Source organism: Silurus meridionalis, chromosome 20 (genome assembly GCF_014805685.1).
Source record: "Silurus meridionalis isolate SWU-2019-XX chromosome 20, ASM1480568v1, whole genome shotgun sequence".
In the NCBI taxonomy this organism is placed as follows: domain Eukaryota; kingdom Metazoa; phylum Chordata; class Actinopteri; order Siluriformes; family Siluridae; genus Silurus; species Silurus meridionalis.
The window spans coordinates 4,118,385-4,190,473 of NC_060903.1; the positions used below are offsets into that span (position 1 = coordinate 4,118,385).

The window sequence follows — 72,089 nt, forward strand, 5'->3', positions numbered from 1 at the left end:
GATATTCCGTTCAAGCCACATATTAAATAAAAATAAAAATAAGAAAGCGTACATTTGATTACTCACAGTGTCCTCAGGAATAAAAATATCTTTTGACATCTATTTATTAAAATGCTGTCTCTGCACTACTTTAAATAGACCGATTCGTTTGACTCATGCTGCCCAAGAATGAGCCTGATAATAATAAGGGTCAATATTCTGATTTCCTTTATTTGTTCGTGTCTGTTCCCTTTTTTATTTTCTTCTGCACTCATGTATTATTTATTATTTGTTTTATCAATAAAAAGCAAAGATCAGTCTATGTCTCGGCACACAGTTTAATGGAGGTAATTTGTTATGCATTGCATAATATCTTATTATAAATTCTTATGCTGAATTATATTATTATATAACGTCTGACGTACAAACCTTTCCTAGCACATGGTTATTGGCACAGTGCCGAAACTCTGTTTGGGTGCAAGGGGTGTGCAGACAGGAATCAAACACGGTGCCAAGGACAATTCTTGGCACAGGATCAAAGATCAAATTTTTGTATTTATTTTTATAAAAAATAAAAAGCGCAAGAGTTCAATGAGTTAAAGCAAAGTCAGAGAGTCAGAGTAGGGTTTATGGTGGACTTGGTAGAAAAAATTTGATTAATGATATGTTTTTTTTCCATATTTGTCCTTCAATTATTATTGAGATATTTCATAAAATATTTTTCAAAACTAGAGTCACATGATCACTCCCACCCTCCTCCATAGGCTGGCTGACAGCTAGGTCACGCTTCTTGCTGGTTTTTTCTTTTTTTCTTTTTTTGGACGCTCAACCCATGCCCCCACATTCACATCCAGCCAATTAGAAAGTGCCAAGAGACACGCTTCTGGTATAAATTTAAGGAGCAGCCACTCGCAGGGTATCTGTTGAAGTTCTCATCTCAATATATGTGTCTAATTTATTAAATCTATTTATTGTTACATTTACTAGAGCTTTATATTAAATATTCACAGACTCTACTATGGGAAAAGAAATAATCTGGGTGTTGATCACCGGATTTTCTGTTATTTCATGTGAGTCTTTGTTAAATTCATCTGACATACGTTCTGCAGGTAAGTGAAGGAGTTTTGCACTCTTTGTTTAGCTGTTTAAAAAGCATACAAAATATTAATTATATATTATAACATTGCATTTTGTATATCAAGTCTCTAAAATATGCATAAATATAGTAACTATTAGTTTTTCTGATGTCTTTCAGCTGCATTTCTGTTTCATGTACATACAATAACATAAGCATTAATATAAAGAATACAATATTCAAGGAATCCAGAAGTTCACACTGATGTTAATTCTTAGTCTAATAAATTCATACCAGAAACCAGGACTATAAGGGGCTTTCTTTCTTTATTACAAGGTAACACAGACTTTAGAAACATCCAGTCCAAGTTTTCGTTAAGAAACGCAGAGTTCCCGGATGAGGACTTGTGCTACCTCGTGCCTGGAATAAAAGAGACTGTATCAGACTGCAGATTTAAGCTCGATGCGCGGACATTTCTGGTGATTCACGGCTGGTCGGTGAGTTTAAAACCAGTATACATTCATATTGAATATCTAAGTGCTCTTTGTATTAGTTTGATGTATTCTATCCAAAACCTGAGCATCTTGATATAAATTGTTATAATTGTGAGCGTTTTTATACAGGTTGCAGGACTATTTGAAAGCTGGATCAGCAAGCTGGTGTCGGCTTTGTTCGAGCGCGAGCCCAACGCCAACGTCATCGTGGTGGACTGGTTGGACCGTGCCAGCCATCACTACCCCACCTCAGCTGAAAACACCCGACTAGTGGGCAGGGATGTGGCCCACTTCATCAACTGGTTAGAGGTACAAATTCATACATGATTAATTCCTATGACATATACCTTTCTCTCTTTTTTATATTTATTCTGAGAGTTTATCATCTTACATTGCATGCTTTCTCTTTTTTATTTCTCTAAAGGTTATAGGCTACCCACTTGAGAAGCTCCATGTTATGGGGTACAGTCTGGGTGCACACGTTGCAGGCATCGCAGGAAACCTGTCTAACAACAAAGTCCATAGGATAACAGGTCAGGACCAAGTTTTTGTCCACAACCTTTATATTCCACATACTGATATTAATTGGGATGTACTTGCTCGGCTCATATATCAGACCTTGTTTACAAAGCAAGCATTTGTTGGGGTTTTATTTATAGGCACGTCAGCATTTGTTTAGCCATTTGTTTAGATCTCTTTATAAATCGATTATCCAAAAACGATTATGCAAAAATTATCCAAAAACATTCCCTTTTATAATTCATTAATTATTACAATTAGTTAGTTTTTATGTATGCTACTGGAGACAATTTCATATAATATTGTTTTTTATGCATTACAGAAAGGTAGATTTATTATTTAACATTTTTTCCCCCTAATTTTAGGCTTTGACCCGGCTGGCCCGACCTTTGAGCATGCCGAAAGGCCAAACCGACTCTCTCCTGATGATGCGAAATTCGTTGACGTCCTGCACACGAACACCAGAGGCAGCCCGGATCTAAGCATCGGCATCCAGAGACCCGTAGGCCATGTGGACATCTACCCTAATGGTGGCACCTTTCAGCCTGGCTGCAGCCTGCAGAACGCCATGAGGATGATTGCTACATATGGCTTGCACAGTAAGTTATTTTGTTTACATTGACATCAATTATAATTGTTTTACAGATACATGGTCATGTATTTATAATTTCACATTACTACTGTGGTAATGATGGGGTCCTGTGGTGTTTAATGCCATCAATCACTAATTATTCTGTAACTACAGTGGAACTAGTAGCGTTTACAAGAATGAGACGTAGAGCTGCTAAGTCTTCCCAGAATTACACGTTCTATGATCTCTGATACTGTCCTGAATACCGTATTTTTCGGACTATAAGCCGCTACTTTTTTCCCACGTTTTGAACCCCAGGCTTAAACAACGAAGCGGCTAATTTATGAATTTTTCCTGGGTTTTCCCAGTTTCACAAACTTCAAGCCAAAAAACTGAGCGACAAAACATTAGACCAATGAAATTTCCGTACGGAAGCGAAAAAACACACCTCACCTGTGTTCTGAGCTGCACGGCATCGGGAGAAAAAACTTCCATCGGGTGATTTTTAAACGCACAACGATGCCAAAAGATAAACTCCCGAGAGAAATATTTGTGAAAGGAAGAAGGAAGACAGTGAACAATGACTTTCTTGGTCGGCTACTGTTTAGATACAAGCCGTTGTAACGCGTGAAGGGATAGCTGGCTTCTGGCATGCTATTCCCAAAATACCGCTATAATCCTAAAGGAAGCACAACATATTTCACCTGTTACACAGTGTGTAACGTGTCTTTCGTTAAAGCCTGTGTAAAGTACATTAGTGTAGGCTTATAGACAGGTGCGGCTTATTTATGTTAAAAATAAAAATATTTGTAAAATTCCACTTTTTACTACAAAGTAAATTCAGCCTAGTAGGAAATGTATATAGATTTGTAATAGCAGGAAACAGTGGTGTATGCTAACTGGTAGCTCCTGGGAGCATTAACTGGTCAAAGATTTATGATGCCTGAAAGATATATTTCTTGTGACGTCAATGCTCCACCTGAATTTTCAACAGACATGGACCAGCTGGTGAAGTGCTCCCATGAGCGCTCGGTGCACCTGTTCATCGACTCGCTGGTAAATCAGGATCAGCAGAGTCTGGCTTACCGCTGCAGCTCCAAAGAAGCTTTTTACAAAGGCCTGTGCCTCAGCTGCCGCAAGAATCGCTGCAACAAGCTGGGTTACAATGTCAACAAGGTCCGAACAGCCAGGAGCACCAGGATGTACCTCAAGACACGTGAGATGATGCCCTACAAAGGTATGTGCAAAACACCCGACTCAGTATTATTTTATTTGCTAATGTTATTGATTTGCTGGCTTGTATGGTCTTTTATTTGTGCTATATTAACATACATGACATATTCTTTTCCTCTAGTTTTTCATTACCAGATTAAGGTACATCTGTTCAGCCAGAATGATTTGGCCTTGGATAACCAGCCTGTGAAAATATCTCTGTATGGAACTCTTAATGAGAAAGTAGACATTCCAATAATTGTGTAAGTATAACTATGAAGCCATCTTTTAAACTGTATTTCATTATGTAATTATCAATAACTACTATTAATTCTGCATATACACACCACATTGATGCTATATTGATGTAATAGTAGATAGATATTGATGTTAAAACAACTGTAAATGAACTTTGTATGATCATTTGGGTGATATGAAAGTTTCTCCTGCTTCCTCGCAGGCCGAGCATGATCACCAACACCACCATCTCTTTCCTGGTCACCTCGGATGTGGATGTAGGGGATCTGCTGATGCTTAAGATTCAGTGGGAAAGCGATTCATACCTGCCAAGCTTCTTCAGCACAAACCAGTTTCTGATTCGCAAAATGAGAATTAAATCCGGCGAGACGCAAGCCAGGTGAGTAGCGTTCATGGTAAAATCATTTCTGCATCAACTCAAAAATTAAATGAATCATAATTCATTTTTTACTTTGAAAAACATTTTTATTTTAAGAGCAGTTGAATAATGTTTTAAAAGCAAGTCCTTGCTAGCTGACTAGCTGTTTTTCCTGAGGTAAAAAAAAAAATGCTCTAAAACCTCTTAAACCTCTATTTTATATTTTTCTTTTGCTGCAGTTATTGTAGTAGGAAATGTTTGTAGTCATGGAATAGCATGAGCCATTTCAACAGAGATGCCATTTAGCTAGCTAGCGACGACCTTCAAATCAGGTTTCTACAATTTTACTTAACGTAGAAAGAGAATGTACCTCTTATTATTGGTTCCTATTCCCTAACACACAGGGACTAAATTATGGGTGCAGAATGCATGTATGAAGAATGCGAATGTGAACGTGACCTTTTTCTTTTCCAGAGTGTTTTTCAGACCCAAGGATGTGGATTTTGCCCGGCTCACTCAGGGCTCCAACAAAGTGATCTTTGTAAAATCCAAAAGCAACAATCTATACAGCAGGAGAGAGCAGAGGTAAAGACAACGGGATAAAAAAACGAATCCAGTGTGTATGATCTTCGAACAAAACATCTTCTTGGTTCTAAGCGTTTTAATTGTTTTCAGGTTGCACAGGCTTAAAATGCATGGCAGCTTCTTCAAGCAGGACAAAAACGAGACACCGGCAGATCCGGAAACGCAAACAGAGATGAGCAGAAAGATGGTCAAGCAGAGTTCCTGAGGCGGGTGCTGTGAAACGCATTGCTTTTATGATCGAACGAAAGAGTTTGGAGGTTTTATCATTTGTATACAATTTATATAAGGTGGGCCTGTATGCAGTATTAGAACATTAGAACAACATTAATTGTGACTGTAGGATATTTTGTGCATAATCACATCACAATTTGCTGTTACATAGCACTTTTTATGTTCACTTGTATTCTATTGTATTAATGCTACTTTAAAATGATTTGGTGTATATATATAACATATCCAGTATGTTTCTTGCTTAAATATCTCTTACATAACAGTTCAGATCTAGGATTCAATGCTACAGCTACCTCTGCTACAGAATTCAACATTCCAACTGGGAATTCATATTTAAAAAAACAGCCAAAATTCCAGGCAAAGAGTGTGTCTTTTTTATTTTTGCAGTTTTTAATGTATAATATTGTTCGTCTTATGTGTCTGTAATATATTTGTACTATAACAAATGCCTAGATTCTCAATGTACAGCATAGTCGTAGGTCAGATCTGTAGATTTTACCTGACCGGTTTTCCAGAATCATTAGAGCACAGAGATTGTACATCTTTTTGGAGATTCTTTCTACCAGTTATAAAGTAGAAATTGAGCCAATATGATATTAGATCTAACCCTTAATCATGCAAGTGCTGTTTTACCAACAATGCCTTTGTTTTGGATATTTATTTCAAGCTGTCTTACTTTGTATTGTGTATATATTGTGTCATTAACATGAAATCTTGTGAACTTGTATTTGCAAATGTAAAGTATATTTCCATACATAAAAAAAATGCTTTATGTAAACAAGATCTATTTTTTCATAACACACTGAAGGAACAGGAATTCACACCACAATCCCTATTCATTGATATTCCCCTCCCCAAAAACCCCACAAAAAAAACAAATGTTTTACACAACAGTTACACTTGTGTTGGTCTTATAGGATTGAATAAATGGCCAACTGCTTCTCTACATTTTAAACCATTTACATTTTAACTCTGATGGACAGGAACCATTGGATACACACACCCACATGTCTTTAGAGTAGCCATATGCCCACAGTTGGCTGTAAGAAGGGCTTTTACTCCAGTGTGTGTGTGTGTGTGTGTGTGTGTGTGTGTGTGTGTGTGTGTGTGTGTGTGTGTGTGTGTGTGTGTGTGTGTGTGTGTGCACACGTGTCCAACAGGAATGAATGGCTGAAAGCGTCCTCTGTTTTGCCCTGTGGACACTTGAGAATTTCACACGCCATGTAATTCTATTCGCTACGCATGCTGTTGCTGCACAAAATGAATTACACAGTGTGTGTGGTGTGTTTTGAGTGTGTTGTGTGTGTTTGTCCATGAAGCACTGTTGGAAACAGAGGTAAGGATGTCGAATTGTAACTGGCACCAAAGTGTAAACGGATGTTCAAATCAAATTTTTAGTAAAAGGCTATTTATATTGTAGATTTCTGCAGCTTGGAATTCGACTTTTGACGAGGGTTTGATGAGAAGATCATGTTTGGAGAAATGCCGCTCCTTTTTTCTGAAGAATTTGGTCACCTGCCAACTCCAATAGCCGTTTCTTATGAACGCTCCTCAAACCACAACTATGAGCATCTCATGATGATAAGGCTGCACCACTCAGGAACACTAAGCTAGGCTATGGACGTGCATTCAAAGGAAATTTATAATGTTTCATAACTAAGGACAATATAAACAAGCATTTGGAGACTCTACTGTAAAAGTGACTGTAGGCCATGAGTTTATCAGGTGTGGAAAAAGTCTCCACCGACGTTGGTGTCAGTGATCCAGTGTGTGTTACAGGCTTCAGCTATGCCATGATCTAGCCAGCTCCTGTCTTACGTTTAAGCACTTTCCTCTTGTAAACAGCTTGACGATTATAGTAGAGACGTGTGTTTTTTTTTTTATAATTTGCGATGTGAACTGGTGATACGAGTGGCAGTGGTTTAAATAATTCCTATGGCTTTCCTATTTAAACAGAAAGGCGTGAGAGAGATCAGTAGAATGCAACACATTTGGGTGAATGTTTGTGTGTGTGTGTGTGTGTGTGTGTGTGTGTGTGTGTGTGTGTGTGTGTCGGGATGTGTGTGTGTGGGGGTAGGTGGGTGGGAGGGTGAGTGTGTGATTCATGATAACAATATTAACAGTAAACGGTCTTGTCTTAGTGCTGCAGAGATGTTTGTGTGTCTCTGGTATGTCAGAATTGCATACTACAGATGTGTCAACCATGAAAACTGATTCTGGGTTAAAAAATCAAACACAAAACTACAGTGTTATAGCCTTGGTGTAGGTATTTATCAGAGCTCAAAGCCAGAAATATGAAACGAATTTGCCTATATGAGGCAGTGTGACTATTTTTATTTGATCATTGTAGTAAGCAGTGGTGGACGAAGTACACAAATTAAAGATACACAAGTTATATAAAGTAAAAGTGCTCTCTTGAAACTTTCACCTGAGTAAAAGTACAAAAGTATTTGCCTTCTAAAGTACTTAGGAATCAAAAGTACTATGATCTATTATGTCTATAATGTTCCTATTATCATTTTTGTCACAAGACTCTTTGCTTAATCAATGTAGTGAAGGATGGATGCCCTTTCTAACGCAACCCTCCCCATTTATCCGGGCTTGGGACCGGCACTAAGAGTGCACTGGCTTGTGCAACCCTAATGGCTGGGGTTCGGTTCCCTGACCAGGAATTGAACCCGAGCCGTGGCGGTGAGAGCGCCGAATCCTAACCACTAGACCACCAGGGATAAAATGTCCATGTAAAGAATTAAACATAACTTTTTTGAATGGTCTTAAAATACCATATTAGAAAAAGAGTATTTACATTTATGGCATTTGGCAGACACTCTCATCCGGAGCAACTTATAATTATCTCATTCATACAACTGGCAGCTACGGGGGGAGGGGGGTGGGGGTAAAAGCCTTGCTCAGGGGCCCAAGGGTGCCTCTTGCTGTTGCTGGTCATTTCATGACTTTGAAATCAAGAGTCTAATGCCTTAACCACTAAGCTTCCACCTCCCTTTAATATAAACCTGTGTGCCACAGCTGCTGTTACAGAAAATGAATCTGTTGTACCCTCATGCTTTATAAATGAAGCCATTTTGTGCTTTTTTCTTATTAATAATAATCCACTGTGGGACTGGACATCTCGCATAACTCCTTTAGTAGAGTTCAAGGAAACTCACACTTAAGCAATGGCCCCACAAACCAATCTTTATGTAATGTATTTCTGTCAGATACCGTTACTGCGTGTCTCCTCTTCGTGTCTTATCGCTGATTTTACCCACAGGGACGTTAAGAAACGTTGTGAGAGGCGGACGAATGTCAGCGCAGCCTTAAAGCCTCAGACGGGAGGTCGTGTTGCAACACACGCTGCTGCAAGAGGAGAAAATTATTGATGTAGTCTGTAGGAGACAGGAGACAGACTCCATTGAGCAATCTGCCAGTCTTACACCAGTGCTTTATGTCATGTTACATTATGTGAGGGGTTTAAGCCAAAAATTTATCCAAATCCATTTGGACAGTGGTTTGACTTCAGTGCCAACAACGGAAATTTTTTTTTTAATATATGTATATAATTCGATATAAATGAGTAGGAATATGCAAGAATTTATAAACAGGAACATAGAGATCCATTACACAGACCCAATTATTGTTTAATCTATCTATCTATCTATCTATCTATCTATCTATCTATCTATCTATCTATCTATCTATCTATCTATCTATCTATCTATCTATCTATCTATCTATCTATCTATCTATCTATCTATTTCTTTTTTTCCTTTACATTTCATCTTTCTGTTATGGTAACCAAAGATTTCTGTAAAAAATAATGCAAATTATTTAATAATTTTTTTTTTTACAGACTGTTTGATTGCATCTGGAGTGGTTTTTATGGCTGTCATTAGTGGTCATGGCTGATGGATTGATGACTCGACAGCATGTTGGGAAAGTCATGCCACAACCCTGAAAACAAGAGGAGAGGTCAGAGAGAGTGAAAGAGAGAGAACGAGAGAGAGAGACTCTTATGAAAGAATATTCCTGGCATGATCATTGCACAGTGTTTTAGCAGACCTGTAATGTAGGGCTCTGGGCGATATGCTTGAGTTCACCAAACTACAGTATTTTTTGGAACTGGTGCTCATGCTGTATCACACGGCTCTGTAACACGGTCAGAGGAAAGCACTATCTGCCCCCTTCCACATACATGATCTTACAGATGACCATGATTGGATAGTGTCACTGTGATTGACAGGGCAGAGAGCATATGCCATTAATCCCTCTTTTCCTGAAAGTATGACCAGTTTGCTTCTCTTGTAGTTCGTGGCATGAATGATTGTGGCATTGTCAGAATTTGTCAGGATTTTAAACAGATAACATTGTGCATAGATTCACAAACTGGATGACATTTGAACAAACATGTTGTCTATTGTTTTGTTTTTTTTACTGCTTTTTATATTTGATAAATTCACAAATAGAGATTTTAAAAAACTTCAAAGCTACTTTGAAAGAATTCGCGAAACAAAATGCCCTTCCTAATGCAACCATCCCCATTTATCCGGGCTTGGGACCGGCACTGAGAGTGGCTGGGGTTGGTTCCCTGACCGGCGATGCAGCGATTTCTATTACAAAATCACGACTGGTAAATGCAGTGCCGTCTAAGGACCCAAAAATCAAAGGCATCTAATATTGATCATCCAGTCTTTCACAGATTGGTGAAGCTCTGCCCATCTTTACTTCTGAGAGACTCTACCTCTCTACGATGCACTATTTATACCCAATCATCTTACTGACCTGCTGTCAGTCAACCTCATTAATTGCCAAATGTTTCTCCAACTGTTAAATTCAGACTTTTGTTTCCCCGTCCCAACTTTTTTGCGATGTGTTGCAGCCATTAAATTCAAAATGACCTTATTTTTTTTCTCTTTAAATGGGACATTTCCTCACTTTAAACATTTGATATGTTCTCTATGTTGTATTTCGAATAAAATACAGGTTTTATTAGATTTGCAAATCATTGCATTCTGTTTTTATTCACATTTTACTCAGTGTATTAATTATTTACAACCCCCCCCGCCGTAAATAGTCTCTAAGAAAAACTTAGCTGACGCTTGGCCACATATTTCATAATGCAAGAAATAACTGCTGATTGCTGCACTATAAGATAAGATGATTAAGAAACTGCAACTAAAAAAAATAACTATTTTTGAAGAAAAAGGAATCACAGCAACTATGGCCCACGTGGATATTTTGGTACATGAATTTCGATATTGGTGCATCATGAAATAAGTGAAATGAGTCACATATACACTCGGGTTTTGAAGCTTTTAAAGAATTAGTGCACTGCTGATGCAGCTTGGTGTCTTAGGTGTGTCCCACATCAATACGGCATGTCAAGGTTAAACGTGTCTATAAATCCCCAGCTCCACATCAGCTTCTGACGTCAGAGTCATGACCCAAGTGAGACTGATCACATGCTCCTATAGACATGAGGGCAAGGAATTGAAGAGAGAGCATCGAAAAGCTATTTGACATGCGTCTGCTTTTTTGCTGCACTAAAGCAGGTTGCATTTGAAAGACTTTATGCTTTAAATAAACAAGGACGCAATGTTTGGCGCTCGTCTTTTCAGCAAAGCATGCTGTACTTCTTTCTAATTCTACTAATTCCACAAATGCAAATAATTGTGAATGAATTGTTCACAAGTAAATTCATACACTACACACTATTTTTAGGTTTGTGGTTACAGTCAGAGGTGTTAGGAAGAGAAAAATTAACATCAAGTGACATCTAATGGTGATAACAAACATGACATATAGGAAGGAAGAGCATCCAGCGTAAAAGAAAACGTGCCAAATCGAACACGCGGATCATGAATACGGATGATCCGCTGTGGCGACCCCTAATGGGAGAAGCCGAAAGAAAATTACTCCTTTATTGGTGCAGTGTGTCTCCAGTCAGACAGGGGGCGCTAGACAGACCTGTACTGTGGTTACAGCAAAAAAAAAAAAAAAAAAAAAAATATATGACTTGGTGACTGATGCCGTCATTTTTTTTGGTTTATTAGAAACTCAGCACTGGTTACTGTCGAATTGTTCGGATTTTAAAGCCACTCGCTTCGTCTTGAAGCGACTCTCTCCGGGCGTCCAAAATGTCAGCCAGCGCCGTTTACGTGTTAGACTTGAAAGGCAAGGTAAGATAACGGAATCCGCCGGTTAGCTCCTGCGGCTAGCGTATGCTAATTCTTTAATTCGCTGCTCCCACCTGTATTCCCGCATAACCCGTTTTCCTACCACGTGATTGGCTTATCCGTCATTTTCACACGCAGTGGACCAATCAGAACGCGGTTTTTATGGACCCCCACAAATGACTGACCAATCGTAGCGAAGGATGTGAAAAGTATAAGGGAAGACGGGTGGAAAAGAAAACCGCGTTTGAGTTGCTGGGTTTTAAAGGAAGCATATTTAAAACTTTATATTTGTTTAATTTTTTTAAGCTAATTTTAATCCTGCATATTGTATTTATGGGACGCGAGCTAATATGCTAACTATGCTAACTATGCTAATATGCTAACTAGCGGATCATGGATTTGATTAAACCGCCGCCCAGTCATTCTCCTCTCCCGGGAACACTCAGCTCCCCTGCCGCTCTCTTCAACAGGACCTCGACTGTTTATATAGAAATTATCATATTTATTTCTTATTTGTTTTTGGTGTTTTCTCACCATTTCCTGAACGTCACGTCAAAAATGACATAACTGTAATTGCTGTTTAGGTTGAAACATACACAAACACACGACATGCAATAAAATGGTGGACTGGGTCTTCATGCTTAATATCATTTAAATAATAAATAAAATATTATCGATATTTATTGGACAGTTTTATAATAATTGTTGGGTTAAAATGACCAAAATAAGGCCTTTGTCCTCCTGTATTTCTCAGTAAGGACTTGCTTCCCCATTTTACTCTTCAAACCTCTTCATATATAAAACACCAAAAACAAAAAAAATTCCCTCAAAAAAAAAACATGATGTCTTATTTTGGAGGAATGATTAAAATAAAATATACGTAGAGTTGATTAAACGGTACCTTCATTCTGCAGAGTACAAGTGCATGGAGATTATCTATGAAGACATGTATGCATTTCATTTATTTATATATAAAACAAAGCTCTCTGCACATGATCGTGTAGGACGTCATTGGATTCGGTTTAATAAAATAGCATGGCACTGCCCCTGTGCACAACTCGTGCTCCATAAAGATCTGCTTTACATGGTTTTGAAGAGAAAGATCTTCAATGGCCTGCTATGGAGCTCTGATCTTAACCCCACTGAACATCCCCAGGCCTCTTCACCACACCTACATCACTGTACTTCACTGACACGCTTGTGTCCACATGCACATCTTCCCAGAAGAGTGGAGGAATTAATAAGAGCAAATTGGGACTAAATGTGCAATGCGATGCTCAAAAAAAACGCACATATCATTACTGAACAGGTGACCCAATACTTTTGGCAATATAGTGTATATGCAGGTATACGGTATATTGGAGTGGACATGTACAGTTCCCTGTCTGAGATCAGGATGCGCTCAATTCCTTAGTGAAAATATTCCTAAATCCCAGAAATCCTTGATTTAAACTCTATATTTCTGGACGTTTTTGTTTCAAATTGGTTATGAAGAGGAAATACTGTTCAACGTGATTTTGCGGCATTCAATTTCTTTCCCTTCCCACGCCGTACGATGATTTATCCGTCAGTGCTATCACCGCATCACTGCGTTTTTCATTATGCACCGTTCTTATGCCGCGTCCACCGAGTCAACCGCGTCTAACGTCGCTGTGAAACTCCTGCTTCTTCTGCAGGATATGACGACGATAATCTACTTCAGTGAAATTAGACCGAAGAAGAATTTGGAGATTTATTTATTTTTTTGTAGTTGAAGTTATACATTGTCATGTTTTTCTATATTTTATTCTAATGCATAACCTGTCGCTCGTGTGTGTGTTTTCCAGGTCCTGATTTGCCGTAACTACCGCGGCGATGTGGACATGTCCGAGATCGAGCACTTCATGACTCTGCTGATGGATAAGGAGGAAGAAGGCACTCTGTCTCCCATCCTGGCTCACGGTGGAGTGCGCTTCATGTGGATCAAACACAACAACCTTTACCGTATCCTTCTCTCTCTCTCTCTCTCTCTCTCTCTCTCTCAGTCCAAGCCCGAGCTCCCTGAGCCGCTCCGTCACAGAAGTAGTTCTGTCATAGCAGTAGGATTACGCAGAACAGGAAAAAGATGTTAGTCACGTTGTTTGTGCAAGGAGCAGCTTTTGCTTTAATTACATACATACAGTTAAACATGTAGGGTAAACGAAAGAGTTTGAACAGGTTTCATGGTTAGTGCACTACTGATTTTCAGACCGGCTGTTCCGGTGCTACCACATTCTTAAAGATGTTTTAACGAAATAACAATAATGACTCGATTTGCATTATGTTGAAGATGCTTCTTGTACAATGAATAAAACATGATGATGCTCAGTGGAGTTAAATTAAATTAAAAAAAAAAAAAAAAAAACACGGAAGCAAAAATCATACATATAGACTTCAGTTCTGTCAGGATTGATTTTATTTTTATACTTAATGCACTGAATGGACAAAAGTTTGTCAACACCTAACTGTGAGATTTATTTATTTATTTATTTATTTTAACATCCCATTCCACATTTAGTCTCCATTTACTCCAAAACCTACATTCTTCTTGGAGGATGCTTTACTAGATTTTCACATGTGGTTTGCAGTCACAAGGGTGTTAGTAAAGGCAGGTACTGATGTATGTGAGGCGAGGAGGCCTGGGGTGCAGTCATATCAAAGGTGTTCAATAAGGTTAAGGTCAAAGCTCTTTAGCAGGCCATTTAAGATCTCCCACTCCAACCCATGTAAAGCATGGAGCTGATTTTGTGCACATTGTCATCCTGGAACAGGTTTCGCTCTCCTAGTTGAAACGGAGGGAAATCTTCAGGCGGACGCATCCACAATTATACAGTGGTGTGCCTCCAGCAGTGTGAAAACAGCTTGGAGTAGAAACACATAATGCTGGAAAAGTCAGGCGTCCCAATACTTTTGTTCATATAGTGTATGTTGGTATATTGGTGATTGTTTTATCGTTGAAGGGTTAAAAGTAACACTCAAGATCAGCCTGAAAAAGGAAACAATATCGGATTCTGGTCTGGGAAAAGAAAATGGTTCTAGTGCTGAGATGTCTGCATGAAAGTTAGTTCCTGTTATTGGTTGCAGCATATAGAAGTCACTTCCTGTTTGTGTTGCAAAACAATGTGTGTAGAATAAAATTTTTTGTCTTTCGCACCCTTTTGACATTGATGACTTTGCGGTTTCCTTTAACTCTTTCGTCCAGTTGTTGCGACGTCCAAGAAAAACGCCTGCGTCTCTCTGGTTTTCTCGTTCCTGTATAAAATCGTGCAGGTAATCCAGAAATGAGATTTAAGACAGTCGCGTACGATTTTAGAACACAAGATTTAAGAGAGTCTTTTGCGTAACCGTTGCTGTTTTTTGTGGCATCAGGTTTTCTCCGAGTATTTTAAGGAGCTGGAGGAGGAGAGCATCCGAGATAACTTTGTCATCATTTACGAGCTTCTGGACGAGCTAATGGATTTCGGCTACCCACAGACGACCGACAGCAAAATCCTGCAGGAGTCAGTATCACGCCGTGCATCACACGCTCCTCACCTGTCCTTCATTCCATCCAATGCTTTACAGATGTTCTTATCTCGGACATTCTCCATTAACCGGCTTCCCGACCCTCTTCTGACTTTTCACATTGTTGTGGCTGTTTTGGATGTTGCAGTAATTTATCGTAATGTTTGTTCAGATACATCACACAAGAGGGGCACAAGTTAGACACAGGAGCACCTCGTCCCCCTGCGACGGTCACCAATGCCGTGTCCTGGAGGTCAGAGGGCATCAAGTACAGGAAGAACGAGGTTTTCCTGGACGTCATCGAGTCCGTCAATCTTCTGGTAGGCACGCCATTTTTAGATCACACTTTTGGACTTCTGAAAACAAACACACACATCCATCGCAGCACAGAGTACAGTGTGGAGGAAAAGGGGGGCTCAAAACATTTTTTTCTTCGTTCTATTTTAATTCAGAGACCATCAGATATGTAGTAGTTTATATTGTTTTTGTTTCATACCTGCTGCATTATTATGCAAGGATCTGGATTTGAATTTTTTTTTCTTATTTCTTATTTTCTGACTACTGATTTGCTGAAATGATCAAATCTTTTGATCAACTGCTTTACATTCTAATCCAGATGTGATGCACTGTATTCCAAAATATCTAAATTCTGAAGCCTCTAATGCGCCAATCTCAAGGGTAAAAACACAGTTCAGGCATAACCTGCCTAATATAGTGTTGGCCCCCTTTTGCTGCCGAAACAGTCCCGACCTGTCGCTCATTAACAGCATGAACTTCCTCAGCAATTTGAGATACAGAAGCTCGTCTGTTGGATGGGACCACACGGACCAGCCTTCGCTCCTCACGTGCATCAACGAGCCTTGGACCCCCAACGAGCCTCGGACCCCCAATGACCCTGTCGTCAGTTCACCACTGTTCCTTGCACTGTTCCTTGCTTGGAGCGCTTTTGATAGATACTGACCACTGCAGACCAGGAACTGCTCACAAGAGCTGCAGTTTTGACCCAGACGTCTAGTCGTACAATTTGGCCTTCACTTAAATCCCTTTGCCCATTTTTCCTGCTTCTAACACGTCAACTTTGAGGACAAAATGTTCACTTGCTGCCTAATAAATATCTTCCACCCATTAACAGGTGCCATGATAAAGAGATAATCAGTGTTATTCACTTCACCGCTCATGTTATGTCAATGTTATGCCTGATCAGTTTATGCAGCTTGTGGTTAATTAGGGTTTTCAGGTGCAAAAAAAAAAAAAAACCACAGCAAAACGTTCTTCTCTTCGCAGGTCAGTGCCAACGGAAACGTCCTCCGCAGCGAGATCGTGGGCTCCATTAAAATGCGAGTGTTTCTTTCGGGCATGCCCGAGCTGCGTCTGGGGCTTAATGATAAGGTCCTGTTCGAAAACACCGGACGTGAGTGTGCTTTTATATGATAAATAAATAAATATAATTGCACAGTTATTTTCACATCCGTTTGTTTATGCATTAATAGATTAATAGAAAGAATCATTACATTATCTCGTAAAAGTCTGTTACATTGAACGCTTAATTTTTTTGCACCTGTTTAATAATACATTCGGAAACTCTCTATATTTTTTTTATCATCTCTGGCTGACTTTTCTCATGCTCAGGAGGGAAGAGTAAGTCCGTAGAGCTGGAGGACGTGAAGTTTCACCAGTGCGTACGACTGTCCCGCTTCGAGAACGACCGCACCATCAGCTTCATTCCTCCAGACGGAGAGTTTGAGCTCATGTCATACCGTCTTAACACGCACGTGAGCCCCTCCGCTTGCACTCACGCATACATGTCCTGTTCATGCTGTATTCTACATATGCAGAAATTTTCTTGATGACTTTCCAGGTAAAGCCTCTGATCTGGATTGAGTCTGTGATTGAGAAGCATTCACACAGCAGAATTGAGTACATGATTAAGGTCAGAACTGATTTCTTTTTTTTTTTCTTTGATTTTCTATGTTTTTTAACCTTCCAGATTTATTATTTTAGTATAACTATATTATAACTGTTTACATGCTGTTTTGCACGTCTATTCGGTTGCTGCTGTGTCTGTTTTGCACAACATTTTCTGTTTATATTTACAAATATATTCTTGTTTTTATTTTTGCACATTGTACTGTATAACACATTATACAGCAGGTTTACTGCCGGTGCTGTTTTGTGTATTTGTTGTAGCTTTATGATGCTTTTACGTAGCACCAGTGTTTTGGTGGAACGTCGACAATGACAAAGGCTTCTTGACCTCTTGAGATGAAGTTTAGCATCTTGAGCTGGAAGGCAGCATCCAGGCTAATCGAAGCTCTTGTGTTTCAGGCCAAATCACAATTTAAACGGCGCTCTACTGCCAATAACGTGGAGATCCATATCCCTGTGCCCACCGACGCCGACTCGCCCAAGTTTAAGACCACAGTGGGGAGCGTGAAGTGGGTCCCAGAGAACAGTGAGATCGTCTGGTCTATTAAATCTTTCCCTGTAAGTACGAATGCTGTTCACACACACGGTGTTACTATTCAGTGTGAAACTGTGGTGATTTGGAGTCGCTTTATTTCTTTCTCTCAGGGAGGTAAGGAGTATCTGATGAGAGCACACTTTGGCCTGCCTAGTGTGGAAGCTGAGGATAAAGAAGGAAAGCCACCAATCAGTGTTAAATTCGAGATCCCCTACTTCACCACCTCTGGAATTCAGGTATAATAGAAAGTGTTTTCTCTTTTCTCATAAGGTTTTTTAATCATAAACACTAATTGCATTTCATTGTGATGGGTTTACACTTTCTTTATGATTCTGGAAAGATTCTGTGTTAATGAACCCAAACACTAAATCCACCCAATCCTGAACCTCAAATCACCCAATCCTGAATTAGAAATTCACCAAATTCTGAATAGATACAAACCCAAATTCACTAAATCCTGAATCCCAAATTCACTAAATCCTGAATCCCAAATTCACCAAATCCTGAATCCCAAATTCACCAAATTCTGAATCGTAAATACATTTAATCCTAAATTACAAATAATCATTCCCAAATTTACAAAATACTGAACAACAAAATAATCAAATCCTGAATAGACCCAATTCCAAATCCATTCAATCATGAATCACAAATTCATCAAATACAGCTAATACTGAATTCCAAATTTTGAATCCCAAATCCACTCGATCCCAAATTCACATAATTTTTAATCACAAATCCACCCAATCCTGAAACCTAAATCTATCTTATTCTAAATTCACAAATTCTTGAATCTTAAACATTTAATTCTGAATCCCAAATAATTAATCTAAATATCACCAATGCAGAACCCCTTAATTAACCACATCTTAAATCCACTCAATCCTGAATACCAAATCCACCCATTTATCAATAAGGATATACAATAATATTCAGTTTAACTGTGCAAAGAAATGACATGAAATGGATACGTACAAGTATTATACAGTATATACAGAATAAATATGAGTGGAATATACAGAAATCTGATGATAAACATAGTTATGGATGGTGCAAAAATGCGTGGTGGGGAAAAAAGGGACAATGCACTAGTGTTTTTAACGTTGTATGATGACAAATCAGCTGTTCAGTGCAGCAACAGCCACAGGAAAAAGTTAAATTTTCAAATTGTTCAAATAAATTAAATTGCAAATTCTTGATGGTAAAAAGCTTGAGCTGGATGTACCAAGAAAATTTATGTCAGCTATTAAAAATCAAATCTCACCGTGCTGAAAGTATCATGTGATTTTAAAATCAATTCTTGAGCCCCGTATACTTACTCCAGTATACAGAGAGTAATTCCATGTAGCGGCACAAGATGGCACTATAAGCCATTCTTCTACCTCTGTTCTTAATGTCGCATTTTACTACATGACCACTTTCACCCCAGAAAACGAGCAAAGTTCATAATTCTTTAAGGAGAATTCAGATCTTTAAATCCTGTAAATAATTTTACAGGATTGCGTAAATGCAGGTTTATTATAACAAGTTGGTGATTCATGTGTGATGTTTCATTTGATTTGTTTTTACCTGTGTTTTTTAAAATTATTATTTAATTTAAAATCTGGACACCGGAATGAGAAGGACCACCCCAGCTGCTTAGCAAACGGCTGTAGCCCTGAAAATGTGAAACTATTGACACTGTTAGGATCGCTAGATGGCAGAGTGAACATCTTCTGTACTCAGACATGTTCAGGGTTTGGTACAACTCCACAGACTTGAATCTCGAGTAGTACATCGTAGGACCGGCTTGACAAGTCAGTGTCATCGGGGGTCACAGTCCTGAAATTAGAACTTTAGTAGAAAAAATAAAGGAAAAAAAAAAAGTGCAAATAGATTTTTGCATTTTGGTGATCAGACCTGTAAGGAATCAAATCTAATCTAAATTTGTTTACTTTCCTTTTAACAGCATGTTCTGAAGTGTGTTATTCTTGCACGCAACCCTTTTTTGACTTCCAAAGTCGTATTGTTTTCATCTATTTGTAGGTATTTATGGTATCAATGTATGTTGCAATGGACCATGTTCGTGTGATCACTAACATTATAGCAGCTATAAACAGACCCACCCTCAGCTTTTCTTTCGAAGGTAATAAGATAAAGATATAAGGCTTACTGAGAAAAGCCCACAGACCTTTCATTCCTGTAAAGTTACCACTTTCTCACAGAGAGTCTCAAAGTGCGGACGCTGCAGACTAAAGCAATCGAGCGCTCGCAGTCGTGCTGTTATAGAAACATAAATCCAAGAGAGGGTGCTGAGACACGGCCCGATTTACTATCGACATCCCAAAGCACATTATTTTCCAAAAACATCTTTTAAATACTTTTTATGTCAGACATGTTTTTATTCATTAAAGAACAATGCTTTACTTTTTATTTGACAGTAAAAAAATAACGTTTGACAGTGGAGACTCCTTCCTGGCGCGCTAAATAAACCTCAAACTGTTTATTCCGTTTCTGTGGAGTTTCCATGTGAGAAACTGGTGCTACTTTGTTACTGTAGAAACAATGACACTGGTGTCAGAGTTTCTGTTGTAGAAAGTTCAAACATTCTGATCAATCTGGATGAAGTGTAGAAGTATTTCTATAGTCTTTATAGATGTATTTAATAATATGTGTGTAATTGGTGGGTTTCCTTTTTCTTTTTTTTTTTTTTTTTGCCCAAAGGTACTACTTTGTTTAGCTTTTTTTTATGATTGATTATGAGTTATTATAGTGAGGATACAGTTCTTCAAATGGAATTTTGTCATGGCTGCTATATTTACTGCATTCAGAGCAATCGCACATGCTGGCCTGTTTGAGTCACACATCAGGGAGTGTTTGAGGCTTTGAGTCATTGTCTCAAAATCTGTTTACACCTAATATTTCTATGCGGATCTTATCACGATTTTTGGCTGCACCCGTGCTCGAAATTTGTCTCCAGGAAATGACATACGTATATATCAAAATGTGTATATAAGTTAAGACATGGCCCATGTACCCATGAACCAACCCTATCCTTTAATTTTTTAATAATTTAATCAACTTTACAGTGTATATATGTGTCTCGCATGACGCGCTCTGTTTCAGTGTCTGAATGAGAGCTAACTTTGGCTTTGAAACACCAAAAACACAGAAAAACCGTAAGTCGGACCATCAGAACTCGGAGACTACCTGTATATGTATTTGTGTTTCTTATACCAGCCCACAGCACACACCAGCATCATTCACCTCCTTATTATGAGCGGATTTAGTTAAATATGCGTTTGAGGTATTTACACTTGTATGAAATCTAGACGGTTTAATATAAATCCGGTTTCAGCGTCTCTCGGGTGCATTTACACCAAATGCAATCGGCGTCTCTTCAGCGTGTAGACCTTTCTCTCTAATTGCTGCACAGGCCAGCTGTTTCTCTGTGTGTTTTCTTAGCAAATGACTAAAACACAAATGCAGCTGGATCTTTCCGTTGTTTGTTTAAGGGCTTTCGCTGTTTCCAAAACTCAATTTTTTACCTGTGGGATGTAATTCGTGGTCTCTCGCTGGATGAGAAATGGCCACATATTTAGTGCTTAAGGGCTGTAGTGGTTATTATGAGTTGCAAAGAGTTTTAGTTAAAAAATCCTGACATTCACACCTTTTTAAATTGTCACTTCACACAGTAAAAACAGCTGCTGGGGATTCGAGGTGTAGTATCCTGATATGTGAATGCAAGTATACAGCATGTTAATAGGTCACTGATCACTGGGATGAAGAGTGTGTGTGTGTGTGTGTGTGTGTGTGTGTGTGTGTGTGTGTGTGTGTGTGTGTGGCTGAAAGTTTGGCTGAACTCTGAGTGCCCTGCGTTGCTCTATAGAGTTCAGCACGATGGTCTTAAAGGAGCCGTGCAATCTGCTCTTGACCCTCCTCCGCGCCACAGCCAATACGATTAGTGCTGATTTTATATGATTTCGAAAGGGAGTGAATGAATTGGGGAAGCAGAGTAGATTTCCTCTCTTTTGTGGATTAAGTTGTATTAAGCATCCCACACGGAACTCAAAGACGCTAAACCTCTTGTTTAACTCAATTCCTCATCCCCCGTCCATGAGCAGGATTATGAGGAAAGAATCAGTCATTTCTCAAATCGAATTAAATAGTTAACTTATGTGAGATTTCCTCTTGCTAATTTCTCTCATTTTGATGTACGCCTGGTTTTTTTCCCCCCATTACAGCGTCCAAGCAGATTTTCCTTATCATCGGCTGCATCTTCTTTTTTAAAACAACAAATATTTTCAGCTGATCCAATTTCTTTTTTTTTCTCTCCAAACGTCGTTTGCTCTCTGCAGATGTGACTACATTGTGGGGAAATCATTGTCATGATGACTCCCTGATTCAATAGAATGTGTGTCCTGTGCTCACAACTTCACAGAAATACAGTCCATGTTGAAATTGAATGCAAATTTGGAGATGATCGATGAAAACGATGAGTAATTTGGACTGTGATGGATGGAAACATGGAGAAACGTATGCAACCATGCGTAAAGGGCTGATGGTAACATGGGTGGAAGGAAACTTAAAAGGGTGTATGAATTTAAACTTGAATGGATGGATGGATGGATGAATGGATGAATAAAACTTGGTTGGAAAGATTGATGAAGGAATAAAAACATATATGTAAACAGAAGGATGAGCAGATGCAACCTGAGATGGAAGGGTAAAGAAGAATGGATGCAAATCTGTATGGGAATGAGCTTGAGCAGGGATGGGATGAACAGAAGGATTTAAAAAAAGAATGGATGAAAACCTAGATAGATGGATGGATGGAAAATTGGATGTATAGATGGATTGAAGAACTTGATTGGAAAGTGCGAGGGACAGCACGAGGAAGTTTTAAACATAAATGTATGTAATATTTTTGTCTAAACTCGCCAAGGTGTACATTGTTTGACATTATTCTGTGTGCAGAATTGAAGAAATGATGTGTGTTTGTTATAAAGGAATGCCCAGTGCATGTAGGGGGCGTGGCCTCAGTAACCCTGCAGTAAGTGTGCTGTATGAATGTGCAGTGTAGAAATTCAAATGAAATTACATTAAATCTGGCAGTTTTAAACAAAGATTATCCTGCAAGATTTATTTTCACTTACATTTAATTTTCCTGTTTTAGGCTCACCTGCTATTTTAAAAATTACCAGTTTATTCCCATTAATTCCTGGTAATTCCCATGGAAAGTAGGACTGTAGTGCCTCTGATTCACTTTTCTGGCCAAAAGGACAAAACGGGACTAAAATCAAAACATTGCAAAATCATTCTCTATTTTCCAGGAATTTGGATAAAGGACTCTCTATTCTCCATTGAGTACTTGATCGGTCCCAATACCTATCCAAAGTTTGAAGCCAGTGTTGCTCTGATAATTGCTCGGAATCTGTGTATGTTTTTCATTTATATTGCACAGGTGTATCCTCATATTACACAAGAATCCCCATCATGGTCCATAGGGGTTTGGATTTGAGATCTTTTCTGGCCACCCTCCTGCTGTTAGATGAGAATTTCTGCGTAAATGTAAGAGCTGTGCTGCTCCCGATCGCACCATGCCAGACGTTTACCGAGCGAACTTGCTGACTTGCCTCGCGACGAAACCTCAGGGATGCTTTGATAACCCTAACGCTCATATACACACTCACCCATTCCCTCTCTCTGTCTCGCTCCTGTGGTCAGCATGTCTGTCTGCTTCGCTGCTGTCCTCGCATGGCCCGTGAATGGAGACTCCCTCCTGGGTGTCTGCACCCCCTTGACAGCAGACATGATTTTTTTTTATTTATTTATTTTTGGTTGTGTTTTAGAGGGATTTTCTTCTCTCTAGTATGGCTGGATATAGCTTCATTTCTCTGAAGCCATGTGAGTTTTCTGTGTTCAAAACTTTATGGGTGGTATTTTAGAGAGTCATAATAACAGCATGAGACGGCAGCGCTCTCAAATTCACAATCCCGCTTTGGCATCGTCCTGTTTTATTTTTTTTCCTCCCTTCACCACACTCTAAACAACGATCGTGATCTGTCTCATCTCATACACGCTCGTGTGTACCACTGTCTCAAAGGCTAGAATGCAGACTTATAAAAAGTAATTCTCATGTAGTCACTTATACACAATAATGCTTAGGTCACAGCCACCCCCACCCCAAGTACTTGCTAACTTGTCTGGAATGAGCTTGTGGTATCATCTTTACCACCAAAACCCCAAGGCATCTTGATTTCCTACAAATGTGTAAAATAAGTAAAAACCATTTCCTCATTTCTCGCGGTGTCGATCTTTATTTAATTCCTTTAGTGCTGGTGCTCTCCGAGGTCACGACCTTGACCTGTTGCTCACTTTTGAGTAGTCCATACCGAGCACGCTGTCTGTCTGACCAAGCTGACCGGCATGTGTGGAGATTTACAAGGTCAGGCTTTCGGGAGGGAAAAAAAGGGACTAGACTGCATGTCTGTGAAAGTCTGGGAGTCTGTCTCCTGACTGCGAAGCATGCTCCGAAGGCCACAAGGTCCACTAGGCCACGCCGCGTTAATGAAAGGCCAGCGTACACCAGTAAACACTTGTACTGAGCCAAAGCCATCTCGGGCATCAAATACAGTGTCTACACTTGTCTTGTAAGGTGAATTTTGGTAAAACCGGAGCCGTGCACTCAACCTTCTCTGGAGCCATTTTTGACATTATAGTGCGCGGCTTTTTGGCGCTGTAGTGACTCAGCAGTTCGTAAACTCTCGGACACGAACCAAGCGCCGCCTAAACACCACTTTGACATGCTCTGTGGCCCGAAAGGCCGTGAACACAAAGCCACATTTGGAGATTTCGAGTAGTGACCGCCTCGTCACTGCGCCAGTGTGTATGCGGGGCCCGTCTGGGTTGCTCCAAAGGGAGGTTTTGATGAGTTTTAAATAGTGGACGCTGCACCCAGGGTGGCACTGCTGCACCCAGCTAAAGTCCACATGCCCGACCTGAAATATGCACCGAAGCGACTCTGCGTTGGTGGGGTTCTCCACCAAACCTGATTGGAAATAGCCTCCAAAGCTGTTTTTAAACTCCTCTTTTAGCCTATATTGATGCATGCTTCGAATACACTGCTTGTATAAAAGAATTCCTAGTTGCTATTTCGTCTGCACACATGCTATTTTAATATGTCTGTCCTTCGGGAAAACAGTGTCACAACAGGTTTTGACCATTGGGGGGGTTTTGTTTGTTTTTTTCAACGTGATATAATGTTTTTCTGTATTTTCTGTGTGATTGTGCAAAGTTACAGTGATGCAACAGCTGACTATCAAGGTCACGGAGCATGTCTCAATATCTCTGCAGGGAAGAAAGGTGTCATTTCCTCAATCTCACTTCTTCAAATGCTTCCTGTGTGCCGCTCAGATACTTTCCCAGGCTTGGGTGCCAGTATCGTGTGTAACAGCCTCCTCAGCACAATGTTTGGCCACATAATGTAATAATAGATATTTACAGCACTGAACACCTGATTCTGATTACTCAGACTTTGATCCATCAGACAGTTGTATGTAATTTTAATAGGTTGTTTTAGCGTAGTAATGATTTGCACTGGGAGTGTAGAATGTGCGCTTCATAAAAACCGACTATCAAAACACTTGCTGATGCGAAGAGATGTTTGTTTAGCATTTTCAGAGCCTCCGGTGTCAAAAACTATAAAGCTGTAAGCTATTTTTTACTATAGAAGAGTCTTGGGGACAGAAAGCCCTGCTCTGTAACCTGTCAAGCAACAAATAAAAATTGTTAATAACTGACTGTCGTTGAGTAAAAAATTATTTTCTTTCTTGCTTTCTCTCTTTTTCTTTCTTCTTTTTCACACACAGTCCTTTCTCTCTCTCTCTCTCTCTCTCTCTCTCTCTCTCTCTCTCTCTCTCTCGATATTAATCCTACAGGGAAATTATGTGACTTTAAATAGCTGGGGTCAGAGCACAAGCTCAGCCATGATACAGAACCTCTGAAGCACAGTGTCTTAAGGGTCTTCATTAAGGGCCCCCAAGATTGGCAGTTTGGAGATACTGGGGCTTGAACGCCTGACCATCTCATCAGTAACCCGAGCCTTAACCACTGATAATGCAATGTTCATTCGGCTGTTAAAGTTGTGCACTATTAATGTGAATTATAAATGTTATATATATATATATATATATATATATATATATATATATATATATATATATATATATATATATATATATATATATATATATATATATATATATATATATATATATATATATATATATAAAATATATATATATATATATATATATATATATATATATATATATATATATATATATATATATATATATATATATATATATATATATATATATTTATTTATTTATTTATTTTTAGGTTTAACTCAGTAAGTCTTGATCTGTATTAAAATTATAATTGTTCTACATGTGTGTTTTAAATTCTTCAGGTGCGTTACCTGAAGATCATCGAGAAGAGCGGATACCAAGCGCTCCCATGGGTACGATACATCACCCAGAACGGAGGTAAGCATCATTCATCACTCGTCAACCCATATATGATAATGATAATAGCAATAAGCCCTCTATCTGTTACAGTGGCACCATGAGACAGTATGAGATGTTAAAACACAACAAAGCATTGTTCTAGCCCCTATTTCTAAAAGTAATACTGTGAAGTATTTAGCGTAAAGTGTATGTGGTAATCCGATGCTTACTCCACTCACACAATTTCTCACACATTATTTCTGACTCTATATTTATCATTGTTTTGCAGAATGTTACAGGTATTGGGCAACAATTAGGCAATTTAGTAAAAGTCAGATGAGAGAGAGTGTGTGTGTGTGTGTGTGTGTGTGTGTGTGTGTGTGTGTGTGTGTGTGTATGCAATGGTTTCTGTGGAAAGAGGATGTTTGAGAAAACGAGGGTACAACTCGGCTTGCTGCAGAGATGCTGTGCTGAGTCAATAGCGAGATGGAGAAAGATGGGGCATTCTGACCTTTCTGTAATCTTAAATTGAGCTTTATTAGGTTTGATCTGCGGGGGTGGGGGGCGAGGGGGGGAAATCACTTTGCATCAAGGCCTGATTTTGGAAGAAATCGAAAGATAAATTTGCGCGTGTGTGTGTGTATACATACACTTTATATATATATATATACGCACACGCACACACATACATACATACATACATACATATTTACATACATATAAATAGAAATATATTTAAATATTTATATAAATAAATAAAATGTGTATGTGTAACAGTACACCAATGTCATGGTTCGGTACGTTCCTCTGGTTTTTAAGTCACAGTTTGGGGCAATTTCGGTACAGTTAGGGGAAGAAATGCAAAACATTAAATTACTTGCTGTTTTTAGTTAATGATTTGCAAATATCAACAGTTTACATTTGTAAACAATTTTTACAAAATATTTTTTTAAATGTATTTAATGCAGGACTCATTTTTTATTATTATTTGATTAAATTGAGTAATTGTTTAAATTGCCACAAATTAAACTGATTAAATCAAAATTTAAACCAATTTAATTAAATTGTTTACATTTGTTAGACCGCATTTGGGTGATACAGATGTGTGTGTGTTTTACATTTAATATTAAGTTTTCTTAAGTTTCACTCCCTTCGATATGCTGATTTGTCATGATTTTTTCCCTTTAAAAGGAATTCAGGAAGCTGGACATAAAACACTTAAGAATCAATAGCGCTAGAATTAGTTGCTAACCAGGAAGTGGGTTAGCAAAACAAATCATATTTCTGGTCTGGAGTGAGTGGCCACAGTGACACTGTGCTAACTCTAGTTTATTTATTTATTTTTTATTTAATTATTTTATTTATTTTTTAATACCCTGCCATTTTTGTGTATGTTTTCAAGTTTAATAATAATTTTTAAAAAAATGCACCCAAAGTGTGAGTCGGAGACTAAATAAACTTGCGTTCTTTATACGTTCCTGAGGAAACTCAAAGAATTGCAACCGAAAGCCTTTTATCAAAAAATTGCAGCCACACACCCCTCACATTTCAGCAAACACTTTAGTGTTTTATCTTTTAATGGGACAATACTACAGAAATGAAACTTGGATATTTTTAGTCAATGTGCAATTTGTACAACAGTACAGATTTACTCTCCTCTGAAAATAACTCAACATAAAGACCTCACAAGGAAGGACCTCACATCAAAGAAGCCAAGTCCTCGTGCTGTGTGTCAAAAAAACAGATGCATGAGTGCTGCAGCATGGCTTTAGAGGTTGCAGATGCAGAAGGTCCACTTGTCAGTGCTCAGACCGAACGCCACACACTGCAACAAATCCGCGTGCATGGCCATCGTCCCGGAAGGAGCCTCTTTCTGAATCTGGCTCATTAGAAAGCCTGCAAACAGTTTGCGGAAGACGACCTGTCCACGAGCATGAATTTCTGGAACCATGTCCTGTAGTCTGATGAGACTCAGACAAATTTGTTTGGCTCAGATGGTGTCCAGCATGTGTGGTGACACCCTGGTGAGGAGTAGCAAGAAAAGTGTGTCTTGCTTACAGTCAAGCATGGTGGTGGTAGCAACATGGTCTGGGGCTGCATGAGTGCTGCTGGTACTGGGGAGCTGCAGTTCATTGAGGAATTCCAACATGAACTGTGAGATTTTAAAGCAGAACATGATGCCCTCCCTTCAGAACCTGCAGTTTCCCAGCATAATAACAACCCCAAACACACCACCAGCTTGCAGAGGAAGCTTAAGGTGAAGATGATTGAGTGGTGGAGAAGCATCATGTGTCAGCAGCTCTGTGATGTCATTATGGAGGAGTGGAAGAGGATCCCAACAACAACCTGTGCAGCTCTGGTGAATTCCATGCCCAGGAGGATTAAGGCAGTGCTGGATAACAATGATGCTCACACAAAATGACACATTGGACACAGTTTTGACATGTTCACTTGGGGTGAACTCACTTTTGTTGGCTGTATGTTGTTATTTTTAAAGGACAGTAAATCTGTACTGCTGTACAAACTGCACACACTTTTTATTTCTATAGTATTGTGTCTTGAAAACCTGGTTGTTGAAATGTAAGTTGTGTACTCACTTTTGTGAGATATACTACTTAAACAGCTTTATCAATATTTAAATGTATTACGCTTTTGAGAAGACACAAAGGCCTCAGTTGTGCACAAGTTGATATTTGGTCTCTATTTAACAGCAGAGCAGACATCACCTGTTTCTCTCACGTCTGCATTTGTTCTGTCTCACATCATGAATTTCTGCCCCCATCATCAGGTTATCTCTCATCTCCAAACCCGGTTTATATTTTGCATTGTGCTCTTGGTCGGCCGGGTGGAAAGCTCAGCTGCCACAATTAACTTTTTATTTCTTGACCACTCCCCACCCCCAATTTCCTGCCGTTTGGAAGCGTTTAATTAAGCATGCCTCATTTCCTTGTTTCTTTGCAGACTATCAGCTCCGGACCCAGTAGTAGAACTTCACACGGCTCCTGCTGGCTGACCCACATGGACATGGATCTCTCTCGCTCTCTTTTTTTTCTTCTCTCTCTCTCTCTCTCTCTCTCTCTCTCTCTCTCTCTCTCTCCCACTCTTTCTTTCTTTGTATCTTTCTCTCTCTTTTCCCCGAACTTTCAGACGACTGAAACCGCTTTCATGATCTCAAAGACCGGCAAGGAGGCCTTACCCAGCACACCTATCCATTTCAAATGCACACGTTTGAACCCTGTTGCTGATGCCTATATACCTTAATTTGCTAGGTTATTAATGATTTAGGTGGAAAGTAGTGAGCTACTCCGAGCAGTTCTCTTAAACACCGCAGACATTTCGTCTGTCTCAGGCCTGCTCTCATGTAGGTCGTGTTTAAAAACTTTTTTTTTCTTCCGGACCATCAGTTTTTGTGTACATGTTTAGATATATTCCTTCTCTTTATGGTCAATGATCAGCTAACCATTTTTATTGTAAGAATCCTTAGTGGGATTTCAATGTTGTCAGTTAATGTGTGTGTTTACAGGAGTGTTTACATTGCACGTGTAGTATGGACTCTGATTTTCTATCAGAGGTGGACAAATCATGAATTCGACATGTAAAATCTCTCCGGTGTGCTGCTCAGGCTCGTGTTTTAGTTACCTGGAAAACAAATCGAATCCATCACACTAAAGAAGAATATGGCAAGCTAGTGCATTAAGCAAAGTCTGTTAGCGTTAACTGAGCAGGAGAATGATCTTTTCTTGCGTTTCCATATTACTGCTTGTTTCTGCTTCCGAATTAATCCAGCTTTTAATACGCAATACTGCCCCCTAGATCACTTGTGAGCCACTGTGTGTAGTGCAGCAGTTGGGAGGGTACGTACTTGTTAAGTTTGTTACAACATTGAGCTCTTTTGCTCCTAGATGATCAGTGAAGTTCTTTTTTACCAAACAGTTATACACTTAATTCCCAAAAGTTTATGGACCATCTTTCACTCCAACCCATGCAACCCATAGAGTTTACTTTGTGCACAGGAGCTTCTCCTGAGGTTTGCGTGCCTTCAGCTTTGTGATAACAGTTTGGGAAAGAACCACATATGGTTGGGAAAGTCAGGTGTCCAAATACTTTTGTCCATAATGTGTTTGTGCCACCGGGCATCTATGAGAAGACTGGTGTGTACTTGATGCCCAACTTGTACGAACAAGCACCATTGTTCACATACCTCCTTGTGTACTTTATGTAGATTTGTGAAATTGTGTCACTTTTTTCAATCTGTTCTGCTGCCGTCGTGATTGTTAGTAGTTGAGACTCATCGAAGTTACAAAAATATTTGCGTGTTTGGAAAGTCTGAAACGGGACTTTCAGTAGGTTTTCACTCTTGAACGCAAAACGTATGCGCTTGCTGCACGGAATAGGATGCATAGGAGAAAGTGATTTGTGACAACACTAGCAGATGTTCGTTTTTCAGGACGCTCACTTGGGTACATGTGGATACATGCGAGTGTAATTCATCCTGCACATGAAACATGAACTCTGATTTGTCCACCCCTGATTAAGCACATTTCAAAAATGTTTTCTCTCACCGAAGCTTAACGTCAAATATATAACGCCATGTTCAAGATCAGTTCCACCAGATCAGACCATTTCCTTCACTGTTCTAGTCACGCAACTGTATTTCCATCCATCGACTGTATATCATTTACCGTGGTTATTCGCTTTGTTTGTTTTGTTTGCCAAGCATTTTTGTTTTCAGTATTAGTAAAAAACAAGTAGAGCTCAAGATGTCAGCATCTTGCTGATACCACTTTCATGTTTACCACAAAACTTCTCTTATAACAACAACAGAAATTGCACACCACAACGGCCCTCGTCCTTAGTGCAAGCGACTCCTGCTCCTAATATCATGCCATTTTCAGGATGTGTGTATGTGTTTCTCCCCCGTTGTTCTACACACACACACACACACACACACACACACACAAACATATTATATATATATATATATCTCCACATCCACCCTGACCGGTAATATTCAGAAATCAAAGATGCAGCATGACCTGTACACGTGACATACGAGCACTGTCCTTTTTTCAGTAAATGAAATCAAAATGAAAGTTCGTCTTTTCTCAAAGCTTCACGTGTACTTGTCTTATTATGGCCTCGTTTAGTGCGTCATTACTACTGTGCTACGATGAAAATGTGTTCCTGAGATGAAGTTGAAACATTAATAAGGCTTTCTAAAACAAGCAAGGCTGAAATGAAGAAATGTGTAGAAACGTCTTGTATTCTGAATGAATATATCAGAAATAGACGGATCAGACATAACATTATGAAGTGAATTACACTGATTATCTCTTCATCGTGGCACCTGTTAGTTGATGTGTTGAAGCAGGAAAAATGGGCAAGTGTAAGGATTTAAGCGAGCCAGAGCATCTCCTAAAGTGCAGCTCTTATGGGATGTTCCTGGTCTGCAGTGGTCAGTATCAATCAAAGGTGGTCCAAGGAAGGAACAGTGGTGAACCAGCGACAGGGTCATGGGTGGCCGAGGATCACTGATGCACGAAGGCTGGTCCGTGTGGTCCATCAGACGAGCTCCTGTAGCTCAAACTGCTGAAGAAGTTCATGCTAGAACTCTTTTGGAAGCAAAAGGGGACCAACACTATGTTAGGCAGATGGTCATAATATTCTGGCTTATCGCAGTATAATGAATATTTATTAGATTGGTTGGTTGATTGAACCAAGACTAGATATATACTAACCGCTAGATTCAGCTTTAACGCATACATTTTTAACTGTACGTTTGCAAGCCAGACTCATGCAATAAGGCTAAATTTACTGGCCAACTTTGAGAAAATAAATAAATACAAATTCATCATCTGGATTCAGCAAATATTTAATTACTGTAGTGATTAGTATGTTTCATATGCAAGTTATTTAACCCTTATACATTTATTTTGTTGAACAGATTCAGTGAGCAGCTTCTCATTTTTTACACAGCCATCGTATCCTGCAGTCATGGAAAAGATATTACTCTGTTTCTGAAGTGTAAAATTACTAGTCTGAGTCATGCATGAAAACAACAAAGGAAATTGCTAAATCTTCTCAAATTGGGTTAAGAAATGTCCAGTTCAATATTTTTATTTATTTATTTATTTTATACAGTTTTTTTTCCCCCCATACAACACCAACAGAAACTCACTTAAATATGCAACAATAAACAGGTACACCAACATTTTTCTTTTTTTTCTCCCCTTCCGCTCACTCCCTCTCTACCTCTTTCAAAAAGAAAAAGAAAACTAGTGCAAAATACAGTTCTATAGTATGGGTTGACCAAGCTATTGATAAATAGTATCCAGAACTAGGCTGGAAAATGTGGGTGGGGCTGAGAAGTATGGATATGTTGATGAAGGGGCTGACCAGATGATGGCTCTTCCAGTTTCAGGAACACCAGCCAAAAGGGTTAAAAAGGCTGCAAATCTGTAGAATGAGAAGGCAAAGACTGTGATTGGGCATCTAAAGTATTATCAAAGCCTTCACTATTTAATCCTGGTGAAAAATGAATGCAACTCTGGGCAGAAAAATGCCACAGTGACTATTTTAGTACTAATATTAGCAGTAATTATTACTTTATTATTATTTTGTATTTAGGCCAGGCAGTGTACTTGCAAAATTTCTTTGAATTTAACAGCCAGATATGACCTTGTTCTTTTATAAGACGCAAATAGTATCAGTTGTGCAAACTGACAAGTGCAGGTACATATGCAAATATACGCTCATCAGGCAGAACATTGACTTTACCAGTAATAATTTTATAATAACACTGATTATCTCTTCATCATGGCACCTGTTAGTGGGTGGGATTTATTTATTAGGCAGCAAGTGAATATTTTGTCCTCAAAGTTGACGTGTTAAAAGCAGGAAAAATGGGCGAGCATAAGGATTTGAGTGAGGGCCCAAATTGTGACGTCTAGACGACTGGTTTAGAGAATATCCAAAACTGCAGCTTGTGGGATGTTCCCGGTCTGCAGTGGTCATTATCTATCAAAAGTGGTCCAAGGAAGGAACAGTGGTGAACTGGCGACAGGGTCATGGGGGGGCCAAGGCTTGTTTATGCATGTGAGGAGTGAAGGCTGGTCTGTGGTCCGATCCAATAGACGAGCTCCTGTAACTTAAACTGCTGAAGAAGTTCATGCTGTTAATGCTCGATGTGTCACGTCAAAAAGGGGGAACAACACAGTATTAGGCTAGCGGCCATAATGTTGTGCTTGATTGCTGTATATACAGCATGTAATATATATAAGTGTAATATATAAATATATCACAAATTAGCAGGTTGCCAAATTCAATCTTATTTTTGCACGGATTTGCATTCACATACACGTGAGCAGGATAAGCGTAGCGTGACCTCGGCTTAAAGAGAAGATCAGTCCATGTCTGGGAAAGTCTGGCTTTATCTCATCAGCCGCATGATGTCACTTCCTGTTCACACATGTCCACTGTGTAAATGGAACGCACTTGTTCTCCCAGCATCAGCAGGTTGTCTTTGAAAGGCACGATTGTTCACACGTGGCCGGATTTGTTCTCTGGGGGCTGCGCTGATGTCATTGTGCTCTTTGAGGGTGTGAGGTCATCGTTGCTGGTTCTCAAGCCTTTCACGTGTGTGAGACAATCGTTGTTCACAGCTTTTGATGTTAGTTATTTTCTCTCTTGTCTAGTCTAGATTTTAGAATCATTTTTTCTACATTGACATTCCTCACCTTTTTTGTTAGCGGGCTGTCCTTTTATACATTCTATTAGATGACTAGGTTAATCATCCCGATGCTCATCTTCTGTCTGGTTTAACGCCTACGGTTTAAGGTCATTCATGTACATCATTAAGAAGCTGCTTTTCCATGCTGAGATCTCAGAGGTTGTTCCTTTTTACGTGGAAGGCGGTGTGCAATCTTCGAGATATGTACATATGAGTATTTCTGCTAATACGCAACCATGATGCTTGGCCGGTGTATAATTGTTTTTCCAGGGAAACCGGTTTCCTCTTTGCTGTGACCAGGTCAGAATGAAGATTTACGGCTACAAATAGACGACACGTAGTGCATCGAAGCATTTGTGAAATCCTCACGGTCAACCCTAAAATGCTGTTCCGCAACACAAAGAGCAACCATGTGAACTATACAGGCATACAGGCTTTCTAACTGCAGATGCACTGCTTTAGCATTAGCAGTTTTCTAACAGACACATGCATGTTTTTTGTTTGTTTATATGCAACAAACACCTATATAAATGTATGCAAGATTAACTTTTTCATTGAAAAACCCTCCTTTAGTATGAAGAACAGCAAAAGTACTTTGCCATGCCTTTTGTGAAACTTGCCGCCAAAGATGTTCTTTACTAGTTCACTGACCTTGTGTTGCAGTTCCTCAGGATTCAGGTGCAGTGACTGGACAGGCCATTCCATAATATAACACTCCAGCTGACTGTTTGCTCTCTGAATAACGCTTAAATAGCTTGGACATATGTTTTAGCTCATTGTCTCGTTGTATGATGAAGTCGGTTCCAACGAGCCGCAGTCTGGATGGAATTGCATGGTGTTGAAGTATGGAATGGTAGCCATGTTGATTCAGGATTCCTTTTTTCCGGAATAAATATCCAACCTTCCCTGCTCCAAAACAACCCCAAATCATAAAGCTTTCAACTTCAAGTTTGACTGATGGGGTGAGGCAGTACGCTAACTTCTTCCCTCCTGTTCTTCGCCTTCAACAAGTTCTCCTGTTGAAAAATGTCACATATGTACTCATCGGGCCATAATTTTTTTCCAGTCGTTCACGGTCCCATTCTTGTGTTTTTGTTTTGTCTTTAATTAGTTTCTTACATATAAACGAAATGAATGTTCTTGTGTCTCAAAATTGATAAAGGTTTCCACACTTTTGACAGCCAATGCATGTTAATGAGATGTTTAAATAATTCATGCTTGTATCACTGAACCATAGAACCAGCAATATGTGCTACGAAAGATCTTTTGTTGAATAAGGACCAGACAGGCTGTCTCTGGTCCACTGCTTGTCCCTGCTTGGATGTTTTCCAGGTCCTCATCACTGTACCAGAGACACAATACAAGACCTGCTGGTTTTAAGGATGCCAGTCGTCCAGCCATCACAATTTGTTCCCTGTCATAGTTGTAAAGCTTGTCCATTTTTCCTGCTTCCAGTATATCAAATTCACTTAATTACAATATCACTGTTCACCCTTGAGGTGAAATAAATCTAAATTAAAATAAATTAAGCTACATAAAAACTAGCTTGTAACTTTGGCAGGCATTTATTTATGTAAAAACATTAAGGTGAGTATTTGCAAAAAAAAAAAAGAAAAGGCAAATCACTTTGGCATAAGCGGATTAAAACACTTAAGTTAATTTTACCAAATAATCCACTTCTGGTTGTTTATTAACTGGTCCAAATTTCCAACACTCATTTTGCCTGCAACGAATAAAAGCCAACATCTACACGTTAGCATGATGCAATGCTAGTCATAAGGGAGATTCCATCTCTACCTCTTAGTGTAATTAGTGTAAAGTGCCCTTTTTTGTAGTCGTTAAGGTGTGAAACTATAATGAACATCCGGATGTCACCAAGATGACAACGAGTTTCTTTTTGAGTCTCATTCCGATAAAGATTTCTGAATGTGCTCGAAGGGAGTTTTTTCTTGCCACGTTTCCCTCTGGGTCACTCGTTAGGTATAGAATTATGGGGATAAAAGAAAAAATACAAAACATATATTATTTTTCTGCAAAGCAGATTTGTGACACTGTCCATTGTTAAGGGCCTCAAAAAGAAAATCGAATCAAATTGATGAAAGAAAATGATCGGAATGAACTCGTTGCTTCTACAGTCCTGTGAAAGCGGTGCTACAAACGACTCTTTGAATTCCGACATGACCACTACAAAGCCAGTTTACGCTCGCCGAACTCTGTGTACATTCTTGACTGTTGTCCAATTTAAACTGGTTTATTATTTTCCTCCTGTTCTTTTACTGAGGCACAGTCAGGGAATAAAAAATGGTTTCTGTTGTTATTTGAAGTTTGTGCAGGCCTACATTTAGACACATCAGCAGCACTCTGAAGGGACAGCGGTGTTCACACGGAGCAGACTGTTGCAGAACCTCGTGTGTCAGAAATTCCATTAGCCGTCCGCGAATACAATCCCGTAGCGCTAATAAGAACTTCAGATGACATTGCCAGGTGTTACAGTACCGTATGCCAAGCCGCATAACCCAACTGTATCTTGAGTGGCTTCCATGTGGAAATCTGTTCAGCAGGTTGACATAAACACCACACACACATACTAGGAGAAAAATGCTGTTCCATTTAAGGGCCAACTTACAGGCAAGTATTTGTGAATGCTATAGATACGGTTAATTGAAAATGCACCTTCACAGCCAACTTGCTGTCGTCTCAGACACTGTGTGGGTGTCGAAGCAGATAAAAGAACCGGATGTGAAAACGATACGTCCCAGGACTTCACAGGTAATCTTACATGACACGCCTAAGTCATATATATTCACACGTAGCATTTTAGGGCCTTTATTCATGCCAGACGTACGTTTCCTTGTTTTGGTGGTGCACACAGACACGGAAAACCACAAGAAGGCAGCCTCTGTCTGCTCTAAGAGGATGGTTTTCTTCTCATCTTAAACATGGGAATCACCAATGGTGATCTAAACAGGCCTATTTTCACGTGTAAAAATGTAACGTGAAAATCTGGGTAAGATTTGCTCTTTTGAACGCATGTAAAGTAAAAGGAAACAAAGTTAATTAAAGCTCAGTCATGTATAAGGTGAGACAGTTGTAATGGTGCACCTAATGGCTTCTGAGCTTACACACAGAAGAATCATGGCTATTCTGAAACTGAAATATGTATCATAAGCTCTGTTTCTGTTAGTGTGGAGTTTCACACATTCTCCCCGTCAGGGTTTCCACCAAGTTCTCCGGTTTCCTCTCAAAGACATACATATGAAAGTAGGCTTGCTGAAGCCAGACGTTCTGGCATTCCTTGCATTTTTTTTTCACTTTGTAGTTGTTACGTAAGACAAGTGACACCGAGTTAAGGTTACAACACTGTGACGCATAAACACACAGCTTCAGTCGAGTTTAACAAGATCAGCTCATTCTTCTGCGAGAAGAAATTCGCCTCGATTTAATTACGGCCTATTTGAGTTATGTAACAGGTGCATTTAGATGCGTTTGTAACAAAGATGATTCATGAGGATGTTCAGGGTTCAAGAGTCCGTTAAAGGCAAAGGGCCCAAAATAGACTATAAAATTATATGTTGAGTTGAATTTTAAAATGAAATTTTTTTATAGGCTATATTTTAATTTCTTATACATATTATGGGTTATAGATTTATACATAGCATGACATATTGCATGTTGCCTGGAAGTCCTTATGATCTGCATTACATTAAACCAAACTGTGGCCATGATTTTATTACTTTGGGAAAGTGATCGAAAATGTGTGCATACATTTATATTATTCATCCGTACATCATCTTCACTTGACTTAGTTTGTTTCGTTCTTCTTTTAATAATATGTTATTTGAAACACACTATTCTGGATGGTTTTATTGCTGAGAATTTGCACAAAAATTCTGATTTTGTTTCATCATTTTGAAGTGCAACTTAAGGAAAAGTGGCATCGGGGTGGAAAAAGTACTAAAATATATATTTATATTTCACATATATTTCTAAAATAAATGTAAAATAGAAAGAAATACAAATCACATTCATATTGCAAAAAAATGTCATTTTGACAATTTATTTGTTGTGTAGAAAAATTTGACAATTGAGAGACGTGCATGCATGTGTGTCTAATTAATAGAGTAAGTGTTTATTAATGTTTGTTAATAAATATTTTATTGATTAATAACCAATTCATTAAAAAACAAAAATTTTTTTTATAATTTTCAACATACGTTTATTTTTGCTTTTTTTTTTAAATATCACATCTTATTTTTATTTTAACAATGTTATATTTATAACTATTTATTTATTCATGAATATAATCCAACAATTAATTTATAAAGCTACTAATTCATAAAAAATAAACTCTGGACTCATTGATATACAGGGTTCATAGGGCTGATGATGAAGCATGTCGTGAGAATCTGCTTCCAGTTGTTGTGAAATCAATACCGATAAAATAATAATAATAAATAAATAAAATAAAAACTGACGTCGCGGTGTCGCGCGCCGACGTGACGTTTCTGGGACGTGGGTCACCTTGGAGCGCGAGCGCGCGCGCGCCCTCGGAACATCCCGTCCACACTACGTGTACAAGTTGCGTGTCGTGTTACGGAGACAATGTGCTTGCGTGTTGTGTTGTGATGTTGTGATGTTGTGTGCACCTGCTGCCCGGTGACGGAGGCGCCGATTGGCTCGCGGAAGGGAAGCCCTAGTTGCGTGAGCGCCGAACTGACGTCACGAGCCGGTTTCAGCCCTTGTGTGTGTGTGTGTGTGTGTGTGTGTGTGTGTGTGTGTGTGTGTGTGTGTGGACGCTCTCGCGCAACCCTAAACCAGAGGGAATTTCTCTCACCTGCGGGCTTCCACTGGTGACGAAAGCAACAGGAGTTCAGCCGGTGTGAAAGGGAACCCTCTCCCGCGTGCGCGTGCGTCTGGTTTATTAAAAGCAGACCATCCTGCACATATCAGATCGACATTACTGAGAAAAAAATACACTGCTGTGGATAAGAACTGTAAAATTGTAACATCGTGATTGTGAAAATCCTCATAGTTCTACACACACAAAACACACACACACACACACACACACACACACACACACACACACACACACACACACATACCCTGAAGTTTCTCTCTCTCCCTTCCATTATTGACAAAATTAAAAATAGTTATTCATTTTGCTCCGATTCTGACATTCTCTTGCTCAGATTTACACATATGATATTCTTATAGGAAGCCTTGGATTTCTAATTATCATGGGTTGCATGTACAAAGAATTTGTCCTGGTGTGTTGGTGCTATAAAAATATGAAGAAGAACCCGGGAGAATAAAACAAACAAAACAAAAAAATATAGACATTAACTATACAGTTTGTGCAGGGGATGTAAAATGAGTAGGTGCAAAGACCCTGAACAAGTCCAAGGTGCTGCAGGATTGCAATAAAGTGGTCCGTGTTAATTGTGTTAATGGAATAATCATGTATAATGTAACAATGTTGTATCTGTCTATAAATTATAGTATGTCTCATATAATTCCCTCCTCTCTTCTGGGAAGATATTATTATTATATATTTTGTTTACCAGCCAGGTAAAAGTCAAAGTCAGGTACTGATGTAGGTTAGGTGAGCAATTGAATAGGGATGAGGTCAGAGCTCTACAGCAGGAGGTCTTTCACTCCAAACAATGCAAAGCATATCTTCATGGAGTTTGCTTTGTGCTCAGGGGCATTGTCATTCTGGAATAGATTCGGGTCTCTTAGTTCAAATAAAGGGAAAATTTGATGCTACTGCATCCCAACACACCCTGTACAATTGTGTGCCTTCAGCATTACGAAAGTTTGGGAAAGAACCGTAAAGTAACCGAAAGTCCGGTGTCCCAATACTTTTGTCCGTATATAGCATGAAATAAACAGTGTGGGGTTTACATTACTTTACTGTTATTGTTAATGAAAGCAGGCCAGAGATGAATGTGGCTCCTTGGTATTGTTGATGAGGTTGGTTGCGGATTGGAAGAAGCGGTTTCTATGGCGGTCCTGATGGTCTGCAGACCCCAGAAAGAAAGGATTGACTCAAAAAGTCTGTGTCCAGGGTAAGACGGGTCGGCCCTAATCCTAGTTGCCCTCTTTAGGGTCCTGGAGGTGGTGCAGCCAATCACCTTCTCACCAGATGTTGATATAGGAGGTAAGTATGGATTGAATGATGGAGGTGTAAAAGTGCACCACTCCTTCAGCTGTTGCAGGAAGCACAACCTGAATAACCGGAACCACACACTTTAACCAGAAACGTCTTTATTATTACTTGCAACATTTTCTCAGTATTTGCAGTGTGTTTTGTTGCTTGGGGATTCAGAAGAAAAATACTTTGCTACACAGATTTTCCGGTCATCTGCCCATTAAAAAAAAAAAAAAAACCTGCCTCTAAAGGCTACACTATCACATCTTCATGTATATAGGTGTACAAATAGTGACAGATTCCGGACGGGAATTTTTGGCCTATTGGGAAAATGTATCCTTTGAGAACAAAGCTGTGTTGAGGTGTTTCAGAAGCACGTATCTGGCAACACATTTTCAGCGAATATTTCCCACAACTCTTTGCACGGAGTAAAGAGAGATTTCGTGACGTTGTTTTGCTTCGCCGAATTCAACCTGCTTGCATACTCATTTGCTAACCACTTAAAAGTATGTATTTCTCTATTAACAAATGAGTACATGCTTGCAGTAATAGTATAAGTAGATGAATTGGAATGCAGCACATGTAACTTAAAATCAGTGCCAATGGGGAGTTAGGATGTTGAACGTCTGATCATAAGGTTGTGAGTTCAAATCCCAGGACCACCAAACTGCCACTGCTGAGACCTTAAAGAAGGTTCTCAACTGCTCGGATGTACAAATGAGATAACGGCAAGTCTGCCAAATGCCATAAATGTAAATCACAGCTGACTGGAAGAAAATCATGTTATTAACCAGTTACTTTTAAATGTGTTTAGTTCATTTATGTTAACTAAAAATTGCAGTTTGTTTTCTGTTCTCCTTTTTTGTTGCCTGCAACATTTCTAAATACGCTCTGTCACACCTAAAAGCCAAGGTCATCACCAGACCTTTTGCAACCAGTTAAATCCATTTACTTTTCTGGGATTGGGTAAAACACTAATAGTAAAACCTAATCTACTTGTCTACAGCTATTGATGGATCACATCAGATATAACAGACACACACTGTTTGTGTGTGATTCTTTGTCAGCTAGCAAGCAAACAAAAAAAAAAAGAAACCATTGCTAACAACATAACACTGATTAGAGCTTATGAAGTGTGCTAGCATTGCTAATTTACTATCATCAGCTAACAGTAGCTGCTGACAGACTAAAGGTATATAATGTTATCCCTGCTTAGAGTAATATAAAAAAATTAATATAAAAAATATAAAAAGAGTTTGCTCTGTGTTTGCGTGTCTGTTTTGCACATTGTGGTCCGTGGGGTGAAGGCATAGCAAAACTGGCTCGTTCCTTTAGCATGTGAAATCCGCTGGCAGATTCAAATCAATGAAACAATGATAAAAACAAACGCTGCGAATCTCTCAGATGTCATAAAGGGCCTTGTGTTCCTATGCAAAGCTGCTGATTTAGCAAAGTGAGATTTAGCAAGTCATGAAGCGTCTCATACTCATAGTAAGAAGAAAAATAAGAAAAACCATAATCATCGTTTATCCTAAATTTAAATAAATGCAATGATTTTGTCGATTTTGTAAAAAAAATAATAAAGCTGGAAGCTCCCAAAAGATTAAAATGACTACACACACACACACACACACACACACACACACACACACACACACACACACCTTTTTATTATTTAAAGCATTTAAACCCCCTTTGTTCTATAATAACACATCCATCTGCTGAAATAATAACCATGCTTCCCCAAAATCGTTTTTGTTTGAAACCTTTGGCTCCACATCGTCCTCTTCTACGTGTTTTGGAAATTAAAACAATTTCAACAACTTTTTTTTTTCTTCTTGCAGCTCTTTAATAGACGGCAATATGAGCTATAATCATGACACTATAATTTCCTGTCTGGCGTTCCAGCAGTTGTGTTTTGTCGAGCCATCGCCATGGCGATGAATGCTTGGGGAGGCGGAGATTAAACGCATGTGACGCAGGACAGGTGAGCGCTTACTGTACTCGCATTCCTTAAGAGCACTTCCGGCTGTTGTGTAACACGCAACCTTAACGTGCCCCCACCCCCTCCCCCTTTGGAGCACCGCCATGGTTTATGCAAAGCCATAAACCATGAACAGCTTCCATAAAAATACAAATAAAAAAATAAAAAGGACTGTTTGCCTAGTCACATTTGTTCTGTGAATTGTCAGACAGTATGCGTCGGAGCGCAGATGTACTGTGTAACCAAACACGTCAGACGCTTGACAAAATGGAGCTGCACCAATGCAATCAAACTGTTGCTGGACCTGTTTTCATACAGCTCAGTACTTACTATGAATACTTTTAGCCCTATTAAGCGAGCTGTGCCGTAACATGCACTGCTGTGGTGTGTGTGTGTGTGTGTGTGTGTGTTGTGGAAAAACTGAGACTGAGCTGTAAAGACTGTCGTGTAATTGACAGAGCTGTATTATAGCGCTCTGTTGATGTTTGATATGTGTCCATGGTAACCGAGTGATCCAAAATGAACTTTGCTTCTGGTTAAGCAATTGACCTTTGACCCTTTTTCTGCAATCACAACATTTTTCATAAATTCTATATGTTATACGAGGGTTGGTAGTAATACCAAAAGGAAACAACACGTCTATTTCATGTGACATGGGGAGAACCGGGTGCAAATGCATATACTCTTTAACTTTTAGTGTAAAACACATACAAACAAAGAAAAACAAAAACAACCTGAAGTGGAAATAATAACCATAACCTGAATCGTAGAAAAGGACTGTTGGGGGAAACCACAAACGTACATTAATACATTAATCAGATGTAAGTGATCAGTAACATGGGACAGAGATGTGTTGTGAAAAAAGACTATAGAAATAGTGCTATAGAAATAAACCTAAACTTGAAACTTGAATTCTGTATCTCTAAATATAATCCTGAATTTACAATTAAGCTATAAATAAAAATATTTTAATCAATGCTCTATTTTACAGCAAGAGAAGGTAAAAAAAGAGTATGTTTTCTAAATCGGATTTGCAGAAGGCATCTCTACATTAAGGTCGACCAGGAAAAACTATTGGACATTAGATCATTGTAGCTGGTTCCATAGTGTAGTGGTTATCACGTCTGCTTTACACGCAGAAGGTCCTGGGTTCGAGCCCCAGTGGAACCATGAACACTTTTTTGGAAATTTCCCCACTGTGGGATAAATAGAAATATATCTTATCTCATAGTTGCTGTCTAGTAAGTGTTACCAGTGCATGACTAAAAAAACAACTGCTTGGAGAACCTAAAATGACTCGGATATGTGTTGATTGATTCTCCTAGTTCACCTAGGCTATTTTGCTCTATACATCCTTTTGAGAAAGTCACATAAGCCGGAAAATCACATAAGCCGGAATAATTTGTTTCACAATTACTGTCAAAATCTCAATCGAAATGTAAGTAGGAAAAGCAATTGTGTGTCTGTGTAACTACAGTGGCTAAGCTGCATTGTTGAAAGATTTTACTAATGCAACGTTTATAAAGCGGTCTTAAGCTTTTTCAACTTAGTATTAAGGGAATCACAGAAACAGAGAGATCAGAGAGAAAAAATCTGTGTAAAACATTTTTAGATCCTGTGCAACAGATTCCGCTCTGTTGAACTGTGGTTAATATAGCGTGGTTTATAACTAAGGCCAATGCTCACCAAGGAATATTTGCCTCAGGCCGTATACGTGCGAAACCCCAAGCTGTACAATGAGATCTTGTTGAATGAACGCTGGCTCTGAGATCCAGCACCTCGTGAACCGACTGAGGCTGCTTGTCTCGATCAATCTTATCCACCATTCTTCATGAGTACAGTGGAACAGGCTGAGGCTTGAACAGCAGCTTGTCTGTAAAACGCCGCCGTTTTCATTAGGACGGATCTCAGGCCACTCTTCTCCAGCTGGGAGCTATGAGCAGTTCGACAGCTGAGGCAAATTCAGTCACTTGTCAAAACCCCTAATTCTCTCTCCAATGGGCCGCAAAAACGCTTTTTGGCTTTTTACTCATTGCTACCGGCAGTCATTTGGGGTTTATTTCCTCCCCCCCTAGTTTTTTAGCTTCAGAAATCCAATCGTCCCTGGGTCGGAATCTGGCATCCTTTCATTCTGCTTTCCTGTTGGCTACTCTGTTTTTCTTTTTTAACAATTTTCTTCTCGCCAGTTCACAAACCCTGATGATATTTTCGCACATGTGCATGGCAACGGTAAAACAGTCCGAATTCTTGCCCCGACCACGTTTGTGAATTACTGATTGTGTAAAAAGCCGCTGCGGCTTGAAGATTGCAAACAGGCGGCGTGGGGACGCAGCATGCTTAACCAGGGCTCAAAATAGGCCTGTTTGTTTCTGCATAGTGCCCAGGACACATGTGTTTGACATCAGGATCACTTGCACAGACAGGCCTTCAGACCTTGCTTAAGACCAGATGAATGGCACAGACCTAATTTCGCTTATTTACTGAAAGAATTCTGCATCTGTGACAGCAAAGCTAATAAAGTTCGCAAAGCCCAGTGATACTTTAATGACTTCAAGATTCTTGCAACGTATATGTACTCAAATAAATTTAATAGACTGCATTAAATGTACTGTGTTTTTTTTATGCTTCTTGCCTTAAAGTCCATTTGGTTTATTTGAAACCAGGCCATTCTTTGAGTCATTAATGGACTGAATTTTTCTCCTGCTTTTGGACAGTCAGAGAGGTTATATGCTTGTTTTCCTCATTAGCAACTTTGGTCTTAGTGTTGTATATTTGACCTGATAAAAAAAAAAATATTGGATGCCAGACCCCCAAACTGACCACATATCCAAGTCAATTTCTGCGTATTTAAAATCCTGTTCATTGCCGCAGTGCAGCATTGCGAGTGGGAAATAATCCTACGAAGCCCTCATGGTCATGGATTTATTTGGATTTCTAGAAGTGAGTCATTGCTTTGGGCTGTTGTTACTGTACCCATGCGGCCACTCTGCCTTTAGTGGTGCATGAGGGTATTTCAAAGGTACCATGTGGATTTTTTTTTAGAACCAAATCAAAGTAAACGAACCACTGTGAAGCTACTAATTTGACATGCAGTACATCTGATGTTGGCCAACCTGCTTTACTTACTGTACATCAGCCAATCAGAAGGCACAGTGTGGAATAAAGAAAGACAATTGCATTTGAATTGTTTCCAGAGTCCAAGTATGAATGTACAACAAAGGTTCAGCTTTTGCCAGTTCACTGTGGGAAACAAGCCGGCTGAGGAAAATCTACGCAGAGAAAAGGGTTGACCTATTCCTCTTTACCGCAACTGAAAATGTTTTAATGCTCCTTATAGAGAATCCTTTCCATCCTTTCTTTCTCCGTCTGAAACAGAACCTAAACACCTTTGAGGGTGTTATTTGCCATGTGGTGAAGAAATGTATCAAATCACTTATCAGCTATGAATATTTGTTTTTTTTTACTTTATCTAATATTATTTACTTTAATTGTATTTAATTGTATTCATTAAATACAGTTGGTTCTTCTACTTTGCCTTGATTCTGCCATTTTATTTGTTAAGTGAAGATCCCTTTTTGAAACATTGCTTTACTAATTTGTCTTTTTTTATGACCGTCTTATGTTGAAGAAGCTATTAAATTGATCTTAATTAATGCCGTATTGAGGAATATAATTTGGTTTGAATTTCAGGAGATAAAACCTCACAATTCAACATTTTTTTGGCTTTTCACTAACATGTGTCTCAGTGTTGGGGAATAGTGCATCTTTAAACCTACGCTTAATGTGAGTCAAATACTTAAGTACTGTTAAAATCAGATACTTGAAGACTTTTACTCAAGTCATATTGGGATTGGTGACTTTTAACTTGTAATGGAGTCGGTTTTGCAGTAGGGTATCTATACGTTTGTATTCTTTACACCTGTTTTTCTAGATGCCTTCGGAAACATGTAATTGCTGCAGAATTGTTGCAGAAGCCTCAATGGTTTGTGTTTAGAAAAATCTGGAGTTGCTTGACTACAGGAAGTTTTATTCATACATAGATTCATAGAATTCTGTGAAGAAACACACCATTGGTTAGAGTTAGTAAAAGAACACACCTCGTACAGAACAAGACTTGATGTTGAGTCTAAACAAGAGTGGTTCTGACTCTGTCCAGACAGGGTCACGTGATTCAGTATGAGCTAAAGAAACTATCTTATGTTATAACTTAAAAAAGTTTTCACATCACATTCATGACTGAATACCACGACACTGGAAACTTTTAGGGTCTTTTAATGGTGACTTGATTAAGCCAACTCACACTTGACCACCTTTTGCGTGTGTGTATGCGATTCTTGACCGCTGGTCAAAGAATGTAAAACAAACCGACCACATTCTATAAAAATACAACCTATAACTATAGTTTTCCCCTCTCACTGATGTATGATTGTACCCCTCTTTTGGGTTGTCTTTCTCTCTCCTAACCCTCGATCTATGGATCCCCCCTCCCCCCATTGAATTCCTCCACCACAAGACAGCGAAGTTAACTGCCTGAGCGACATGTGTACTACTACTGCCATAATTGGAGCTCTGCATTTCACTCACGACCACTCTCCGTCGCGGCCATGTGCCGACTTGTGCACGCCACAAGCCCCCGAAGCCCAGCAAAAAATAACCCCACCAGCCGCAGGCTTTTCATTTGATGGGGTTTTGGCAAGAGTATGAGCATTGCTCATGACACCCCTCCTTCTCGCATTTACTCGGGGTGCTGTTATGATAGTGCACAAAGCAGCTAGTAATCTATAGATGATTTGCACGGAACAGGGGTAATTACGTTTGAGAGGTCGGTCAGAGGAACGGCGAGGGGTAACAGATATTTCTCTGGTCAGGGAAAATTCAAGGGTGAAGCAAAAATAGCAAAATAGCACACCACATCAGGAGGATCTCTTCAAATAAATACCACAAAAAAGGCTATTTATAATACGGCACCTCCATCCTGGGGTCTACTCACAGAAAAATAGGGTCTTATTTATGAAGGTTATAGTGTGAAAAAAATTGCTCAAGAAGGAATTGCTCCACAGTAGGGGGGTAACGGTACACACACAAAAAAAGTCACGGTTCGGTTTATTTTCGGTGCAGTTTGGGGGAAGAAATGCAAAGCACAAAATTGCTTGTGGTTTTTTTTTTATTAACGCCGTTTATTGGTTTTAACATTTGTAAACAATTTTGAATAAAATGCCTGCTTGGTTTCAATAAAAAAATATAAAAATGATAATCAAAATAAATGAACGTAATACACTTTTTTATTTTAATAATTAAATTGAGTAATCGATTAAATTGTCAATAATTAAAAAAATTCATAAATGGAAAAATAAATCAAATATTTAACATTTAGAACTTATTTGGGTAATACATATATGCTTTATTTTTAATTTTTTTTACATTTAATATTTTTTATAATTTTACATTATTTCCTGAAGATATGTTCTTCAAATTTCAGCATACATTAACAAATGTCTGCATTTAAGAAACACGCAAGAGAGATGTCTATTTACTCATTCAATTTATTTATTCATAAAAGAGTTAATTCCTTACCTCATTCATTCATTCATTCATTCATTCATTCATTCACTCCCTCGTTATGCTGAATTGTCAGGAATTTCTCCTTTTAAGAGAAAATTTTTAAGCTGTACATAAAACACAAAAGAATCATGCGGTTCACCACTGATTATGTTCATGAGGGAACTTGGATTTTAACTATGTAAAACAAGGAGCGCATTTGGTTCATGTGCACTGTAACAAAAGTCCTGCATCCTAACGGTTCGGTACGAATATGTGTACCGTTACACCCCTACACCTCAGACATCCTGGAAAGATTTGGACTGTCATTCAAGGACATATACACAAAGAAGTTAACAACGTCAGCGCTACTGTGGAAAGTTTTAAAAACATTTACGTCTGTCATTATTGATTCGTTCTAGATCAGCATTCTTATCCTGAGGACCATTAATAATCGAAAAAGGCAGGTCTATATGACGTCAGCTGGCAAATCATTACAAAAACAAACACTTTGAATCAGTCATGTTATAATAGCTAATGACAATGGCGGTCACATCACACCGAGGGTCAATCTTATCACTGCTACTTGCTTGTCACTCAAACTCCTGTTTGACATTTGCTCAAGTTCATGATAAGGTCTCCACTTGATAAGCTTACAAACCATGCACAACAATCCAATTTCTATTAAACAGAGGGTTTGGATAAACACGCTCGCCTTCTTGCACTGCAATACAGAGCCCTCGTATTGATAAGCAATCAATAGCGTTGTGGATAAAATAAATAAATAAATAAAGCTTTCTGAGAAAGAAGAAAAACGTTTCACAATAAAAATATTTCCAACACCATCGACTGAACTTCCTGTTTCCACACACTGGAAGCTCACTGGATAAATGATGGTCACAAACATTAAACCCCCAACAAACCTTTATTCTTACTTTTATCTGCACTGACTGGAACCTATTCCGATCATTCTGTCTTGGGAAAACTTTGGAGTAAACTGGAAAGGTAACTGAAAAACAATGGCACTACAGGATTGTGTTTGCATTCAAACAGGAAACTCTGGAAAAAAAACCACTAAAACCTCTGTTAGAGTACTACCTCCACACATACACAAAATAGCTTTCCTGATCAGGTTAAACATTTCCTTTACGGTAAAGCGTTCTGCTCAGCTTCACTATCTACACAGAGTCTAGATGATCAAGTCAGTGAGATGACTCAGAGTCGAGGGACGTGACAGGAAAGAAAATTGTAGAGCAAATGTTCCAAGGTTTTCCCGGTCATTCCCACTGGATTCCCATCCAATCCGGAATAATTTGCAGAAAATGATTCATCTTTATTCAAACGTAGAGATATTCCTAATATTCAGTTTTAATATTATTGAAATTCTTGAGTTTTGATTGTAAGCTTAAAAGCCATTTGCAGAGGATCTTAAAATCTTTTTTTGAAGCAAAAATTTTCAAGTACATCTAATTTTGAGAAATAAACATACTTGATAGCGCTTCGTAATATACCATGCAAATAATATTCTGCTTTCCTCCATCTATGTAAAATCAGCCACTTCGTCCGTTCCTTACATCCAATTCCACAGCTATTATTGTACATGCTCCAGTTACCTCACACATTGATTATTGACTGTATGGGTTACCTCATGAACTTCATTAACTTCACTTGGTTCGGAACTGAACTGCCCATATAATTACTAGAACCTCCTCCATCGAGGATCTCTCTCCTGTTCTCTATCATCTACACTGGCTTTCTGTTAAATATTCAGTAGAGTACAAGATTCTGCTTCTCACTTTTAAAGCTCTTCATAATCTTGTGCACTCATATCTCTCTGACTCGCTTCATTCTTCTATCCCGACGCATACTCTTACATCTTCTTCATCTTGTTGTAAGTTCTGTTCGGTTAGTCACTACGGGGTTTAAGGCATTTAACTGGGCTGATCGTCTTTGGAATTCCCTTCAATCAATTTTAACAGTTAAACGAATGTTGTTTGTTGTATTGTTTTCATTTTTATGATTATAATTTAGTCCTTGAGTGTTTTAAAAGGCGCTTTTAAATAAAATGTATTATTATTATCATTATTATCATTATTATTATTATTATTATTATCTAATAAGTGTGCATTTAGCTATTGGAATAGGCAAAAAAACCTCTGGCTGAAATCTGTGACCAAATGGAAAATTCAGTCCATTGACGAAGGTAAACATGAGCTAAAGGTTATTATTAGGTTATTATTGATACAGGAATGATTAGACAGGATTGTGCATTGGGTATAAGGCCAATGTTTGCTGACACTCCCAAAAGCTGGTACCAGTTAGTGCCATTATTTAAATGTAAAAACCAATATTGATCCATTATTAGTCAGCTGGAACTGGGCCAGCCACACTCCCTTTTCACCATCATTTCCTGCTGTGTCACAGTGGGCCAGTTGTCCAGGTAAAAGTTTTTTACTTTTTACTTTGCACTAAAACAAGCAAGTCTTACAATGCCAAGTGTGGCCTGTTCTTCCTACAAACTCAATAATGTGGCAATTTCTTTTTTAACAATTGCACAACTGACACTTTAATACAGCATATCAACTCTTGACACGGACACTGTGACACTTTAAATCTGGACTACTGTCAATATGTCTCTCATATCTATACCCATTAATTTCTGTCTTATTTTGTATATTAATTTTATAGTATAGTATATTTTTTATACTTTATAGTTGTACTTTATACTTTTATTTATACCTTATATTTTTATACCTTATATTTTAATATTCTATTCTTAAGTATTGTACTTTCGAAGTAACATTTCACCAATGGTGGACAAAGTACACAAACCATGTCGTTGAGTTAAAATTAAAATGTTACTCCAGTAAAAGTAAAAGTGCTCATATTTAAACTGTCACTTGAATAAGTCACTTGAATAAAAGTGCAAAAGTATTTGCCTTCAAATGTACTTAAGTATCCAAAGTACTATGATTTATTATGGCTATAATGTTCTTATTATCATTATGTCACAAGACTCTTTGCTTAATCAACACAGTTTATGTGAAAAGTTACTCTTTGTAAAGATACACCAATCTATTAATAGAATGATATTAATGAGTCAAACACTGATTGATATTTATTAAAATGACCATGAGCCCAAAAGCTCCTTCTTCAAATTGCACAAATGAGGCCACGGGTGTTGTGTCAAGTTCGAGTCTGGAGTTTCTTCCATCTTTTATTCCTCATAAAATGTTCTGCTTGCTGTTAGACTGATGCTAAACTGTATGTTGGTGATAAGTAGATACCACCAAGCAGCAATCAGAACAAGTTGAACACAGAGCGTGCGCTCGCCCTGATTGGTGGCTTGTTGTGTACTTGACCAGAAAGAAACACCTGATTTTACAAAATGTAGTAAAAATTTGGATATTTGACTTTGAAATTTAGTGAGGTTAAAGTAAAAGTCTCCCCAAATGGAAATACTTCAGTGAAGTACAGATACATGAAAAAGCTACTTAATTACATTTACCTCATTACTGTACACCACTGCATTTCACTACGTCATACTCTGTATGAATGTGTATGTGACGATTAAAATTTGATTTGAAACTCGAATAAATATGGCAGACTTAGTGATCAGCTCAATTTCTGATAAGATGCACTTTACTCTGCCCATAACCCTAAAAATAAACTTCATATCTTGTTATACTGCTTGAGATTGAAATGAAAAAGTACTTGAAGGAACTGAATCTTTTATTAAACAACTATGTGGCAATTAGGAAAGCTTAAAAATTGTTTGACTTACATCCCAACAGAGCTTTTTGAACTTTTACACATACAGTTGCACTGAGGCCTTCAAAAAGGTCACTGCACTATAAAACCATTAAATGTCAACAGCATAACGAGTTCCAAAAGTTCGTTTCAAGCCCTCACTCAAAGGACTAATGGCGCCATGATAAGGGTTTCATCTGACCACCGTAAATAGCCCTTGGACCTGCAGCACAATCCCATTAATTTTCTTGAATTTGGCAGGTTCCGATAGACAACGTTACCCGAAAGATCACAAAGCGGGGTGTCATCAGTACGTCCCCCAGGCCGCAGCTTCAGCTTTGATCCTGTGAATCAGATGATATCAGTGTCTTCACTTTACAGCCTTTTAGACCCCCCTCCAGCAGTGACACAATTAAAGCCAGCATAGATTGCTCTGATCATTATCTCTCATCAAGGCCTTTAAGGCTAAAAAGACCACAAAAGAGCCCCTCTGGCGGACTGACTGGCTGCAGCCAAGAAGATCCCGTTCCTAATGTGACACCTAAATCCCAGGGTTCCCTCCGTCTCAGGGCTGCAGAACTAGTCGAAGGCACCTGCTGTAGTTTTCTGTAAAAGCATTTCTGGCAATAGAGAGTCCAGAGAGAAAGACAGATAGATAGAAAGATAGAGACAGAGAGAAAAAGACAGAAAGAAACAGAATAAGATGTTAGTTATTTCACCAGATGTAAAGTTTTTATTCCAGCCAAACCAGACTCACTCTCACTCTCGACCTTCGTGGTCAGAACATTTAGCTCATGCGGCTTCTATTAAATTTATTTATCTCAGCTCCCCAGTCCAAGAGTAGTTCAAGATTATATACAGAGGTTTTATGAAGTCACTCTAACGTTTAGGCTCCAACACATCTGTATATTTTAGGAGACGATTAAATTTTTTTTCAAAGGGGGAATTTAAGAATGGAACACTCATTGAAACTAATGCATGTTTGAACAAGCAGTAACATGAAGCCATTTCTAAAAATTTGAATCGCATTTATATGTCCGATTAAAGGCAGCGTTCCAAAACATCCTGTAGCGCAAAGTTTATCCTAACCAGAGCGAGTCTTCTGAGCTCAGCTGTAACAGATAGGACTGTTTTTACCCTTCCTTTTCACATTATGCACTACACTGTTGCCACATGATTGGCTCATTCCATAATTACACCAACAGGTCTCCCTATAACATGGATAGTGCTTGTACGATGTGGTATCAAAAAGTCTCGAGACTAGTTTTGTAACAAGCCATCAGATGGCAGCACAAGGCTGCACGCGCAGTCACAGGGAGCACCGAACTTAATACGTCAGTGTGCCAAAAGACATCGTCCAGTGTACAATATAATAGATATGGTGTAAAAGGAAGTGTTAAGTATGAAATGCTAAATGTATTTAATTGATTATATATATTTTATGTTTTAGTTTGGAATAAAAGGACACTTGAAAAAATGTATTTTTATTGTACTGGGACAGAAAATTGCACCCAATCATGGAACTAGCCATGAAAGCCATTCAGCTCATTTTCTTTGACACTTTTTTCAGTTCAAAGATGGAGCTGAAGTTTTGAGTCCATGCTACTTAAGACTAAAGGTTTCCTAATTCTGTGTGTCCAGATTATCTCTTTTTATCAGCACTAGAGCAAGTGTAGTTAAAACCACTTCGGGGAAAATCAGCCCATCCTGTGCCTTCTGTGCCTTCCCTCTTTTCTGTCAGTCTCAGCGATTTTTCCCTAGAGAACATTTCCTTCGGACACTTTTTAAAACACGTCTTGTTTTCCAGGGCCGCAAGGAACGTCTTTCTCTCCCTCTCTCTCGGCTTCTTATAATACGGAAAAATAATAACAACGGCAACATTCCTGTGAGGGCTGTAATTTTCTTCCGGCTGGCAAAAGTTGTGCATTATGGTCTGGGTCAGAGAACACATCACAACCCATCATCAGGCCAGCATCGGGCCCACATTGTCCCCGTGCGGTCAGCCACATCACAGGCCACGGTCATGACCAGTGGAAAGGCCCTGGTTCTTCGCACAAAAAACGTAGCCAATCAGCGGGCGAAAAAGAATTCCTGCCTTTTCTGTACATTTGCCCCCTAACCACCATTTCTTTCTAAATCAGGCACATATTCCTTTTAAATTACAGCATGCTGAACCCACTCCTCCCTACAATTAACGTGAGTTTAGACGTTGATGGGCATCCTAAACAATCAAACCGAAACCCAGGGCGAGAACTATGGAACTGGAGATAGGGGAGGAAACAAGAAACTCTAGAAAGTGCTCTGTTATCAACTGAGAGAAAGTGTGCAGTAAATAGGTTAGGTTTCACCAGGTCGACAAGATTCGGAACAAAGCGAAGCCACAAACCGAAAAACAAAAGGCAGTTCAAAAAACAGCGGTACGTGGCGTTAACAACAGACTCGTATAAACTGCAGCGTTTAATGTGGTCCACAAACTGGCGTGTTAATAGATCCAAGTTCACAGAGCAAACCTTGTGACTATAAAGTCTGAAATGCTTAAGTAAAGGCTTTGTGGTGGAAGCGTGTAGTGGACCTTCATGTACAGTACCCTTCGCTTTGACTCTGCAACCTCAGCAGTAGTTGAAACCAAACAGAACACCTAAAGCGGTTAGATGATATAATTTGGGGTTACATTCCATCTCCAGCCTATATTTTACATTTGACATCTTTCCTTAAACGAGGAAGCAGCGCTTGGGGTTGCAAACTGTCCATTTACTGTGTTGCTGACAATTTTTGTCAGCCTGTAAAAGTAAACCTGGACAAATTACAATATCCAGAGCATTACTCAAAAAAAAAATAAAAAAAATAAAAAAAAGGATGGGATCAGACTGGAAGCGATTACGGTGAATTACGAAGGCATAAAAAAACACATTTATACAGACGCAAATCCTTTTTAAAAGCCACTTGCAGCATATGGATAAGGATGGCTTAGATGAATCATCAGCTGCACTGTTTTGCTATAGCGCATACCTGTAATAAAACACATTCACCCCCTTTTCATTCCTCTTTCGCCATTTTCTATTGGTTGCTATATATATTGCTTGAGCCTGGGAAGCCAGATGAAGAACTCATTCTTCAGAAATCCTCCCTTGCTCAGCCTCATGTGCAGTTTGTTTACTTGAGGAAACAGGTTGTAACATATTCTTTCGCAAAAACTGCACAGCAGGAGCTCAGAAGCACACAATGGCTGCGTTGCTTAAGAAAGAGATTCACAGCCAAGGTCTTGGTACATGCAGAGCTGAAAGGCCCAGTGGCTAGACAGAGATTTTACTAAACACTACAAAGCATGAAAAAATTTACATGACGTAGAATGTAGAATGTAGAATCTGCACAGGGCATATGATCATATATGTATAGATTGTATGAATTCAAATGCAGTCAATTTTGAGGATCAGTTTTTTTCTGTGTGTCTGTCGGCTATAATCTTAATGCTCTCATCTGGCCGTTGCGAGGACATACACTCTGTCTGAATATCTTGGGGCAAATATTGAGAACATGGAGCACCTAAGAAATGAAAAGAGGGGCAGTTGGGGTGCCATTTGTGTCCCACTGATATTGCATTCACAAATAGTTTTCAAATTCAGTTCCATCCAAGTGTATTTCTATAGCACTGTCTCAAAGCAGTTTGACAGAATGTTCCAGAAATGTAAATTTAAGTGAATTATGTGTATTTATTCCAGATAAACAAACATGGGGCAATTGTGGAAAGGACAAAATCCATAAGATGGCATGAGGAAGAAACCTTGAGAGGAACCAGACTCAAAAGGGGAACCCGTTTTCATTTGGTTGACACCAAAATGTGATTATAAACCAAAAAAACATTACAAACACTGGTGAGTGAGAAATATCATGAGCACTGGAGAGTGTGATTATGAGTAATGTGCTTTCTGCAGTCTTATACAGTCAGTCGGAGTTGTAGGACCAGGTGTTCATGAGAAATAAATAAGCTCAACTTCTGAGAACAATAGGGTACATAAAGTAAGTTGCACTCAATAATCTGTAGATACCTGAGCATCACAGTCAAATATGGTTCTTCTCTTAACTGTTGCCACAAATTTGTAAGCACATATTGTATACCATGTCTTTATAGGGGCCCAAGATGCCTTGAGCAACAGAACATCGCCCTTGTGTTTAAAGCAAGCTCATGAGGAATTTCGGTAAAGAAGGAAAGGTGCTTTATACTTGTCATATGCACATTATGGGATAGTGAAATTCTTGCTTCACATATCAAAACGATTTTAGGAAGCTGTGGTCAGAACGCAAGCTCAGTCATGATACAGCACCCCTGAAGCACAGAGGGTTAGGGGCCTTGCTCAAGGGCCCCAAAATTGGCAGATTGACAATTCTCAAGACTTGAACATTGTGTGTGTTAAGGTCTGACTGGAAGATCTTAAGTGTCCTGTACAAAGCTCTGATCCCAATCCCACTGTACACTTTTAGGAGGAACTGGAACACCGACTCACTCCAGACCTCCTCATGAGACATCACTAATGCTCTTGTGGCTGAATGATTGCAAATCGCTACAACCAGACTTTAAGAATCTATTGGAACAACTTCCCAAAAAAATGAAGTATATTTTAACAGCAAATCTTGAAAGAACGAATGAAATACTCCGAAAGCACGAGTGTAATAACAATAATAAACTTTTGGCCATATAATGTACACCTTTCCTTTAAATATATTCTTTTCTTCTTTTTTTTTCTTTACAAATATACAAATTATTTATAAAAAGTAAATTTTTATTTGGAGAACCGATGCTTTCCACACCTTTCTCTCAAACTTGTGACACATTACCCCACTCAGATATTTGGAATATGTTCAACAGGAAGTCCATTAGAGGAACCAAAGTCTGAAAGGGAAACCGTCCTTCACTGCATGACAGTAGACAGTGAAATTATAAATGATTAGCTTGTAAGTGTAAGTGATGAAAGAATGTTTAGGCTTTATGATTACAGCAGCAGCTGATTAAAACTGTTCAAAATGTCCATATAAACAAAGGCAATGATTTCGATCATCTGCTTACTGGGATTGGAAGCAGTTTTGAGATAATTCATCTAACAGACTTTTGGTTTGGACTTACTGGCTGAATAAAACCACTTGCCAGAGCATTTTATGAGGTTCAAATTGAATTTCACACCCTGTTTGCTGTTCTTTCATCCAGACTTGTTCTTCAACATGTGTTCTTAGAACACATTGCTAGATATCTTGCATCACACTTAGCTAGATCACAGGTTGTTTTAGGTCACACTCTGTAGGTGTAGGAATCTGTACATGGTCTAATGCGTAAGCAAAAAAAATGGTGTCGACAGGTGTGTTATTCACCAGCGCAACCACAGTTATGCATGATTGCATCTGCCGATTAAAATCACAGCATTCCTGTGTCTGGCAGCTCATCTGTGGGAACAGCTGACATGTACGGGGAGATGATTCTCCTGGAACAATCAAGAAAGTGCACAGGTATGCAAATGAGATTAGACAGTTTTTCTGACACGCCAGCCTCAGAACAGGAATCTTCATTGTCTTTTTTCATTTATAGAAATTCAATAATATTATATGTATTTTATTTTAGACAGCCCCTTAATTAATAGTACCATTATTAAAGTAAAAACAGGCTCTGAAAAACATCTATGTGGATAATTAGCTGGTTATACTAAGTGTATTCTAGGTTTAATTAGAAGAAATTATGGACGTTCAGTCTAATGCGAAATATTGTTTAGGCCAAAATAATCTGTAACTAAAGCAATTGATATATTTTACTTTGTTAAAGTACTATTTTGTGTGTTTAATTCTCAAGCAGTCATCCACAACTTCCTGTTTTACTGAGCTAAACAAATAAATGTGAAGGTGAAACCAAAATCCCTCAGCCATACATCAACATAGGACAGCTTATAAAATACTTACAAAGCTACATGGCTGCAAAGCCGAATTATGGTAATAATAATGAAGAGAATACAAAATTTAGAGGAGTAATATACCTTAATGAACCTAGTGGTTCATAAGTAAAAATTGCTGTTAATTCAAAGCTTTTTGGGGTCATTTTGAGGACAACACATCTCCAAATCTGCATTTAAACACCACTTCAATGCCAGCTAATTATTTGAAAAGTGTGTCATAAGGTCCATCCAGGTTCACACAAAAATCCCTTATTTGCTGAATTGTCATCCATCCAAATCCCCTGCCTTAAACACCGTTGTTTACCCGCGTAGAGATCTGAGAAAGAGGTTCAGCAGGAGAGGAAATAGACTTCTGAAGGATGCTGTATTGATTTCCAGTCTTATCAGATGAAGATGTAGTGCTTTTATATGCTGGCAGCATAATATACAAAACTAAACAGGGGTACTGGTAATTATGACATTTTACTTAGAAATTGTTGTAAATTAATGTTATTCAAATAAAGATTAGATTATATTTTTATCACATATTTAATTAATCATCAGGCATTTTATTCCACAAAAAAAAATGAAGGGTAAAAATAATTTTAGAGCTTATTTATAGTTACTAATAGTAGTAGTACTAGTTGTCATAATAATAATAATATAAAAATATAATAAAAACAGACAGACAGACAGACAGACAGACAGACAGACAGACAGACAGACAGACAGACAGACAGACAGACAGATAGATAGATAGATAGATAGATAGATAGATAGATAGATAGATAGATAGATACTATTAATTCCAATGGGAAATTTTTTATTTATTTATTTTAGATAAAACCAGAAGTCTAGTGGAAATAAGAATGTGAAAATTACTAGTAGGTTTTTATTTAATGTTGCATCTTCAAATGTGAATCTGAAAGTATTCTAAATTTGCAGGTTATGGCTCTAAAAAAAATGAATCATTAATAATAATAATAATAATAATAATAATATTATTATTATTATAATATTATTATAATAATAATAATAAAAAACAATAAAACAAATAAAAAAATTGTTATCTCAAACAACATTATATAAGGGACACAAACCCCTTCTTGAGTTCCTCGATGGGGCGGATTATTCAGGTTCTGTTCTCTTAGTTCTCTTCTTAGCTTTATTTTCTCAAAAATCATTAATCCAAAAAAAAGCCTCTGAGAGTGGACATTCATATTCTCTGTCATTTCTACACCACTGCAGTTTATCTGTGAGTGTGAAGCGCAGAGTCTCCTCATGGTTCAATTGGACACAGTGATGAAGTGAAGGCATGAACTCCTGAGCCACCACATTAGAAGAATTCCAGCGTCCCTGTTTACACTCGGGGACAAACGCAGGCATTGAGGCTGACCTGAGTTCTGAATGAGCTCTTTCTCCACGCACGGTCCCTTCGCACCCGCTGCACATCCCCTCAGCCCCTTTCATTTAACGTCAAACACACCACCACTTCAATAAAATAACTCACTTAATGACATCTGAGGACAACCCCAGGCACGCTCCTTCCTACACACACACACACACACACACACAAACACATACACACATTCACATTAGCTGCACTACTTAATACAAGATTCATGTTCTTTTTTTTTCCAGCATATATTAAAAGTAACATTTTTAACATTTCTGAGAGTCTTCCAGAAATATAATTACGTTTTAAACCGGGGAAGTTAGAGCTGTACAAACACGTTTAAATACCGCGTGTAGTAAACCTTTAAGTTGTTATTGGTCTTTCTGTTTGGGATTTGTTGAGAACCAAGACACATTTTCCTCTTGGAGGAATCTTTCTGTTGGAATTCATTGCAGGTCCTGTCAGTAAATGACCACATTGCACATGTCTGATGAATATATCAAGCAATAATCACAATGGATTTGTAGACCATTTAAGATAAATGTATTGGCCAAATGTAAACCCAATCTGTTATCAACATGAAGTCAGCTGTCAATCATTGTCATGTATAAATGCATCAATTGTATCTTCCTGTAGCAGTAACTGTTAAGTAAGGAATAAAAGGACATGGGCTGTATTGTATTAATACTGAGTTCTAAACTGCACGTCCTTTAGCGCTTATACTACAGCAGTTCTCCAACCATTACATGTTAGTTGCAGTTTTAACACCCAGGATAAAATGTCAGGTCATTTGTTTTTAGATTACACTCCAGTGCTAGCCTGCTCCTTGAGCATAAATACAGAATGATTTTTGTGAAAATATATTTTGTTCAACTTCACAACACTGAAAATGTTAACAAAGTTAACTTGGGTATTGCGGGTTGCTAACATGATCTAGCCAGCTGCAATTTTTTCATGTAATCAATTTCCTGATACAATTATGATAAACCCGATGTTTTCTCGATTTTGCTCCAACCCCAAGTTCCAGCCTTGGTTCTTGTCCCAGCCTTGGATCTAATCTATAAGATTTGAATTGGATGCCATTCAGCTCTACACGCAAGCTACAAGAAGAATCTTAACATCAAATACACATTCAATGTCAAGTGAGAATGTTTAAAAATGCTAAAACTCACTTATACTAAGGTCATATTACTGCTCTTATTATTAAAAAAAGGCTTTCTGTGTTCCTGAAAAGCAGTGTGTGAAGAAAACCTTTTTCGTTTTCAAAGTTAAAGGATTGCAATGTCTATTTTCGTCGTTGCTTTGAAATGCCTGAGCGTTCAGCTTGAATTTATAATAACAAGTGCAGCTTGGCAGACCATCTTGCTTCAATTATACAATACCACTATACTGTGCCCAGGATCCCCTCCCCAAACCAGAAACCCCTTTCCTCCACACACACACACTCAAAAAAGAGGCATCGCGTTACACCACTCACTCGTATCCTTGTCGCTACCATGTAATTATACAATCTGCAAAAAACATTTATTTTTAGGCTTTGTAGAGAATCAGGCCGGGTGCACATGGGGAGCAGGAGAAAGCAGGAGGCCCACATGTTGCACTTTCAGTTTCACAGCTCTGGAGGCTAGACTTCATGCAATCAAACCTCACTGCACACGCAAATGGAGCATTTACATTTATGGTATTTGGCGGATGTCTTTATCCAAAGCAACACTAATCTGAGTTATACAACAGAGCAGTTGAGCTTTAGGGGTTTTCCTCAGTTGCAGCTTCTATTTTTTTATTTGTAGAAAATTGTTAAGCAACATAATGGATCCCCACAATCTAGAGTTATTTTATGAAAACAATTGATTATGCTAATTATACAAATATCTACAACTAGTCTGACACTGAACAGGCATAACATTATGACATTATAACATTAAAAGTAAATAACACTGATTATCTCATCATCATGGCACCTGTTAGTGAGTGGGAAAAATTAGGCAGCAAGTGATCATTTTGTCCTCAAAGTTCATGTGTTAGAAGCAGGACAAATGGGCAAGTGTAAGGATTTAAACGAGTTTGACAAGGGCCAAATTGTGATGTCTAGACGACTGGGTCAGAGCATCTCCAAAACTGCAGCGCTTGTGGGATGTTCCCGGTCTTCAGTGGTCAGTATTAATCAAAAATGGTCCACGAAAGGAACAGTGGTGAACCGGTGACAGGGTCATGAGCGGCGGAGGATCAGTGATGCACGTGGGTAGCTAACCATGGCTTGCTCATCAGGGATAAATGCACACTATTCACCTTAACTCTTAAAATTCTGTAAAGCTGCTTTGAGACAAAGTCTGCTGTAAAAAGCGCTATAGAAATAAACTTGACTTGACTTGACTTGACTTTACTGGACTTGACTTGACTTGACTAACGCTGACCCGTGTGATCCGATCCAACAGATAAGCTCCTGTAGCTCAAATTGCTGAAGAAGTTAATGCAAAATGGGGACCAACACAATAGTAGGCAGGTGGGTCATAGTGTTATACCTGATCAGTGGCTATAAAGGTATACCTGATCAGTGTATAATATCTGCAAATGTGGCATATCACTGCAACAAAACAGATACTGATTTTCAGTAGGTGAGGTGAGGAGGCCTGGGGTGCAGTCAGCATTCGGCAATGCCAACTGACTTGTTGCAATGTGCTGCAAATGATCTGAGCACTGACATGCAGATCTTCTGCTTCTGCAACCTCAAAAGCAATGCTGGCAGCACTCATGCATCTGTTTTTTGAAGCACCTTTTGCACCTGACACACAGCACGAGGACGCAACTTCTTTGATCGAACCTTGTGAGGCCTGTTCTGAGTGGAACCCATCTTGGAAAACCTCTCATGACCTCTCATGACAGGGCAGTCTCACCCCACAGCATCACATATTGACGCTGTGGATGTTGCGTCGGACGGCGTCCACATCCGACGCCGAGGGTACTCCCTTCGCGTCGCTTTTCGACGTAGAGAGACGGTACCTCCCTTCGCCTCGCTTTTCGACGCAGATGTTTGAGAGCCCGTGTGCTACACTTTTCAACGCAGATCGCTGTCCTATACACTGAATAAAGTATTATCTATCATAATAAGTGTACAGGAATAATTTTTAAATTTCGAAAAATCCTGAAGATGTCCGTAGCCCTAACCCTAACCCAAACCCTAACCCAAACCCTAACCCGAACCCTAACCCTAACCGTAACCCGCAAATGGGGTCCCGTCCCTCTACGTCGAAAAGCGACGCGAAGGGGGTACCCTCGGCGTCGGATGTGGACGCCGTCCGACGCAACATCCACAGCGTCGATATGTGACGATGTGGGGTGAGACTGTGTTGCTCATGACCATTAGTCCTGAGTATGGTACTGAATTCAACAGAAGAAAGTACACCATTGGGCATTGTGTGTGTGTGTGTGTGTGTGTGTGTGTGTGTGTGTGTGTGTGTGTGTGTGTGTGTGTGTGTGTGGGGTCAGGATTAAGAAACATTTGCCACTAAAACTTCTCAGACACTCTTATTTCCCAGACACTCATATGATTTATGTGCTTAATTAATAACACACTTGATTAAATTCATTTTATTATGTATTAATAATAATTAAATGATTTATTTATTTACTGCACATCTATGTGTGTTACATACCCACAAAAAGAGTGTGTTTCCAGAGTATGTGATCTTTGTGGTTTTTTTATGTTCTGATTTTTTTTTTTTAAGTTGGTCTAGTGTGCATGCTTATGTGTGTGTGTGTGTGTGTGTGTGTGTGTGTGTGTGTGTGTCAGGACTAAGAAATACTTGGCACAAATTCCGTTTCTCAGACACTCTTGTTTCTCAGACACTCATTACACACATGCTTCATTAAATACACACTTGATTAATTGCTTTTTATTTATATATTTATTTACTGCACATCTATGTGTCACAGAGTCACAGAGTGTGTTTTTCTAAAGCGTGTGTGATCTTTGTGGTTTTAATGTTGTTCTGATGCTTTGTAGATTTTTTATGTACAGTTGGTCTGTGCGTGTGTGTGTTTTTCTCTGCAGTCAGGACTAAGAAACACTTGGCACAAAATGTCATTTCTCAGACACTGTTCTGAAAGTGTTGTGATGAAATTATTTGTTAAGGTTGATGCGTGACACAGAGTTATACCACGGCGAGACTCGGGGCATTAGTACCAGTCAGAGGAACCTGCTTGAACATGTTCTCCCGCTTTTGTTCACTTGCTCTCTCTCGCTCTCGCTCTCTCTCTCTCTCTCACACACACACACACACACACACACACACACACACACACACACACACTGCAAACCTGCTTGGCATATCGATTTGTTTACCACCGTATCCGAAGTTCACGTTAGGCTGGTAAGAGGAAAAGGGAGTACAGTCACTGCAACTCCACTGTCACTAATGTGCTAACGTTCTGCCCTTACATGCTACATTTACTCAATACTCATTAAAGGATGAGGTATAAATAATTAGCATTCTTTCTTGGTACAGGAAGCACTCACAGTTGCACACGATGTACCAAACTGAAATCCAAACCGCAAGCACATACTGTTCTGTTTATTTTTAATTTATAAAAAAGAGGATCATTAATTAAAAAAAGAAAATGAAAACATATCTTTTCCCACTATATCTCTACACCACACACACACCCACACACCCACACACACTGTACACACTGTAATTGCATACTATCTATGAAAGGTTCTGCAATCATGTTTTTCTGGAAAAATGTACAATCACCTCTCACTCATATGCTACAAACTTTGAGGTAGAATAGTATTTTAGACTGTATGCTGTAAGAACATACATTTTATCCAGCGCTAGCTAGTTAACTTGAGGCGAGTTTGCTAGCTGTGTTTAACAATGCAATCATTTTGAGAAAAGATAGCACAGTTTCCCCTAATATTCACCTTAGCTAAGTCATCTTAACTGTTCTACTAGCAAGTTACCGCATCTAGTTTTGACTAGCTAAATACTATGGTGCAAAACCCTTTTATAATTGCTGAGTCATAGCTAGCTAGCTAAGGTTACCTACAGTAGCTAGCTGGCTGAAGTATCTAATTCATGGGGAATTTCTTTCATTATATCTTACAAACTCTGAATAAAAATGAACACACTGTCTCCTAGAATCTAGCTAGTCACGTCCCCAATTTAAGAGTTATATCATTAGTCATCTCACATTAGCTAGCAAACTACTATTGCTACAGTAAAGCACTTTATGTACATGGTGTACTAAAAAGAAATTCCAACCACACACAAATACACACACACACACACACACACACACACACACAAACACACTAGAATTTAGCTAGTCACTTAAAACTTTTTAAAGAAACTTGTACATTACATTATTAATTACATTACATTAAGCAAGTCATCTTACATTAGCTAGCAAACTACTATTGTTTGATTAGAGATAGCTAGCTAAAATAAGATGAGTTGATTTGCTCATCATCTTATTAATGCCACATATTTTCTTCTAACATTAATGCCTGCTAGTTCATTACATATGTTGATTATTTCGCTAGCTAGCTGATCTTACATTAGCTGTAATTATTAAAAGATATAATTAAAAATAAGGATGTGTCATTCTTAGAGGTATGTGAAGCACTTCATGCACATGGTTTACTAAAAATAAATTCCAGCTACAAATCACATACGCACACCCACATAGAACCCTAACCCTGTCTGTAGAAGTGAAAGGAAGTGTGCATGTCTTTCTTAGCGTAATCTCATATCAGCAAGGAACATGAATGCACCAAAACAAGTGAGGGGTGAGGAGCTAATTCATTCTGTACATGTACACATTGTTTCAGGATGCTGGCTCGGCCGGTGGAACGGCTGTGACAACAGCTTTGTTTACATGCAGGTGCATCGAGTAAAGGTCAGTTTATATATAATTAAGATCAGAGCGAGGATGAAAACTACACATCAGTACAGTCGAGCGTGTTGCTTTTTGTTTTTTCGGCTTCCTCAGACCCACATCCTGAGTTACTGATCACAGATTCATACACTCTCCCACACACACACACACACACACACACACACACACACACACACACACACACACAAACGTCAGTCATGCACATGCACAAGGTTTTGGATGAGAAAGTCCTGCTGAAGTTAACGATTCTACAGTAAACAGCTGCACACTTTTGTGTAGCTTTTACAGAACACAGAATATAAAGTGGGCTGCCTGAACATAAAGGTAAACATACAATTAGCTCTTTCGAAAAACAACCTTTTTTTGCACTATAACAGCTGCCTTTGGCCAGAGCTATGAGCTCAAGCAACTGCAGCACATCAGATTGAAACCACGTTGTGTCGGGGTGGTGTTTCGAGGGTTGGGGTGACAGACATAAATGTTAAATTGCTTCTCAGGTTGCAATGTGATTGTATCTGGCAGGGACGTAGACTGGACATTTGTAGCTCATAAATACTGTTTACTGAATGAAAAGTTGGAATCGCCACTCCTGACTGAGAGAGAGAGAGAGAGAGAGAGAGAGAGAGAGAGAGAGAGAGAGAGAGAGAGAAGAAGAGAAGAGAAGAAGAAAAGAGCAAGTGCAGCTCTTACTTTAATGAAGGAGTGCTTGTTAATGGGGACGTTCGAGGAACCGTTAACCACCAAGTGCGTCATGAGGGTGTTTTACAGAATGAGGCTAGGGAACAAGATGCAAAGACATCAACACAAACTCTTTCACACCCACACACACACAAACTTGCCTCTGACATTTAACTGTTAAATCTGGAACCATCATTGTCAATCTAATCTTGTGCATTGACATAAGCCTTACATGAGGCTTCTCTGTGAATAATTTAGTGCATCTAAATGGGTTCTACTTGGAGAGTAATTTGATATAATAAACAAAATCAAGATTGAATCTTTAGAACCCTTGAACTCCAAATCGGTATTGGTTTTTGGAAGGAAACACTGTTATGTTATCCTTCAGCAGTGCATATGAAGTTATACAAAGTTGCACTGCACCATTATCATTACTGCCTTTACAAACAATCGCCATTCCAATCAACACAAAAAAACGAAGTCATGACGACATACTTATTCTGTACAGCTTGTTAATTGTTGTTACTGCATGTTATGCTCCCTTTCAAATAACTTCCTTCTGTGTTAATCTTTTTATTTATTTGCACCTTATACAGTATTATTGTAATATATTTTGCCCCTTTGCACTGCCATAAAAGGTTTATTTTATATTTGTATGTTTATATATTTATATTAGATAAGGTTTTTTTTTTGCTATTTGCACTTCTGGTTAGATGCTTACTGCATTTCATTGGCCCTGTAGTTGCACTCAGCACAATGACAATAGAGTTTAATCTAATTTAGTCTAATCTAAACTAAAATGTGTCTTAATTGTTATGAAAGGGTTGCATGTACTTTTTGAAAGCTGCTCAATAAAACTCTATGTGCTGCGATCTCACTTGACTTATAGAAGTCATAATTTGTAAAAAGGTTTACTTGATACATTATTGCTATGTTTCTGCCTGCGTTATGAAGGGCTCAACAAAAAAAACTTAACGTTCGACAAACCGATCTGAGAAAATGACAAGAATCCAAAGTGAATCAGATGTGTATTGTTTCTGTATGACTAACAACTGAGACTGAGATTACTCTGAGAGGCTCCTTCCAGTTCCAGTGATAGTCCTTTGTATATTCCATTCAATTCGTTTTTATTTGTATTGCACTTTTAACAATGGACATTGTCCCGAAGCACAATGAAATTGAGGTTATGAAATTGCAAGTTTAGTACCTATAAGTTTGTTCATCACTAATAAGTGAAGCAGTGGTGACTATGGCAAGAAAAAAACTCCCTCAGAAGGTATGAAGAAGAAACCTTGAGAGGAACCAGACTCAAAAGCAAACCCATCCTCATCTGGGTTGCACCGAATGTCCATTTATTACAGTTCCATCATTGTTGAGGTGTACTGTTCAGTGGTAGATGCTTAAATAGAGAGCCTTTAATGCAAACTGTGGTTCTAAGCGACTACAAACCAGCTTTTCATATTAATTAAATGGCATAGCTTTTTTTTATTTTACAAAAAAGAGAGGATGGTGAGGACTTGGCATTTATTGCTGCTATAATGTAAGTGCCAACTAGAACTATTTAGCAAATGTTAAGTATAAATGGTTTTTAAAAAAGTATGGTTTGTTTGTTAATAATAGTGTTTATGGTACAAAAGGAATAACACACTTTGGGATGTGCTTTTTATTAAAAAATAAAATAAAAAAATCAACATAGTTAATGTTAACGCTGCTTTGTGTAAACTTTGAGTGCCTGGTAGTTGATCGTTTCTCCTGTTAACAGAACACCCCTAAGCCATTTAGCAGAAATGCACATGACAGCTGTTATAGAGTTTTTCAGGAAAAGATATTAGTATGTGAAGCAAACACTCGTTCAGAAAAACACTGGATGAAAAATGTGAAGGCAGCTCAGGACAGGACATAACACCATGTATTCAATTTATAGCAGGGTTATGTCAGGTTTATGAAGCAGGGTTGAAGTCAATTATTATTACTATTACTTTGTGAAAGTTAAAAACTTGAAAACCAAACATACATGGATTCTAGAGAAAGGGGAAGGGTGGACTTTTCTCCCTCTAGCACAATCCTCTTCCCTCCTCCACCTCCACCTCCTCCTGCTCCTTTTTCCTCCCAAACAGGATGTTTGATAGCCTGTGTGCAGTGGCCGAGCAGATGCGAGCCGAGAGCTCTTTCTTGGAAAGTTATTTAAGGTGAGATAAAGTTATCAGTGCTCCACTCCCGATACTTCATGCAACGCTAACATTGATTTACTGTGCGATCCCTTGCTCAAGCGGTTGATTAAACAAGGCAAGAAAAGCCAATATCATCAATAAAAGCGCACTTCGTCTTCCAAGCAGCTATTCATTTTCACTTTCTGCCATAACTTTTGTCCTAATGAGCTGGGGGAGACTTGCTTGGGGTTTGGAGCGTGAAACGTAAAATGGCAGTAACTTGGCTTGTTTCATGATGATTCCCAAACTGTACACACTGATTCAGGGAGGCAGGGGAAGAACAACAGTATCTTTTATACGCTTTTATACATTTCAATGACATTGGAGTGTAGAAGTTTGCCTCTTTGTTTGCATTTTTATCTGAACCCTATTGTATTGCAGCTGATCTTTGTTATATAAATATGATTCGTTATTGTGTCCAGTTTATCATTCATGTCTATAAAGTGTTTACTTTTTAACTTTGAATACTTAATACTGTAATATTTTAAATACTTTAGTACTTAAATACTTTATTTGTATTAATGCATGAAAGTCCAGGCGAAAACTCTCAAGCAGGTCTCTGTGAGATGTCGAGTTATGAGTAAATGAAAGTCAGGAAAAGAGTTATCTCATCTAAATGGAAAATATTTCTCTTCACAGAGCTGGAGATGGAGACCAGGCGGAACAGCGAAAACTGTGATCCAGACACGAAGCATACACAGATACAAGAACCTCAATGGTGGAAAAAAAACCATAGGGACAACAACTAAATTTAATAATAATAATAATAATAATAATAATAATAATAATAATAATAAAATATATAAATTATTATTATAATGAACATACTGCTTATTAATGAATGTATTATTTAGATTTTACACTTCTATTATTTACTGCATTATTATCATTATTTGTCTTTTTACAAATAATGATATTTGTAAAAAGTTTCATTATTTTTCAGTTTTTTTGTTTCATTTTATTTCTTATCTGGTTTAAAAATACCATTTGATCATTTCAATATGTTTCCATGTTTTATCAACTTGTTACTTTTGACAAAAAAAAGTTTTGTCAAAAACTCAGCGTGTCAGGTCTTCTTAGCATCAAATCAGGGGTGCACAAACTTTTGCATTCTGCTACAAGAAATGTCAGAAATCACTTGATTGCTTGACTGATATGTTGTTATTAGAGTGAGCAGAGGATGTGTGGAACTATGTGTGTGTATGTGTGTGTGTGTGTGTGTGTGTGTGTGTGTGCGTGTGCGTGTGTGTGTGTGTGTGTGTGTGTGTGTGTGTGTGTGTGTGTATAACAGGTAGTGAGGCTCTTCAATTACAGCCAACCAGTACTTATAGCTAAACACCTGCTGATCGGATAACATCTAACCTGACAACATTTTGGATACACACACACACACACACACACACACACACACACACACACACACACACACACACACACACACACACACATGTTAAAAGAGCACTAATCACCTCACACTCTTTTTTTGGCCATGCTTTGAAGTTCCACCACATGATCACAGAGCGAGAGCGGCCCGAGGGACTGATCCGCACTGGACACCTCAGCATCGCTAATGACAGAGAGACTGTAATCACTGCAGAGTGCAGATCATCAAAAGAAATGCAAATAAGCCTTCCTGAGATACAAAGTGTATATATATATGTGAGGCATATATATGCAAAAAAATAAATAAAGATTTAAACAATATAACCTCAAGAATGTGAGAAAACACACAGATAACTGCTGTGAAATAATTTACTTTAATAATCACAAGAAAAAAATTCAGTGTGTTTGCATTTCTGTGCAAATGCCTTATTTGCAAACGCTATTTATCTTACTATTGATCAAATCCAGTAACTCGGTCTTTCGTTCATATACAGCAACAGCTTTTTCATGAGCAGGATTTGACCTGGAGTTTCTCCTGGGAACACTCAGTGTGAGATGAGAATGCACCCTGGATGGGACCCATTGCATCGTAAGGTCCACACAAACACATTTACACCCTCATTCACACCTGAGCAACTTGTCTAACTACTAGAAGCTTTTTCTGAGGTTTGAGGAAACCAAAGAACCACAGATAAACCCTGTGAGGACATGATGAGAACATTTAGTACCTGTTATGAAACAAATATGAAAGGTATGTAGTCATGAGAGTAAGGAAAATCTTTTTTTTTAAATGAGCACAATGTGTTGTGTTGGGACACAGCATGAAAAGCAATGCCTCCTCAACCAGTTCCATTAGTTGGGTAGTGATAGCGAGTACCCTTGTAGCATAAAGCTTTAAGATGCATCTCTAAAGCCGGTCAGAAATCTGAAATTATGGGCCGATGGGAACGGAAAAACAGTTTCTCATTCACTGACACAAACATTCCTCAGCTCAGGTTATAAAGTGCAGCTGAATGTTTGGTATGTCAAGTGTTTTCTCTGCAGTTTTAAGAAGTCTATTAAAAATTCGCCAAGGAAAGATCTTCAAGCGTTCCTCAGAGCCAAAATGCTCGCAGGCTTGTTTGAGGTTTTAATTAAGTTCGGTATTTAATAATACTCCTCTGTTAAATGTTAGTGATGACAAAATGCATGTTCTTTGCAAAATAATTATTCCATAACTCAAATTCCCTCACCCTCACAGACACTCTTGTTATCGGACAGTGAAAACCGACACTTCAAAACGACTGGTTTCTGTTTCACGTGGCTTACGACATGTTTATAACAGTCTCGTTCTCACCTAATATTAGGTATCATAAGAGGATTACGCTACGGGTCATCTTGAATAGGTGACTGTTCTATATTTCTAATAATAACCCCGGTGAAAAACGGGGCAGAAACCTTACACACGGATGGTTCTGGTCGTTTTGACGTCAATATCATAGACCTTTTGTAATGAGTTCCACTGCATAAAAAGCAGCTTAATGCATGAGCTCTTTTCTTGGCTACCTACTAACAAAAGCTCATTTTGATGTCTCCCAGAAGTATGATGCAAACCCATACACGGTGTGTGTGTGTGTGTGTGTGTGTGTGTGTGTGTAAATATGTTTTCAATCCAGGATTGATTTCCATCTGTCCTCTTTCCCATGCAACACAATGCAGTGTCTAAAGTCTCACAGTAACAAGAGCAGCAAATATCTGTCATTTACACACTGCACTTATTACGAGCAACCACTGAAAGGGGAAACACTCTGTAAGTGCTCTTAATACTGCTTAAATGAGCAAACAGGCCAAACATTTTTAAGCTTTTATCTCGTGGAGATATATATTTATACATACAGGTGGTCCCCAACTTACAATGATTCGACTTTCAATCTTACAATGACGATATCGATATTATAAAATTGAAAAAGTTCCAAGCGGCAGGCAAACGTAGAAGTGTATATGTGGTATGATACGTTGGGACGCTGCCAGGATGTACAGCGTTTGACAGAGTTTAATTGCCTCAGTGATAGAGCGTGTATTTCTTTCTGTGTCTCTGCTGTTTAAAAGCCCAATTTTAGCTCTTGTCTCTCTCCTTTTTTATCTGCACCACCGGACACTGAAACAAAGCGCACTGATTAGTCTCATCACTACATGTGTGCCTATAAGCATATATTTTTCCCAAAACCATTACCACAAAGTTGGAGGCACACAATTGGACGTGGATTGTCATTGGTTAAACAATTTCAAAATTTTCCCTTCACTTAAACTTGGAATGCCGAACCTGTTCCAGCATGACAGTGCCCCTTCGCACAACGTCAGCTGTATGAAGATATGCTTTACAAGGGTCGGCGTTGAAGATCTTATGTGACCTGCTATAGAGCTCTGACCTTAACCCTATTAAACATCTGGGATGAGTATGAACGCTGACTGCACTCCAGGCCTCCTCACCTCAAATACATCAGAACCTGTCCTAGTGGAACATCTTCCCAGAAGAGTGGAGGATATTAAATTAAGAATGAAAAGCACATATAAATCTTAGGGTCAGGAGTCCAAAAACTTGTTCACTGTCTATTGTCCTTTTGAGAAAAAAAAAGTGAATAGTGAGCTATCTGTCTAAATTTATAGTGTATTAATCTATAAATAATAATAATAATAGTAATAAAAATGGTAATAACAAAATCGACAATTCATTGCATGTTAGTTTTACAATAACTCGTTTACACAAGTGGCCAGATGAGGGTTCATTCAGGGACCAAGCAGATTGGCAGAATTTAAACTCTTGACCTTGTAAGACTAGATAGATAGATAGATAGATAGATAGATAGATAGATAGATAGATAGATAGATAGATAGATAGATAGATAGATAGATAGATAGATAGATAGATAGATAGATAGATAGATAGATAGATAGACAGACAGACAGACAGACAGACAGACAGACAGATACTTTATTTATTTCAATGGGAAATTTATTTATTTATTAATTTATTCTTTTAAATACAAACCAGAAGTCTAGTAGAAATAAGAACTAGTAGGTTTTAATTTAATGTTGCATCTTCAAATGTGAATCTAAAAGTTTTAAATTTGCAGGTTATGGCTCCCACTGATTTCCATCACCATTTTAGGTACCAGGTAGACCAGGATCAGTAGCCCTGAGAGACCATGACACAAGGAGGGAGTTGGAATGTCAGTGTAAAGACTCAACAAACAAAATTAGCAATGATACAGTATGACACCAATGTAACGTGATTTTATGGATGCACCTTTCATAATATGTAACAGATTAAAGTTATATGGGTAATACTGTGGAGCTGATAAAAAAAAATTTCCATATGTGACCTTTTATTCATTTTGTTTTATTTTACTTTTTATATTATTTGATTTTATTAGGTTTAGAAAATAAAGTAATTTCTTTCAACAGCTCAAATTTATGACATTGCTCATGAGGCATAGAGCAAACGAAAATTAATGGCATGCTGGTTTTATTTGATATTACTTCTT

At 38.6% G+C, this 72,089-nt stretch overlaps 2 protein-coding genes and 1 non-coding gene across 3 annotated transcripts; all 3 read left to right on the forward strand.

The window, feature by feature from the left end:
• The first annotated feature begins 809 nt into the window (after nucleotides 1–809).
• On the forward strand, nucleotides 810–6,060 carry LOC124403364 (lipoprotein lipase). Its single transcript, XM_046877073.1, has 11 exons — nucleotides 810–895; nucleotides 990–1,088; nucleotides 1,391–1,551; nucleotides 1,678–1,857; nucleotides 1,973–2,081; nucleotides 2,433–2,666; nucleotides 3,633–3,875; nucleotides 3,993–4,113; nucleotides 4,311–4,487; nucleotides 4,941–5,051; nucleotides 5,142–6,060. Exons 2-11 carry the CDS (start codon nucleotides 998–1,000, stop codon nucleotides 5,254–5,256), a joined length of 1,542 nt encoding a protein of 513 aa, XP_046733029.1. The 5' UTR covers nucleotides 810–895; nucleotides 990–997; the 3' UTR covers nucleotides 5,257–6,060.
• A 5,210-nt stretch (nucleotides 6,061–11,270) lies between these two features.
• On the forward strand, nucleotides 11,271–31,040 carry ap1m1 (adaptor related protein complex 1 subunit mu 1). Its single transcript, XM_046876717.1, has 12 exons — nucleotides 11,271–11,458; nucleotides 13,282–13,438; nucleotides 14,676–14,743; nucleotides 14,843–14,973; nucleotides 15,150–15,297; nucleotides 16,262–16,388; nucleotides 16,607–16,749; nucleotides 16,836–16,907; nucleotides 17,303–17,461; nucleotides 17,549–17,674; nucleotides 25,894–25,969; nucleotides 28,892–31,040. The coding sequence occupies exons 1-12, from the start codon at nucleotides 11,417–11,419 to the stop codon at nucleotides 28,912–28,914; spliced, it is 1,272 nt and encodes a 423-aa protein (XP_046732673.1). The 5' UTR covers nucleotides 11,271–11,416; the 3' UTR covers nucleotides 28,915–31,040.
• Nucleotides 31,041–42,894: 11,854 nt separating this feature from the next.
• On the forward strand, nucleotides 42,895–42,967 carry trnav-uac. The gene has a single exon. It is a non-coding gene; the product is annotated as a tRNA-Val (tRNA).
• Nucleotides 42,968–72,089: the final 29,122 nt, after the last annotated feature.

Excerpts from the sequence above, each read along its gene's own strand:
- LOC124403364 (XM_046877073.1), top strand. The coding sequence starts at position 998 with ATGGGAAAAGAAATAATCTGGGTGTTGATCACCGGATTTTCTGTTATT. Across the intron at positions 1,089-1,390 it reads ATCTGACATACGTTCTGCAG|GTAACACAGACTTTAGAAAC; the intron begins GTAAGTGAAGGA and ends CTTTATTACAAG. Across the intron at positions 2,667-3,632 it reads TGCTACATATGGCTTGCACA|ACATGGACCAGCTGGTGAAG; the intron begins GTAAGTTATTTT and ends AATTTTCAACAG.
- ap1m1 (XM_046876717.1), top strand. The coding sequence starts at position 11,417 with ATGTCAGCCAGCGCCGTTTACGTGTTAGACTTGAAAGGCAAG. Across the intron at positions 16,389-16,606 it reads CCTGTTCGAAAACACCGGAC|GAGGGAAGAGTAAGTCCGTA; the intron begins GTGAGTGTGCTT and ends TCTCATGCTCAG. Across the intron at positions 16,750-16,835 it reads CATACCGTCTTAACACGCAC|GTAAAGCCTCTGATCTGGAT; the intron begins GTGAGCCCCTCC and ends ATGACTTTCCAG.